Source organism: Chenopodium quinoa, unplaced genomic scaffold (genome assembly GCF_001683475.1).
Source record: "Chenopodium quinoa cultivar QQ74 unplaced genomic scaffold, ASM168347v1, whole genome shotgun sequence".
Taxonomy (NCBI): Eukaryota; Viridiplantae; Streptophyta; class Magnoliopsida; order Caryophyllales; family Amaranthaceae; genus Chenopodium; species Chenopodium quinoa.
Window position 1 is genome coordinate 2,687,771 of NW_018745063.1, and position 72,089 is coordinate 2,759,859.

The 72,089-nt window shown below is 38.0% G+C and overlaps 2 protein-coding genes across 2 annotated transcripts; one reads left to right on the top strand and one right to left on the bottom strand.

The window, feature by feature from the left end:
- Window positions 1–1,946: 1,946 nt before the first annotated feature.
- Window positions 1,947–26,574, bottom strand: LOC110709318 (probable glycosyltransferase At5g03795). Its single transcript, XM_021887530.1, has 5 exons — window positions 26,318–26,574; window positions 24,277–24,561; window positions 17,305–17,653; window positions 16,783–17,151; window positions 1,947–2,258 (listed from the first exon to the last, which is right to left on the bottom strand). Exons 1-5 carry the CDS (start codon window positions 26,572–26,574, stop codon window positions 1,947–1,949), a joined length of 1,572 nt encoding a protein of 523 aa, XP_021743222.1.
- A 6,532-nt stretch (window positions 26,575–33,106) lies between these two features.
- Window positions 33,107–36,604, top strand: LOC110709267 (pentatricopeptide repeat-containing protein At5g03800-like). The gene has a single exon (XM_021887480.1). The coding sequence runs from the start codon at window positions 33,336–33,338 to the stop codon at window positions 36,006–36,008; it is 2,673 nt and encodes an 890-aa protein (XP_021743172.1). The 5' UTR covers window positions 33,107–33,335; the 3' UTR covers window positions 36,009–36,604.
- Window positions 36,605–72,089: the final 35,485 nt, after the last annotated feature.

Sequence of the window (72,089 nt, forward strand, 5' to 3'; positions counted from 1 at the left end):
AACCCGTAAAAAAAGTAGCGGGCTTATCAGGACAAAGCGGGCATTTCGGGCTTTTTTGGGTCAGGTTTGGGCTTTTTAACTAAAAATGTATTTTTATGCTTTGCCCAAACCCGCCCTATTTTCGGGCCGGACTAGCGGGCCGGGCCAATATTGATCACCTCTAATCTAATTGATAGCCTATTAAGCTTGTTGAATATTGTGTTGTAATGTGGTTACGTGAAAGCCAAATACTCCCTCTGTTTTTTTTTTAGCTATACTTGCTATTTTTGTCCATTTTTTTTTTAAAAAAAAAACTACACTTTCTCTTTAGGATACCTTTGCAATTTAATAATCTAAGCTAAGAGACACATGCAATGTGTGCGTGAACAATATAAAATCTATCATACTCGATTCTTTTTTTTTTTTCCTGAAATGTTATCCTCCTTTTTTTTTTGAAGGAAAATGTTATCCTCCTTATTCTGATAAGATTAAAAAGATATAGTTAAAAATTGTTGATAAAAAAAATATATATATATTAGTTATTAAATAGTGAAGAATTGTAACATATATTATTTACAACTTTATTATTTGATAAACAAGTAATAATGTTTAGTGCTGTCAAATTTCAAACTGAAACCGTTTAACTACCCAAAACAAACCGACCCAAGTGAGAACCGAATCGATTAAAAATCATTTTTTGAAACCAAAAACCGACCCGAACCGTATGTGAATGAACCCGAAACCGAACCGATCCGAATAACGTTACACCGTATAAGAACCGAACCCGTTAATGAACTTAACCAGTTCTAAACCGAACTGAAATCAAACCGAACCGAAAAAGAACCGAATTGTTAAATTTTTACCTTAAATTATACAATTATGACTTGTGCTTTCCTAATGAAAAATAAAAAAAGTTAAATAAGGTAAACTAATAATAAAATCTGTTGTACTTTAATGTTAGATTCCAAATATATTTGTTTTCTTATTTAATGTGATTGATTCCATATGAGACTAACATTATGAAACGGATGGAGTAGTATTTTCTTCATTTTGTTGAGTGTTACTTAATTACTAATTTCATAAACTAAGGATAAGTGAAAATGGGGACTATACATGTTATTATGTGAATACTTTTGTATTAAAGATGAGAGAGAGAAAGTTGAGATTTGTTAAATAAAATGGGTAAAAATGAAAAGTGAGTAGAATTTGGAAAAAGGGTGTGAGTATATTTTTTGCTTTTTGCCTATTGAAAGAACTCTCTATCTAATATCCACTACATTACAAGTCCACAAAATCTAGCTTAGCCCAATATATTGCTGCAAATATCATGAACATTGTTATGGGTAAAAATCTGCAAGAGTTAGTCAACGACAGTCAATGAAGGTCAATGACGAAGACTCCCCTTGACGAAGCCGCAAGCTCGACGACGTCTTGTCAGCATCGACGGAAGACAAAGTCAAGCAACAACTCCCTATTTTTTAGGAAGAAGATAAGCAGGGACTTAGTCCAAACTCAGCTGAATCAGTCCGGTAGAATTCAAAACAGAAAGAATATTTTCAGCAACTAAAGTCCGATAATCATGGGCACAAGCCTATCTCCTTGCAACGGCTAGGGTTTAACCTAGCAAACCGTCTATATAAAGGGCAAGAACAACAATGAGCAAAGGACATTCTCATCCAACGATATACATCCTACATCACATCTTGTAAACTGATATTATTATTTTTGCATAGTGAAAGTTTGGTAAATCCTCATTCTACCCGCGGTTTTTACCTTCATTGGGTTTTCCGCGTGACCAATTCCTCGTGTCATCTATTCTCTTTTCTTAGTCTTGTCTTATTTTTGATTTTGCTTAGTTGATCCGTAGCCTATATTTTGATACTCAATCCCACCTAACAAAAATTAGCATAAACAAACATGATATTTAAATTTCAAAAAAATAAATACGGACTATAATAAGGCTTGCTTTACAACTCTTGATGATCATGAACTTGCACATTTAATCTCCGAAGCCAAACTGAATGTAATATCATATGAAAAAAATCATAATGTTGAGGAGGTGAATGCACTTCAAAATGCTTCCTTACTTGAAGCACTCTTCTATACATCTTCATATGTCGCACCCTAGAAATGCTCAATAAAATCGTTTTCAGGTTCGGCATGTCCTTGACTGCGACCTCAACCGAGAAGGCCTTCCAATTCAACACATCACTAAATGGTGGTACGTAGTGGTCGGATATAAGAACCGGCACACACCCAGTGTAGATCGCTTCAACTATCTGATGAGTGACATTTATGTCACTCTTAGGGGTAGTATTTAGGTCTTTTTCCTCTTAATTTTCTTAGGTTTTTCCACCTCATTATCCTCTTATGGCTTCTTTTTGTGTTGATGAAAAGTAATGCTTATTTTGATAATCTTTATGCATTATTTTATCATCCCCATGCTCTCGTGAACTTTGGTATCTTCTGCAGGTTCCGTGACAGTCCTATGCACGGTGGGAGGCCCCTTGGCCAAGCATGGAAGCCATGGACAAAGGAAAGAGGGACAAAAGGGAAGGAGAGGAAGCAAGAAAAGGAAGTGCAAGAGGAGGTGTGGCCGAACCTCTGAAAGGTCCGGTCGAACCTTGGTGTGGTCAAACTTTTCAAAAGTTCGACCGAACCTCCAGGGTGCAGTGAAGGCAGTGTCAAACCTGTTTTCAGCAATTTTGCAGGAGAGGTCGAACCTCAAAAGTTCGACCAAACAAGGATCAGGGAGGTTCGACCGAACCTACACATGGTTCGACCGAACCTACCCTGAGTCCGACCGAACTTACCCATAGTTCGGTCGGACCTTTTCCCGATCTCAGCCGATTTTGTACGGACTATTTAAGGTCCTTTTGAGGTCGTTTAAAAGAAGACGGGAGAAGCAGGACAGTAGCCTAGTTTTCAGAAACCTCCCTTAGTTTGAAACATTCCTTAGGATTAATTTAGCTTAGTTTTCATCAAATCAAATCATTGTATTAGTGAAATTCAAGAATTATTCTCAAAGTTGGGCAATTTGTATTCAATATTTGAAGCTTCAATTAGTAATTTCTCCAACCTTCTTCCTTTTAATTTCAGATTTCATTTGGTATTTGCATGTTATTTAAATCTTCTTAGTTCTTGGTAATTTGTTATTAGATGATAGTTATTTCAATTGTTAACCACTTTTCCCCAATTATTGAAGTATTTAGAACCCTAATTCTTGATTGCATGTTGATAAACATGAGTTGTGAGTAGTTTTCTTGCTAGGGGTTGGGTGAAGCTCGACCTTTTTGGGTTAACTATGCAAATGTGGGAGAAGCATTGATGTTTGTATTGCAATTAAATTGATTATATGAGATTGCTTGTTAGTTCCTCATGATAGGTTTAGCTACCCTTGACTAAGGAGCTTGATAGTATGATATGCCTAATTTGACATGGAAGTGTAAATTGAGTACGTCATTACTTATTGTAATTTGATTATGTATCATCTATTGCTAAACTAATGAGGAATCTAAGTTTAGTAGTGTGAGTTGTTTTCTAATTGCATGAGGTTGATTTTACATATAGTCCTTGCTATATCTTGTCTATTTTACTCCCCGTTTGCCTATTTGCCTTGGTTGAGCGGATCTCATTCCCTAGTATCTTTAATTCATTGATTTAGCACCATAGTTTGTTTGTCTTCTTGACGAACCCCTATTCACCAATTGACTTCGAGCTAGCTTAAGTGTAAAGATCTTTGGCAATCATATCATGTTCCTTGTGGACCGAACTCTTACTTGTCATTATGCTTGGTTTGTAAGGTGTTTGTTAATAAATGTGTTTGATTGAGTGTGGAATGTACGACCGTTCGCACGCCCATCAAAATGGCGCCGTTGCCGGGGAACGGTGTTGTTGATAGCTAATTGATTACTTGAGTCTAGTTCACCATAAAAAAAATTTCAAAAAGATTGTCTCTTTTTGGCTACACTTGTAGCCTTGGACTAATTGCGTTTGTTGAGAGTGTATGCGCAGAACTCATAACAGGATCTTGGTACCTTACGATCCCGAGATTGAGCAAACTTATAGAAGGAGAAAAAGAGCCGGTTCTAGGCCGTTTACTACTCCCCCAGCTAGAGAGACCAATTTCGAGGAGGATCGAGATCAAATGGGTGACGCGGAACCACCACCTCAAAGACCTTTAAAGGAGTTGGGAACTCCGGGAGCTTATAGAGCTTCAAGCGGCATTGCTCCACCCGTTACTCAAGCCAATGACTTCAAGATTCGGCCCGCAATGATTAATTTGATTGAAAGGAGGCAATATAGTGGAGCAAAACATGAGAGCCCTCTTGCACACTTGAACGAGTTCGAAAAATATTGTAACACGATCAAGGTCAATGGGGTAACTCAAGAGTTTGTGAGACTAAAGTTGTTTCCTTTTTCTTTGATAGGAAGAGCTCTGGAATGGCTTGAGAAGGAGGTAAGGCCTAACTCCTTGAGAACTTGGGACGAGGTCACCACGGCTTTCTTAGGAAGATTCTATTCCCAAAAGAAGACGGCCGAGGCAAGAGCTTTGATCCAAGGTTTCCGTCAAAAAGCTAGTGAAACCATTTATGAAGCATGGGAACGATACAAGGAATATCAAAGGGAGTGCCCTCATCATGGCATTCCGTCATACCAAGTGCTTCAAATTTTCTATGGGGGCTTGAGCCCACAAGGAAAGACTAGCTTGGATGCAGGAGCGGGTGGCCCGATTATGAACAAGACGGAGGAGCAAGTCATAGAGATAATTGAGGATGTGGTGAGGCACCACATGGATTGGCAAGAAGGAGAGAGAGATTCTCTAAACAAGGGAGGAAATGCGGTTTACTCCGTTGATCATCTTAATGCCATCAACAATTTGACCTCCCAAATCGCCAACCTTGGAAAGGAGATGACGTCCATTAAGGCAAAACTAGAGACCTCTAGTTCAACACAAGAGCATCCCTCCCAATCTAAGGGGAGAGGTATGAATTCTAACTCTTCTCCCTCTACTTCTAATAACATGCCTCATGGATGTTTGTTTTGTGAAAATTGTGGGTCTTATGACCATGATACCTCTTCTTGTAATTATGATTTCCAACCCCAACCCCAATACGAAGATGGTAATGAAAATGAAAATGAACAAGTCAATGCCTTGTCTTATGATAATAGACATAGGAATGACAATCAAAGATACTTACCACCAAATAGAAGAGAACAAGGGGGGAATTCCTATAACCAAAGAGGAAATGATTACGATTACCATAATCAAAATCAATGGGGAAGTAGGAACCAAAGGGACCAAAATCCCCAAGGTAACTACAACCAACAAGGTGGTTATGGTAACCATAATCATAATAATCAAGGAAACTATGGGAATCAAGGGCAATTTCACCAAGGGGGAAACTCTAATAATCGGAACAATTGGAAAAACAATAATAATAGAGTTTCTTCTAATCAAAATACGTCCAATTCGAATGCTAGAGGTAATAGGGCTTCCCAAGACAACCACTATGCACAAGCACCACATAGTAGGTCTAGCTTGGAGGAAATGATGGAAAATCAAACTAAAATGTTCAATTCTTTCATGGCCTCAAGTGAAAAGAAATTTAGTGAAGTAATGACCCATAACAAAATGCTTGAAACACAAATTTCTCAATTGGCCAATGCTTTAAAAGAGGGAGCTAGCACTTCTAAACTTCCACCCCAAGGACTTGACCCCAAGAAACCGGTGAATTCTATATCAACTAGGAGTGGGAAAGTGTTGGAAGAGAGAGTCCCTAAGGAAAACAATGAGAAAGTGAACATGAGTGAGCCTCCCTTTAAAAGCGATTTTGAACAAGAGAGAGAGCAAAACCATGAGAATGAAAAGGAGAAAGAATGTGAGAAAGAAAAAGAATTTGAGAAAGAGAGAAGAGAAAAAGAGAGTGAAAAAGAAACCAAACAATTGAAAAGACTTCCATATCCCTATAAATTTGTGAGACACAAATTAGATGTGCAATTCGGAAAATTCCTTGAAACACTGAAGCAAATTCACCTTTCAATCCCTTTTACCGATGCTATCAAGCAAATGCCTAACTATGCTAGGTTTTTAAAAGATATTTTGAGTGGAAGGAGAAAGTGTGATGTGGTGGAAACGGTGAATCTCACCGAGAATTGTAGTGCTATTATCATGAATAAGATGCCACCAAAGTTAAAAGATCCCGGTAACTTTTCTATCCCATGTGCAATATACAAGATGCAAATTGATAATGCTTTGTGTGACCTAGGGGCTAGTGTTAGTCTAATGCCATACTCGGTATACCAAAGACTTGGGATAGGGGAACTTCTACCCACCAACATCACCCTTCAATTGGCCGATCGCTCTATTAAATTCCCAAAGGGTAAGGTAGAGGATGTTCCTCTAAGGGTGGGGAAGTTTGTAATCCCGGTGGATTTTGTTGTGTTAGAGATGGATGAAGATGTTAACATTCCAATAATTCTAGGAAGACCTTTTCTTGCTACTTCGGGTGCTTTAATAGATGTTCAAAGTGCTAAAATTTCACTAAAAGTAGGAGATGAGGTGATAGAATTTGATTTGAATGAGAGCATGAAACATCCAAGCTCTAGTCTTGATAATTGCATGATGATTGATACTATTGATTCTATTGTAACTTCTATGCATGAGCACTTGCTCACTACTAACGATGCCCTTGAGAATGTCCTTTTGAACAAGGAAAAGATAGGTGACCAAAGCAAAGAGATGGCATTGTATGAAGAGATGCTTGAAGGAAGTACGGAATCAAGCAATGAGCAAGTGTGCATGGGAATCACAACACATGATGCATTAGAAGTAGCTATCTCAACAGAAGGTAAGGGTGTTCCAATGGTAGAGTTGAAACCTCTACCATCACACCTAAGGTATGAGTTTCTAGGCCCCAATTCAACTTTTCCGGTTATTGTGAATTCTTCTTTGAACGAGTGCCAAACTCAAATGTTATGTGGTGTTTTGAGAGATCACCAAGGTGCTTTAGGCTATACCATAGATAACCTCAAAGGTATTAGCCCCGCTTTATGTATGCACCACATAACACTTGAGGAGGGTGCTAAGCCTTCCATTGAGAGGCAAAGGAAACTCAATCCTCAAATGGGGGAGGTGGTGAAGAAGGAAATCACCAAACTCCTTGATGCCGGCATCATCTTCCCCATTTCGAGTTCTATATGGGTTTCCCCCGTTCATGTGGTCCCTAAAAAGGGAGGAATGACCGTAGTTGAAAATGAGAATGGTAATCTCATTTCAACTAGAACGGTGACTGGTTGGAGGATGTGCATAGACTATAGACGTCTAAATGCATCCACCAACAAGGATCATTTTCCTCTCCCTTTTATCGACCAAATGCTTGAAAGACTAACCAAGCACAAGTATTATTGCTTTCTTGATGGTTATTCGGGTTTCTTTCAAATCCCTATAAACCCGGATGACCAAGAGAAAACAACTTTTACTTGTCCCTATGGAACCTTTGCATACAGGAGGATGCCCTTCGGGCTTTGCAACGCACCGGCAACCTTCCAAAGATGCATGATGAGTATTTTTGGGGACATGCTTGAAGCCGAAATGGAAGTTTTCATGGATGATTTCTCGGTAGGGGGCCTTTCGTTCGAGGATTGTTTGTCCAACTTGGGCAGGTGCTTGACAAGATGTGAGAAGGTCAATTTGGTTTTGAATTGGGAGAAATGCCACTTTATGGTGGAAGAGGGAATTGTCCTTGGTCACAAGATTTCAAACAAAGGGATTGAGGTTGACAAGGCCAAAGTTGAAGTGATAGAAAAGCTTCCCCCACCAATCAATGTGAGAGGAGTAAGGTCATTTTTGGGGCATGCCGGGTTCTATAGGAGATTCATCAAGGATTTCTCACAAATTGCTAGACCCCTAAATGCTCTTCTTCAAAAAGACGCCATCTTTATTTTTGATGAAGAGTGTCTCCAAGCTTTCAACAAATTAAAGGAGGCTTTAATCTCAACTCCAATTGTACAAGGGCCAAGATGGGATTTGCCATTTGAGCTTATGTGCGATGCAAGTGATGTTGCGATTGGAGGTGTATTGGGGCAAAGGGTAGAGAAGAGGCTTCACGTGATTTACTACATGTCTAAGACCTTGAATGAAGCTCAACGGAACTACACCACAACAGAGAAAGAATTTCTTGCCGTGGTTCATGCTTTTTGAGAAGTTTTGGAACTACCTCATTGGTTCCAAAACTATTGTCTACACTGATCATGCGGCTATTAGGTACCTTGTGGCAAAGAAAGAGTCCAAGCCTCGTCTTCTTCGTTGGGTGCTATCACTTCAACAATTCGATGTAGAGATTCGGGACAAAAAGGGGGCCGAAAATGTGGTTGCGGATCATCTATCCCGGTTAGAGAACGTGCAAGATAATGACGATGGGGTCCCAATTTGTGATGAGTTAAAAGATGATGTGCTTTACTTGTTGGCCGAGAAAGATCTTCCTTGGTTTGCGGATTTGGTGAACTATTTGGCTTGTGGGGAGTTTCCCCCAAATGCTTCAAGGAACCAGAAGAAGAAGTTGAAAAGGGAAGCAAGGCATTACATATGGGATGATCCGATCCTTTTCAAAAGAGGAGTAGATGGTTTACTCCGTAGATGTGTGCCAAATGATGAAGTGAAGAGCGTTTTGAAGATGTGCCACTCCGATCCTTGTGGAGGGCACATGGGTGCCAACAAAACAGCCTTCAAAGTATTACAAAGCGGGTTATGGTGGCCTCAAATCTTCAAAGATTCATGGGGATTTGTGAAAACATGTGACTCTTGCCAAAGAACCGGTAATGTTTCGAAGAGAAATGAAATGCCTCAACAACCGATTCTTGAACTTGAGGTGTTTGATTTGTGGGGCATTGATTTCATGGGACCTTTTCCCTCATCTAATGGAAATCAATACATCCTTGTGGCGGTTGATTATGTTTCTAAATGGGTTGAAGCCATTGCCTCCCCAACTAATGACCACAAGGTAGTGATGAAGATGTTCAAAAAGATGATATTTCCAAGATTTGGGATCCCTAGAGCAGTGGTTAGCGATAATGGTTCTCATTTTATTCATAATGTGTTTCAAAAGATGCTGAGAAAGAATGGGGTCCATCAACGCTTTGGCACGACTTATCACCCACAAACAAGTGGGCAAGCGGAGGTTTCCAATCGCCAAATCAAGGTAATTCTTGAGAAAACAGTGGCTAGGAATAGGAAAGATTGGTCGGACAAGCTAGATGATGCCCTTTGGGCCTATAGAACCGCTTTCGAAACCCCCATCGGCACTACCCCCTACCGGCTTGTATATGGTAAGTCTTGTCACCTTCCGGTTGAACTTGAACACCGTGCTCAATGGGCTATCAAAAAGATCAACTTTGATTTGGCGAGTGCGGGTGAACAAAGGTGGCTAGACTTGCATGAGTTAGAGGAACTACGGATGGATGCTTATGATTGTGCAAGCTTGTACAAAACCCGGTCAAAGGAGTGGCACGACCGGCAAATTGAAAAGAAGACCTTCAATGTTGGAGATAAGGTGTTGCTTTACAATTCAAGGATGAAACTGTTTCCCGGAAATCTCATGTCAAGGTGGAGTGGTCCATTCACCGTTAAGGAGGTGTTCCCCCATGGAGTAGTTGAGCTAAATGATTTGGATGGATCGAGGTCGTTCAAGGTCAATGGGCATCGCCTCAAGCTTTATTATGAGGATGCTCATGTTGGTTTGATTGAGTCAATGCAATGCAGTCTCATCTCTTGAATGTGTGAAGTACATCAAGCTAGTGACGTTAAAGAAGCGCTTCCGGGAGGCAACCCGAGTTTCTAACCCTCCTCTATTCTATTTTCTTGATGTTTTCTTTTCTTCTTTCACAACTTTGGATTGATGGTTTTGCGTGTATTTGGTTTGTGTTGGTATTCTTGTTTGTCTTGCCTTAAAAAGGAATGCATTTTCCATATACCTTAGGCATGATTGTGTTGTATTTTAGTGTGTCTTGAGGGGAAGTTTTGTGCAAATTTTCAGATAGAGGGATTTAGGGGTGTTCGACCAAACTACAGCAAGGTTCGGCCGAACTTTGCAAAAGTTTGACCGAACCACCCAAGAGTTCGGCCGCTCCTCCCCTAGAACTCAAAATGGGCTAAAAATTGTCGAATTCTGGAAAATCAAAGAGTTCGACCGAACTTTTCATAAGTTTGGTCGAACCTATGCTGGTCCGACCGAACCTTCAGAAAGTTCGGCCGCTCCTGTTCTGGAAATCAAATTAGGCTGAATTCTGGCAGTTTCTGGAAAATCCAAAAGTTCGGTCGAACTTTTAAAAAGTTTGGTCGAACTTATTATGGTCCGACCGAACCTCATAAGGTCCGACCGAACCTTTTTGGATCTTGCCCAGATTTAATAGACTTGAGCCGCTGCTTTCTCACTCTTACTTCTTACATTCGGCTCTCCCTCTCCCTTTTCTTCTACTTCTCACCCTAATACTCCATAGTCACCCCTCCTTCAACCTCAAATCTCCATAAAAATCACTCCTATCTTTTTCCCTCCTCACTTCATTTACATCCACTACTCAATTCCTAAAATCTCCCATAAAAATCACTCCTTAAATTTTCCCCAATTTCTAGGGTTTGAGTGACTTGAAACTTCTTGATTTCTACTTACTTCCAATCAATTGTGGTATGGTTATTCTAACTTTTGCAAGCTCATTTCTTCAATTTCTCTTTGTTTTACCATGTTTTACATGTTCAAGTATGATATGTGGTACAATTGATATTGTTAGTCATGGCTTGTTTGATTTAAATGGTTATTGGGATTTCCTTGTTGTAATTGGTTGGTTGTTGTTAGTAGAACTTGTTTCATGATGAATATGCATGTATGACTTGGGTTTTCATGATTTCAATTTGTTTTCTTGAATGTGTTAATCTTTCACTAGGTTGTTCATGCTACATTTTGATTGAGAAATTCTTGAGTTGGATGGAATTTTGTGACTATTACTCATTGTTCTCGGTTTGATTTCGATGAGTTTTGAGTGGATTTCATGAATTTTAGGGGACGTCATGCCCATTTTCGCCTAGGTTTTCTTAGGATTTGCATTCGATTGCCATAGGATTTTTAGCTCATGCCTTGGTTTATAAGTGTCCATTAATGCCTTGAATTGTATTGTTGCTACCGTCTACATCTATTTCACAACTCATGGCTTTTACTCTCATTGCACACACTTTTAATCTCGACGAGCTTCTTGTGCCCCCTTTTGGCTTGAATCTTCCTAATGTTAATTCTTGGCGATTTTTGTAGATTCACAATGCATCTTTTTGGCAAAAGCAAGTCCAAGAGGAAGAGGACGGGTGAATCTTCATCGTCAAATTTTCCTCCTCCTCCCGGCATCTATGATCATGGCATCATCGCTCCAAACAAACACTTTTGGGATGTCTATAAAACCCTCATAGACCGTCCCATTCGTTCTACAAGGTTCTTCTGCGGGAACACCTTAAGAAAGCTTGGCATCATGGATGAAGTAGTCCGGCTCGCACAAAACTTTGGTTGGGGCGAGTTCATTGACCTCCACGCTCACACCTATGAGCGCGTCACATTGGAGTTCCTTGCTTCCCTCCGCAAGGAAGTCATTGAAGAAGATGATGAAGGGAATGAATCTCAAATTATTCTTCACTTTCGTATGTTCAACGAAGACCATTCCCTATCCGAGAGTGAGCTCAATGAGATCTTCCATTGGCAAGCAACCGGGATGCATCGGCCTTCCGATATGACCTCAATGTGTCGCATTCCCTATAATGAACAAGAATGGTGGCAGAGCATCTCCACCAAGCCCATCTTTCGCACTAACACCGCAAAGGTCAACAACATCATCCATATTGCTTTGAGATACTTTGCCCGGCTCCTTCAGTATGCCGTATTCTTCAAGGCAAACCTCGACTCTATGGTGAAAGATGAGGTAGCTTGCCTTTTCTTGGCCGACAATCCTCAGCGTTTAAAGTTCAAATGCTCCACCACTTTTATCTCGAGATTGTTGGACACTCGAGATGGGCGGCTTGGTGATGAGATACACATGGGGGGCATGATCACCCTCATTGCCCTTTCTTTGAATGGTGGAGCTTACAAGGACCAAATTGATTTGCTCCCCCATGTGCTCCAAAACAAAGAAGAAGAGGTCGTCGGCTACCCTCCTTATGCTCTTTCTATTGTTGCTCTCCGCAACCAACGCTTCATCAACTACTTCACCCAGAATCGCAAATTTATCCTCTTGGTAGATAATGGAGAAGAATGGTGTGTCCTCCCGGATCCTCCTCACACTTCGGTAGACCCTTCCAACCCGCTAAGGTGGAAGATTGCGCGAAAATTCATCCCCGATGAATTAAGGAAAAAACAAGCCCACGGTGCAATCCCTCACCCTCAACCGGTCTACCAAGTGGAGCATAATTTCCCCCCCCCCTAGTGGGGGAGGTGAGACATCTTCTTCTTCTTCCTCTTCTCCTTTTGATATGAGTGCCCTGCGTAGTACCCTCGATGGTATTCGTTTTGATAATCAGGCTTCTATTGAACAATGGGGGTACTACGCAAGGATGAACTATGATAGTCTTGTGCAAGCGGGCGTTCAAACGCCCTATGTTAACTATCCCTACCACCCGCCTCAAGAGGGCCCAGTTCCACATTGGGACACCTATGACCCTAACAACCCCTCCCCCAACACCTATGCTTATTGGGAAGGTCCTATCGACCCATCCCAACGTGTTGGTACCCCACCATACAACCCTTATCGGCCGGGTGGGTGCGACTACGCCTATGATCCGGCAAGTCCATCAACCCCGAATCCTTTTGATGGTGGTTGGGGTACCCAAGGGTGGCCCTACGAGACGTGCAAAAGACTAGCGTGGGGGAAGATGTTCCTTTTGGTTGAAGTGTACATAGGAGGGTAGTGTGGTAGGATGGTAGCTTGTGCATATGGAGAACCATCACGGATAATGAATTTATTGTAGTTAGAGATGATTTTTGGTTGGTAATATTCTTATGATGATGATGTTAAAAAAAAAAAAAAAAAAAAAAAAAAAAAAAATTTGAAGTTGTTTTTCCCTCTTCTCTCTTGATCCCAAAATCCAAATCCCAAAATCCAAATTTTGTAGATAGCTTTTTGTCAATCTTTTTCTTTTGTTTATAATTCTAGTCTTTTCCTTTTGTTCACTAACTTTTCTTTGTATAGTTGTAGTGTTTCTTTTCTTTTGGCTCACTTTCCTTGTAGCTTGAAAACGGAAGCACAAAATGATGGGATAAGGAGCAACTCAAGCTCCGGAAACCTTGGTGAGATCGCAATTTTGCCTTGTGTTCTATTTCAAGCAGCATTTGGTGAGATCTTTCCCTATTTTCCTTTATTTTTTTTCCTTGTGTGCATAGTTAGCTTAGACTAGAATGGAGTTGATTGTTCGAGGTTGTTTGCATTTGATTCCTCGGAATCTGGTGATCGTTGGTATTGATGCCGAACGATCTTTGTTTGTCGATTGAGAATTATATGTTTACTAGCCTCTTATCTCTCTTGTACTCCTTGCATCAAAAAAAAAAAAAAAAAAAAGAGAAAAAAAGGGGGTGAAAAAGATTTTCCTTTTTATTCATGACAAACCACGAAAAGCTTAGTTGTTTCATTTTCATTTCGAGCATAATAATGTTGACTCGTGTGTTTGAATGCTTTGCTTCTTGAGTGTTATAAGTTTGCATGCTTCGGGATTGCCATTGGTTGACTCTGGGACATGTTCATGCTAAGGTAGTTGTTCTAGAACTCGTTAGGCCCATCGAACCCAAATTCACTTGTTTGTGGTAAGAAGGTGTTGCTCTCATTAAGGGATTTGAAGCCCTAGAGATGGTTTTTGTAACCCGATGTGAGCTTTATTGTTCAAGCCTCCAACATTACTTGTATGAGCGGCGTAGGATCCTCACCAAGGCATGCTTAGATCTAGAACTTGGCGTCTGGCTCCCGAGATCGAGACCGAACTAACCTACGAATGACAAAGGCATTCTTCATTCGGTGACTATTTTTGTTTTCTAGTATTAGTTTTTTTTTTCCTTTGTATTTTTGGGTTGCATTTGCCCTTACCATGTTGAATCTTCCCCTCCTTGATTATAGCACATTGCAAGACCATGGCCCTTTTGTTTTACTTTCACCCTTAGAATCGTGAAGCTCAAGCCATGAGTGTTTATTGTAGTTTTGATTTGAAATTTGGAAGGGAATGGTTCTACTTGGAAAGTGAAGCAGTGTTTTTGTGAATATATGTTCAAGAAAAGCAAATGTAAATCCTAGAAAAAGCCTTTGAAGCTAAAAAAAAAAAAAAAAAAAAAAAAAAGAAGAGAGAATGTGACAAACGAAGGGTTGATGAATGAAGATGTAAGAGGAAAGCGAAAGCTCAAAAGTGTTTGGCATTATAGTTCAATATTGTGGCAACGTAGTTTGAAAATTTGTTGATGATTGATTTTGAAAAAGAGGCTTGATCACCCTTTGCTTCACGGTTAGGCTAAGCACCAATTTCCAAATTCCTCCACACCCTTACCCCCCTAGCCATCGTTATAACCCTTTCAATGCCCTGTTGACCTAGGTTGGTTGAGTCACTTATCGGTGGAGGGAGCTGGAACTCAAGCATATGGAGAAGGCATGACTTGGTGAGATGTCGGGTTCCCCTATTTTGCAGTGTTTTATCTTTGTTCCGGCTCCTTCGAGGAGTCACTTGATGCTATCTCCAAGGGCGGATTTGAATCTAGATGAGGGAACGCGGTAAGATTGTATAAAATGCGGGGGGAGTGGTGCATGTTTGAGTTCTCTATGCTTAGCATAGCTTATCCTTCAATCAACTTTCGGCATCCCCTTGCATGCTCACTTCTACTACTCAGAAAGTTTGACACTCATTCATGTTTGTTATCTCCAAAAGCTCGATTTGGCTATGATTTGTGTTGGATTTGTTGTTTCTTTTTCCCTTGTTTTTGGTTTGTCTTGAACGCTATTTTGTAAGAGTTGTGGGGTATGCTCTCTGGAAACCCTCATGAGATCACAACTCGTCCTCATCGGCGACCTAGGGGTTTAAATGGCTTGTTGCTTTTGCTAAAAGCAATTTCGGTTTTTCTTTTGTTCCTTGCATGTTTGAATAACTAATTCTTTCTCCCTTGTTCTTTTTCCTTTGCTTTGCTCGAGGGCGAGCAAAGGCTTAGCGTGGGGGAGTTTGATGAGTGACATTTATGTCACTCTTAGGGGTAGTATTTAGGTCTTTTTCCTCTTATTTTTCTTAGGTTTTTCCACCTCATTATCCTCTTATGGCTTCTTTTTGTGTTGATGAAAAGTAATGCTTATTTTGATAATCTTTATGCATTATTTTATCATCCCCATGCTCTCGTGAACTTTGGTATCTTCTGCAGGTTCCGTGACAGTCCTATGCACGGTGGGAGGCCCCTTGGCCAAGCATGGAAGCCATGGACAAAGGAAAGAGGGGCAAAAGGGAAGGAGAGGAAGCAAGAAAAGGAAGTGCAAGAGGAGGTGTGGCCGAACCTCTGAAAGGTCCGGTCGAACCTTGGTGTGGTCAAACTTTTCAAAAGTTCGACCGAACCTCCAGGGTGCAGTGAAGGCAGTGTCAAACCTGTTTTCAGCAATTTTGCAGGAGAGGTCGAACCTCAAAAGTTCGACCAAACAAGGATCAGGGAGGTTCGACCGAACCTACACATGGTTCGACCGAACCTACCCTGAGTCCGACCGAACTTACCCATAGTTCGGTCGGACCTTTTCCCGATCTCAGCCGATTTTGTACGGACTATTTAAGGTCCTTTTGAGGTCGTTTAAAAGAAGACGGGAGAAGCAGGACAGTAGCCTAGTTTTCAGAAACCTCCCTTAGTTTGAAACATTCCTTAGGATTAATTTAGCTTAGTTTTCATCAAATCAAATCATTTTATTAGTGAAATTCAAGAATTATTCTCAAAGTTGGGCAATTTGTATTCAATATTTGAAGCTTCAATTAGTAATTTCTCCAACCTTCTTCCTTTTAATTTCAGATTTCATTTGGTATTTGCATGTTATTTAAATCTTCTTAGTTCTTGGTAATTTGTTATTGGATGATAGTTATTTCAATTGTTAACCACTTTTCCCCAATTATTGAAGTATTTAGAACCCTAATTCTTGATTGCATGTTGATAAACATGAGTTGTGAGTATTTTTCTTGCTAGGGGTTGGGTGAAGCTCGACCTTTTTGGGTTAACTATGCAAATGTGGGAGAAGCATTGATGTTTGTATTGCAATTAAATTGATTATATGAGATTGCTTGTTAGTTCCTCATGATAGGTTTAACTACCCTTGACTAAGGAGCTTGATAGTATGATATGCCTAATTTGACATGGAAGTGTAAATTGAGTACGTCATTACTTATTGTAATTTGATTATGTATCATCTATTGCTAAACTAATGAGGAATCTAAGTTTAGTAGTGTGAGTTGTTTTCTAATTGCATGAGGTTGATTTTACATATAGTCCTTGCTATATCTTGTCTATTTTACTCCCCGTTTGCCTATTTGCCTTGGTTGAGCGGATCTCATTCCCTAGTATCTTTAATTCATTGATTTAGCACCATAGTTTGTTTGTCTTCTTGACGAACCCCTATTCACCAATTGACTTCGAGCTAGCTTAAGTGTAAAGATCTTTGGCAATCATATCCTGTTCCTTGTGGACCGAACTCTTACTTGTCATTATGCTTGGTTTGTAAGGTGTTTGTTAATAAATGTGTTTGATTGAGTGTGGAATGTACGACCGTTCGCACGCCCATCACTATCCTAGGGCTCGCCACCTCATAACCACTAGGGCAAAGGCAATATTTACTATTTTTAAGAAGATCATAATAGGAGACATTTTGTGGGAGGTATGTGTGGATTCTCATATCTTCATCACTTTTGTTCCCCCAATGCTCTAGGAGGGAGGGCCTAATGGGCCCGTGATTCCCACCCGCGAAGAAGGCCAAGATGGAGCGATTTGAAGGGGATGAGCCTCCAATGAACGTGCTCGTTGGCCCCGGTTGGAGGTTGATCTCGGGTAGGGAAACATCTTTCCGAGGTTGAAACTCTTCGGAGGTATTAGCATTGCATAGGACCCTAATTGAGTTCTCCTTTAGGTAAGGGACCGAAAATGATGCTATTGGACCCTACAAGAACAAATTAAAGTGGCAATTTAGCTACCTTCACAAAAAATGATGATAATACTCAAACCCTTAAACAAAAAGTTAATATGTACACGTGTATAGAATGCAATAAAACAAAGGTCAAATAGTACAGAAATAAATCAATTTTGTACGTACCCAATCATGACAAGAGAGCATAAAGTGATCAGCTGCAAGACTTCGATTCCAAAAAGGATATTTGCTAGAAATAACGTCAATATAGTCTATAACAGTATGTTTTATGAAATCAAAACTTCGCAACTCCGGTTGATAAAGATAGTGAACCATCATAGTGACACTAAATGGGAGAAAGAAAACATGAGCCTTATTAGGGTTCTTGGTTCGAAATTGATCATTAACTTCCATTTGGTGTATGAAGTTCCCTTCAGTTGAATATATACTTTTACAAGGACCATTGTGGAACAATGGGGATTCCCCTTCCTCATAAACAAACACCTTAAACCGTTTCTCCATTTCTATGTAGCTCCTATGCAATGAAATGCAATGCATCAATTAAACTAAACATACTCCGTAAAAAGTATATGATATTGTGATATCATTACTACTTAAATAGTTGGATATATTTTGAAATCAATTGGTATTTGATATATTGTGACTATCCTAGGCCTTGCCACCTCAAACTTGACCATTGAAATTAGATTTTGAATGAATCATTTCACATTATCCAATACACATGCATGCATGAGTAAATGAACGAACTTTCGACGTGCATTTTACACTACTTATTGCATGGTTTGTTTAGGTCAAGTCGTATTTTTTTATTACATTTACAATAAAATATGTTATTTGGGCTTTTCATTTGACAAAAATAAGTAAATAAAAGAAATTTCAAATGTTATTTCACTATAATACAGTTTAATAGTGTACATTATGACTTGTGTATCCATGCTTTACATCTCAATATACAAGGAAACATTATCCTTGATTAATTGACCGTATTTTTATTTGATGTTACATGGAGTAATTTGTTTTAGGAGAAATATAATAATTAACCAGCTTCTTACAAAAATTAATAAAATAAAAATGTTCCAATTTAAAGTATTATAATTATAATAAAATAAACCACCACAATAAATGTTTTCTTTCTTACTTAGGGGTCTCAAAATATGTTCCGGTTTAAAATCTTTTCTTTTTAAGCATGACTTTTTATCCCAAAATATCCTTATTACACTACTTTAATTCCAGAATTGGCAAGAAAAACAACACCAAAATAGTCAAGAGTTAAGCATTAATGACGTACGGCTTATATCAGTTATATGTACGTACCTTAACTTAACATGAAATTACACAAATCTTGACAAAAAAATTGATAATGTGTAGCAACTAGTAGAGTTGTCAGTTTCTGACCCGAACCGTTAAACCCAACTGTTTCGAACCGATCCGAAAAGGAACTGAACTGTTTAAAACCCGTTTTTTGGAAACCGAAAACTGACCCGACATAATTTTTTCCAACCTGAAACTGAACTGAACCGAATTTGTGCGAACCGTTACTAACCCGACCCGTTATCAAGCCAAACCGTTATAACCCGAAACTGAAAGCAACCCAAACCGATTACGTTCAAACCCGATAGTAACCCGGCCCGTTTTAAACCGAAAACCGTTAAAACCCGATAAAAATCCGATAAACCTAAATCGTTCCAACCCGTAACCCGTTGTGACCGAACCAGTTATAATCCGTAACCCGTTGTGACCGAACCGTTTACGACCCGTAACTCGTTGTGATCAAACCGTTTAAAACCCGTAACCCGTTATGGCTGAGTCATTTACACCCTGTTACCCAATATGTTTATGATCTAATCTGTTTCAACCCACTACTCAATAAACCCAACTTATTTATGACTTGACTTGATTATAACATGACTCGTTCCTACCCGTTATCTTATTAACTCGACTCGATAATCATCCGACTCAATTTTAACCCGATATGGTTTGATTAGAAACCCGCTTCAAATTGGGTAAACTCGTTTTCAAACCAACCAAGCTCAATCTAAATCGATTATAACCTGAAACGATAATGATTGGACCCGATTTCACTCTATCTGTTTTGAACCGAAACCCATTTTCTAACCGACCCTGTTAAACCCAAACTGATTATGACCCGAATTAATTACGACCTGTTTTGATTAAGACCCGAACTGTTTTTAACCGAAACCCACATTAAATGGGCTCAGCCTGTTTTCAAACCGACCCGGTTCAACCCAAATTGATTATGACCCGAACCGACTACAACCCGACCCGATAAGGACCCGATCCGAATAGAAACTGCAATTAAAAAAACTAAACCGAACTGATCGGATAATTTTCAAAACCGACCCAAACCGACCCGCTTATTATTTCAACCCGTTATAAACCGATCCGTTATAACCCGAAACTGATAAATCCAACCCAAACCCGAACTGTTTAACCGAATTGACACCCCTAAGTATACTAGATGTTACATTGTCGCAGATCCTTGTAAGTTAGGATATGAGTGACTACAACTGTGTCGTTTTTTGGAGTCCTTTTCAAATGTGGTAATCATTGGAGATTTTAATCAGGTGGAATATACCTCGGACAAATTAGGAGGAAATTTCTCTATTCCAGGACAATCGGACTTTATAAATTGGCGGATAGGTCTGGATTTAATAGATGTTCCTTTTTCTGGTCCTCGATATACCTGGACGAATAATAGATTGGATTCTGATCCTATTTTTGAGCGTTTAGATCGAGCCTATGGCTCTTCCACTTGGTTTGCTAATTACCCGGATACCAAGCTTTTACATCAACCCATTTTATTTTCAGATCATGCTCCTATTATTCTATTGGATACAGCTGATTCAGATCTTAGAAAGCGTCCCTACAGGGTTGAAATCTGGTGTTTGTCAGCTTCGGCTGTACACAATATTATCGCTTCTATTTTCTCCTTGTTTTTTCCTGGTTCTCCCATGTTTGTCCTATCTCGTAAACTTTCCATCTCTCAGGATCGTCTCCTGTCATGGTGTATTTCCCACAAGAAAGCCTGGGGAATTAATTGGAAACAGCTAGTCTTTGATATTCAACAAGCCTCTCAATCCCTTTGCACTCGGGCGGATCGGTGTCTTTTCCTCTCTACCAAGAATGAGAAAGTGGAAGAGGCACAGGCGACTTACATTTTTTGGCAGCAAAGGGCTAAAACTAAGTGGGATGCTTTAGGGGAATCTCATTCTCGTCTTTTGTTTTCTTCGGTTCAATCTCGTAAACGACAGAATAAGATTTTAGGCCTTCGAGATTCATCTGGTTGTTGGCACCAAGATCCTGAGCAAATTGTTTCTATTACTCTGGACTTTTATAAGGATTTGCATTCAGCTTCGACGGATGTCTCCACATTTGATTCTGAATGGTGGGATAGTCTACGCCTTCCGTCTCTTTCTTTGGCTCAGATCTTATGGCACCTTTTACCTCAGACGAAATTCGGATTGCTATTTTCAGTATAGCCGATGATAAATCCCCAGGTCCAGATGGTTTTCCATCAGCCTTCTTCAAATCCTTATGGGATTCGGTTGGTCATTCTGTGATTACTGCGGTTCAACATTTTTTTTTTCCATGGATATATGTTGAAAGATTGGAATCGCACCTTTTTGGCTTTACTTCCGAAAATGGATAACCCAGAACTTATTTCTCAATTTCGTCCCATTGGCCTCTGTAATGTGATTTATAAATGTGTGGCGAAATGTATTACTCTTCGTCTTCGTCAGGTGTTGCCTAGTCTGGTTGCAGATTATCAGAATGCTTTCGTTCCAGGGCGTCTTCTTTCAGATAATGCCTTGATTGCTCACAAAGTCCTCTCTTTCATGAATAAGTCAAAGGCTAAAAAGAGGTTTTTTGCTGCTATCAAGTTGGATATGAATAAGGCCTATGATAGGGTAAATTGGGATTTTCTGTTTCGTCTGCTTCAGGCTTTTGGTTTCCCTCCTTACTGGATCCACATTATTCGTCAATGTGTTTCAACGGTGTCTTACCAAGTGCTGGTAAATGGTAATCCCGTTCCGGCTTTTCGTCCTAAATGTGGTCTTCGTCAAGGAGACCCCCTGTCTTCCTATTTATTTGTCCTCTGTATGGAAGTCCTATCTGCTATGATTAGGAAAGCTAAAAGAGCATCTCTTCTTAAAGGCATTTGCATCTCTCGGGGTGCTCCGGCGATTTCTCACCTGTTCTTCGCTGATGATTCTCTATTTTTTTTTGCAAGTTACTCCTGATGCTTGTGATAATCTTACAGCCCTTTTATCAGAATTTTGTTCATTGTCAGGACAAGTGATTAATCTTCAGAAATCGTTTGTGAAATTTAGTCCTAACACTCCTGCGGACTATCGCGATTTCCTCGCTGGATGCTTGAAACTTCGGTGTAAGCCTACTCTAGGCTCATTTTGGGATTACCAGTGGAGTTGGGTCGTAGTAAGGTAGCGGATTTTAGTTTCCTTGTTGATAAGGTGGTTCAGCGTTTGTCCGCTTTTGCCTCCTTGGGTCTTTCCTCTGCAGCAAAATTAGTTATCATTAATTCTGTTTTGGTTGCTTCTTTCAATCATATTCTCTCTGTTTATAAAGTGCCCTCTTCAATTTGCTCCAAGGTTGATAATCTTTTGGCTCGCTTATGGTGGAAGTCAGAACCCCGTTCTCGGGGATTAGTTTTAAGATCAAATGCCCTTCTACATCTACCAAAGGGTTTGGGAAGTCTAGGAATACGTCAACTTCATTCGTTCAACTCGGTTTTGTTGGCCCGTCAGTGTTGGCGCATCCATCATCACCCTCAGCTTCTTGTCTCCAGGATTTTTTCAGCTCGGTATCCTTCTCTCCGTCTCTTACAGACTAGGAGGATTTCGGGTTCATCTTGGGGGTGTCAAGGCCTGTTACAGGGTTTGTCGGTTTTGGCTAAAGGTGCATCTTGGAAGGTAGGCTCAGGTTCTCGGGTTCGCATTCTTTAGGACTCTTGGGTCCCTGGGGATTCAATTTCGTTTCGAGATACTAGTGAAAAGTCTATCCCGTCTCATGTTTCCTCTATTATTAATCCGCGTTCTTACGCGTGGGATACTTCTCGGGTTTATCAGTTGTTTGACTCTTCAACAGCTAGCCGTATTTTGGCTCTAGAACGCCCGAGTAGACCAATGGATGATTTCGTTTACTGGAAATATTCAAAGGATGGGGAATTTTCTACAAAATCGGCCTACGCCATGTCATTAAGAAGTATTGACTACTTTTCTGGGGTTTCTTCGTTTCCTTCTTCATGGTGGAAGGTTTTCTGGGGTCTGCCGCTTTTACCAAAACTACAGCTATTTTGTTGGAAGCTTATTAATAATGTGTTGCCTCTTATAGCTATTTTGCAACAACGTGGGATTCCAGTGGATACTACTTGTGCTCTCTGCTATGGAAATCCTGAGTTGTTGAACATCTCTTTCGAGATTGTCCTTTGGTTTCGAATGTCTGGATGATTGCTCCTCTTATTTCGTCTCTTGTCGTTCGTCGTGACATTCATTTTTCTGTTTGGTTTGTGGAGTTGGTTTTGGAATTACGACGAACTAAGTCTTGGGAAACTTGATCAACTTAGTTTCTTTTTTTTGGGCCATTTGGATTGCTCGAAATCACAAGGTTTTTCGCCAAGCTGTTGTTTCTCCTAGTTTTGTTCGTCATATAATGTAGGATTGGGTCTCTCGCAGTGTTGCGGCTGAGGAGTTTAAGATTGTTGTTCGTCCTTCCAGGATTGCCTATTATGCTATTCGACAACCTGCTTTTTCGTCATGTCTTCTTCGAGGCTCTTCGGATTCCCTTGCTGATATCTTCCTTGTGTTTGATGGTGCTTATAGTTTTCAGGATCATGCTGCAGGAGCAGGTTGGTTTTTTAGACATCCACATTTGGACACGGTGCTTGGTGGTAGCTGTAGAGCCTTCATCTCTTCCTCGGCATTTAGGTCAGAGTTGCAAGCCTGTTTGTGGGCTCTCAAGGCTGCTGATCATAGAGGGTTTAGGCGTCTTCTGATCTACACGGATTGTTCATCATTGCTATCTTTCCTTACTAGCAAGGAGTGTAAGGATATTTCATGTTTATGGCTGTTTCAGGACATCAAGGTCATCATTGCTCGGTTTTCATTATGTGAAGTCCAGAAGGTTCCTCGTCAGTGGGTGGCTCCGGCTCATTGGTTGGCAACTACAGCTCGTCAGCGTCGTGTGTTGTTGTGGTCCTTCTATTTTTTTCTGCTTTTGTTTTTTTCCTTTCTTTCTTAGCTCATCTTGTTAAAAAAAAAAAAAAAAAATATTGTGTCGTTTTTATCAATGCTAAATCTTTTACCAATATTCTATTAAGAAAAGAACATACCATTAGATCTTTTGACTATCATAAAGTAATTTTTTTTTTTCGAATAGCACATCATAAAGTAAATAAGTGGACTTATATATCAAAATAAAGATTTTTTGACAATTACCATCTACAATTGTTACAGTTTTAACAATTACTACCTATATTATTTTTATTTTAAAAAAAGAAAATTTACCTTCTACGGAGTACTACTTTTTAAAAAATTAAAATTCTTCACCTACTTGGCTCTGAATTGAAGTGTGATGTCATGTGGGGTCCACCAACTACCTTCTCACCCTATTTCCCTCCTTTTCTTCCTTTCTCAATTTCTCATTTTGTAAATTCTTTCACAAATTGAAGTTTTTTCCCAATTTTGAGATGAATACAATACAGGCGAATGAGAAATTGAATGAGAAAAAAAGGAAGGGAGAGAGAAAGGGTGGGAAGGTAGTTAATAGGCCCCACATGACGTCACGTTTGAGTTGAAAGCCAAGTATGTGGGAAGTTTTCATGTTTTAAAAAATAACAGGTGATAAAATTCAAAAAAAAAAAAAAAAATTATAGGTAATAATTTTTTTTTGACACAAAAACTATAGGTAATAATTGCTAAAATAGCAAACACTTATAGATGATAATTGTCAAATTTTCTTCAAAAAAATGCAAAAATTGCACACTCTACTATACATAATACTTCATTTATACTTGGCATTATATTACTTAATAATTAGAGAATAAAATTAAAAAAATTTAGTGGAGTATACCATAACATTACGTATAGCATAAAGTACCTGTGAAAAGCATTGGCATTCCAATAAATCGGACCGACGGGCTGAAAGTCGGGATCTTGATACGTACGATTTGTTGTATACTTAGCTTCCTTGATTGCTGCTCGAACCTTTTGTAGTCCTATTTCAAGCTTATCTATATCACTAGCAACCTTCTCTTCTATCATTGTGGGAGAAGGAGAAGCATTTGCATGTGTTTCATCAAAGATATCATTGGAATTTGGGCTCATCTCCTCCTTCACTATTACTGAAGTCTCGTTTCCATCCTGTTCACGAAACCTACTTAGTCTTTATGTGCGAAAGCACGGAAAATTCACTTCACTAAATTATACGCTTTAAAATTGGTTGTCATGTTGATATATGTGATTTGAACTATTAACTATGAATACTTACTCTCTGAAGTAAGAGTTATGACGTATGTTGTCATATTAATGTATGGTACTAAAAATGGACAATTAGCCTTGAATTGAACCGACACACAATCTAATTAGGCACGACACGAAATTAGTTTGACTCGATAAGAGCCTGTCACAAGTCCAAAATAATAGTTTTTCTTGGCCACGCTAGACGTATCGTGCGTGATGAGCATGAGGCATGCTGGCAATAAATGGCACGGGCGCACGACCGCCTTGCCCACCTTTATATGAGAAATTGTTATATAATCTCGGGTGCAAGGTGCATTCAAGGGTATTTATTTGCTCATTTTTATGATTATTGTTTGGATGCACCGTGTAACCGGGTGTATATAACAATTTCTACCTTTATATGGTACAATTTGTAACAAATCCAATTTTAAGTATGTTATTTATGATATGTTTCGTATGTTAAGTGAATACTCAATTCTATAAGTGGATTAGCGGAAAACAATTTTTGCCTTACATCATTCTACTACAAATCTAAAAAGTCAAGTCATTCATTCTATAATTTGAGTGATGATATTCTTTTACTTTTATTATTCAATAATTACTCCTAATAAACATGGAAAAATGTGAATGTTTGTACTTTACATATATTTTCTTTTTTGAGGGAATTGTGTACCCATGCAATTTTCTTTTCTTACAAGTTACAACTTTGGGATCCATGCTATTGCTCACACCCTCATCAACACTTTTCCTTTTTATTGGAAAACGGTGATTAGCTAATTAATTCATTAATTATGCACCTTGCTCCCCAGTGCCCTTTAATTACTTGCACCATATTTAATTGTTAAGCGTTTACTTACCAACACTAACTGTAAAATTAAGGCATTTAATTAATTAATTACTACTGCAATTTGTTACTCTACTCAATTTTTATATGCTCTTTTTTGTTTGAATAAAATTCTTTTCAAAGTGCATTTCTTCAATGCCATTTAATTACTTGAATTGCATCATACTCCGTATTTAATTGTTAAGCGTTTACTAATTTACTTATTGGCACTATTATTAAATTAAGGCATTTACTATTGCAATTTTGCTGAATTTTTATATGCACTTTTATTAAAAACAATACTCCGTAACATATTTTATGTTTAATTTTTTTTTTATTAAATGTTACGGAGTAAAAAAATTTCTAATATAGGTACCCGGTAATAACAATACTAATAATCAATCAATAACCACGGCTACACGGTGTCGTCAGTTCGTAACTAACACATAAAACTTTGTGAAATTAAATTATAAATAAAATTTTTATTATTATTTAATTTTAATAATACTGGAGTAAGTTATAGTAGAATAATTATAATTTAGTAGAATAATTATAATTTTCTGATTAAATAAAAAAAATGGTTTGCTAGTGCTACATTAGTGTGCTACCAACAGTTCCAAACTCTCTACAGAAGGTAAGAATATTCACAACAACCCAGCACATCACAACCTCATACTTACCATTTTTGAACATGTAATTATCAATAAACGTTATGAATAAAACACCAAAAGAATTAATTAGCATGTAATTTAATGCAAGCAACGTAACAACCTTGAATAAATAATAATTAAGAAAGAGCGAAAAATAATAATCTTACTGGTGCAAAAACAGGAGAGTTAGCAGCAGCCTGAATTACAAGATTATGAGGTGTAGATAGAAATAGTCCTCTGCTACAACATTAGCTTCCTTTGTTATTCCTCCTATTTCGCCATCGATCCTTAACCTCAAATCTTTGGTAGAAACTCTAATTGATGAAGTTTTCGACGACAACAATGAAAATGAAAGATTGGGAGTTATTCCTTTGTTGAATGAAATAAAAACAGTAAGCAAAATCAATGGAATAGTGAAACAAAGTAATAGTTTCACTAATGGTGAAAAATACAAATAACCCATTTTTGTATTTTTATTTTGATTTTGGAATGAGTTAGTTTTCTTGAGGACAAGAGTGGATGTTACATGCTTAGTTAAAGTTAGCTTAGTGTTTGGTTGAAGGAGAATAAGAAGATGGAAGAGAAAGTTTTGAGGGTACGTTTTTAATTGAATTACAAGTCTTATTAACATAGTTATATAAAGAACTAAATATATAAAGTGGGTCCAAAATAGAGGGAAAATAAACGAGCTTGCCCAAGTTACTCATCATGAGTAACATCAAATGCAACTCAAATGGCATTAAGCGTAAATAAGTGCATTACTTTGCAATTTAATATTATTTTTAAATTTGGGTAGGTGAGTTGGCAAATGGGAATAATGCACACTACATTTGTTAACGTCGTTATGTTGAAGGTTTGAAGGGTAAGAAGTTTAAGTGTAAAAAATTAGAGTAGGTCCTGAATTGGAGAGACTCATAGGTCGACGACCGACAACGGTAGTTATGGTGTTTGAATTAGCTTTGCTTAGCTAGTGATAGGTGAATCTACTTTGGTCGTCGGCTATTAACGGCTTAGTTTAAGGTGCGTAATTGCCAGTCTCTTGTACCCTGAAAAATTTAACTATTTTTATTTCTAAATTTTTCGGACATATTTGGTTGTAATTGTTTGATTGAAGTTTAAAATTGCTGATTTTGGGGTTCTTTGGTGAATTAATCGCTGAATTGATGGTGATTTTGGTTGGAGTTTGGTTTCGGTTACTTTTGGTTAGAGTTTACTATAGTTAGCTGAATTGGTTTCGTTTGTTTTGGTTGAGGTTTTTTCTGTGATTTAATGAGCTTAGCTTGCATTCAATTTTAGTTTTATCAAGCACTCCATTGCAATTGCATAATGATTTGGTGTTTCAATTACTTGAGTTTGCATTGTATTTTCTTTTGGTTTGATTTTGTACTCCATTTTAGTGTGCTTGAGTTTAAGCACTTGAAGAATGTTTGATTGTGCACTTATTACCTCAATTTTGTTTAGATGTTGTAGCTGAATTTTATGTTGTTTTATTTTTGGTCTGCAATTGCAGTGTGGATTTGATGTTGTTTCTTAGTTATGGTTTATTTGTGAATGTAGGATAAAAAATGGATGCAATTGATGGTGATTTGAGTGATTCTATGGCATTTATGAAAAATGACTCTTGTAGCAGTCCTATTACATCCCCATTGGTTCCGAATCTTGAAAATAAATGCATTACTCCCCAGAGTGGAACTTCACTGGTTCCAGATTCTGTAGAAACTTGCACTGCTGTTATGTCACCACCCATTGGTACTGTTCAAACAGTTGACACCATACATTCTAGTAATAGGGGTGTCCTTGTGTTAAAGCCTCCGAAGTAAGGTATGATTTTCAAAAGCTGGGAAGATGTTTAAAGGTATTATAAAGAGTATGCTGAACAAGTTGGTTTTGGGGTGACTAGGTGTCAGTGGTCTTCGTCTAAGAAAGACAAGAATGTAAAGCTTTGTTGTACTGGAGGTGTGAGTGTTGGGGTGCACCCAACCTCAGGGTCAGAAGGGAAGTAAAAAAACGGGCAAAGGCCATGGGTGAGGGTGATACTGGAGGTGTTGTGAATGGTGTAATTGGTGAGGATGAGCTTGTTAGTGGGAAAAGGAAGTCCAAAAAATGCTTTTGCCTTGCAATGTTATATGCTGGTGTTACTGCAGAAGGTTCTTGGGAGGTTCGAAAGGTTGAGTTGAATCATGTGCATGAGGTGAACCCTGATTTGTCTAAATTAGTCAAAGAATACCGTATGAAGAATTACACCGCTACATTGAGGAGAAGGTGCCTCAACTATTATGAAGTAGGGGTTCCTATTAAAAAGATCCATGGTTGCTTAGTTGTGGATAAAGGCGGTGTTGAAAACATGCCAAATGTTAAGGACCTTCAACATGAGGTGCACAAGGAGAGGGGGCTTAAAATGCAAGGTGGAGATATTGCAGCCATGATGAGGTACTTTCAATACATGCAACGGGACAACCAAGATTTTTATCATGCTATTCGGTTAGATGAAGAGGGTCGATTGAAAAACGTTATGTGGGTTGATGCTCGTAGCCGTGTTGCTTATGAGGAATTTGGTGATGTGGTTTGCTTTGATGCAACATACTTGACGAACGAGTATGAGTTGCCGTTTGCTAATTTTGTGGGGGTCAACCATCACGGCCAATCCATCCTGCTTGGATGTGCTCTTGTCTCTCATGAAACCATAGAGACTTATACATGGGTGTTTGAGCAGTGGTTGTTGGCCATGAACAACAAACCACCCCGGGCAATACTTACTGATCAAGCACCTGTAATGCGTAGAGCATTGGCTGAAGTTATGCCCGGTTCTAGGCACAGATGGTGCATTTGGCATATTTTGAAGAAACTGCCAGAGAAACTTGGGAAGCTGGAGTTGTAAGTTGTTCACTTATCCTTGTTTGTGTATGTTTTAATGTTTATTAGTTTAGTTTAAAATTGATTATCCCTATATGGTTGCTGGTTACTTATATTCTTTGCTATAGTTGGTTGCTAATACATAAATAAGAACATGCATCTGACCTTTGTCTTTTCTAAGTACACATAAATGAATGAACTACAACGAAATACATTTTTTGTTGGAGGCTAATCTTGAACTTGATCTAAATGTATCAAATATCAATTGGGAAATAAATAAAATCATGATGAAAAAGCATGCCATTATAAAGATTGTAAAACAATTTTTGTTATTCAATAATAATATTAATTTTTTTTATGAAGCATATTGAACTGTTATAGAATTTAGACCCTTAATGGTGGATATTTTATAGCTTACCATACACTGGTCCATCTTGTGTGGCTCTTGGTGATTGTGTGGGGACTCGGGTACTAAACTAATCGAATCATTGCTTTTACAGCTCTCTATAACTCAACCTAGAAACACCTACTGATCTAACATGTATCAAATATCAATTACATTTATGTCAAGGTTTTTTCATAAATTTTGTAATGTTTGAGCAGATACCATGATTTCAAAAATCCCTTAAAGGCTGTCATATACGAGAGCTTTACGACGGAAGAGTTTAAAAGTAGTTGGTGTTCTTTAATGAAAGAGTATGACCTTGAGGGAAATGATTGGTTGGAGGGTTTGTATGATGAGAGACACATGTGGGTGCCAGCCTTCATGAAATATTATTTTTGGGCAGGTATGAAGACCACCCAACGGGTGGAAAGCATCAACAGTTTTTTTGATGGATTTGTTACAAGGAAAACCAAATTATTTGATTTTCCACAACAGTATTGCAAAGCTATGGAGAAGCGTGTCGAAGATGAAACAACTGCAGATGACAAGGGGATGAAGTATGTAAGGAGGCTAGTTAGTGGTTTTAGGCTTGAAGAGTTATTCCAAAAACTGTATACCGATGCAAAATTTCAAGAAGTGCAACAGGAGTGCGCACGCATGTTGTACGTTGTTCATCACTTTCATCGACAAATAGATGAAACTAATTTGGAGTATGTGATGGAGGATAGGGTCTGGATTGTTCCCGAAGGTTGTAGCGAGGAAAAACTAACGGAGATGAGAATATTGTACTCTGTGACATTTAATTCTGTCACAAAAGAAGTAAAATGTGATTGTTGCAAGTTTGAAATATTTGGCATCCTTTGCAAACACTGCATTCGTGTACTTGATCAAAATTACGTCAATGATTTGCCTAAGAAGTACATCCTTGATCGGTGGAGGAAAGACTTGCCAAGGAAGCATGTCCGGGTCGTAGTGCCATATCATGACCCCACCAAAAGTATTGAAGTGAAGAGATTCAACTTGATGTTGTCTGAGTATGAGGCCGTGTTTGACGATGCAGCTACGGCCGATGATGCAACAGTTGAAATTGTTATGAACAATTTAGCTAAGTTAAAAATTGATGTCAAGGAAAGCAGGGAGAAGTTTAGGAACAAACAATTAATTGACTGTTCAAAATTACCTCCACCATCTGAAATTGGATCTAACGGTCAACAGAAACAACATGGCAGTACTCCTACATCAGGTTTTGTGATAGGGCATGAGGCTGCTGGATCATATTTCCCTTCGTTGATGGAGGTATGTTTTCAGTCCAACAACACCAATATTGTGAAGGATCCAAAGTCTTTGAAGAGGCCAAGGGGTCGTCCTAAGGGAAGTAGGAACAAGTCGTTGGCAGAGACAGGTTTCAAGTTTCCTAAATGTAAATCGGGTGCTACCAACAAAAATGTTTCACGTGGACATGAAGTTCCAAATGTGCTTCCCAAGAATCAAGTTAGTTGTTTTGTTAATTTTTTTTTATTATGTTTATGTTAGTGTGTGTTATGTGTCTGTATTGAGGTAATGATTTTGTTGTCTTTTATTTTTGGGTTATGAATTCAGGGAAACAAAAACTGCGGTAAGAGGTGTAACGGAGGCAAGGCTACTACAACCAGTAATGGAAACAGGAAGCGCGCACCAAAGGATGGTGATACTGTCGTGAAAAGGAAACGATATAAACGTGTGATTGAGGTGTAACCTCCAACCCATTCATTTGAGTTCTGATGTGGTGGTCATATGGGGCGTTTTATGCTATTGTGTAATTGTAATGGGCTATTGTGTAATTGTAGGCTTATATATCCATTGTAATGGGCAAAAAGATTTCACATCATTTTGGACTACATTTTGGACCCATTTGTTTAAATATGGGTTGTATTTAAGTATGGATTGTATTTAAATTGTTATGTTTTTTAAATATAAACATTTTAATATGGGCCAAATAGCTTATACACCCATTTTAGACCCATTTGTTTCAATATGGGTTGAATTTAAGTATGGACTATATTTAAATTGATATGCTTAAATATGGACCATTTTATAATATGTGCCAAATAGCTTTTACACCCATTTGACTAGTTTACCCAAATGGCAAAATGCCCAACTTTTATCCAAAAATATTGTTCAGTATATGATTATTTAATTAAATTCTTTCCGAGATCATAATCCATATTTAAGTAATACTACCAAAATTAGTTTATGATGTGTACTTGATGAGTGTCATTTATGGCACTCATAGGGTAGTCTTTTAGGATGATTTCATCTTCCTTTTTATGCTTTCTTATCTTATTTTTGGTCCTTTTTTTCCTTTAATCCCTTTCTTTCTTTCTTTCCTTGTGTTTTTCGTGTTTTCTTCGTGTTTTCCTTTTATTTGGTTCTTTTTCCCTTTTATTCCTTTTCGTTGTTTGTTTTTGTAGGTATCTAGGATTTGTCTTTGCAAGGGAATCAAGTAGGGCTATAATGACTAAGCAAGGAGGAAATAATCGGCTTGGAGAGGGCTCAGAGAGGGCATCAAGCCCTGCCAGTCTGCCGCGGGCGCGGGTATAAAGGCCGCGGGCGCGGGCTCATTTGCACAAAAGTGGCAGATTTCGACCAGGAACTCTCCGCGGTCTGGCCGCGGGCTTGCCGCGGGGGCGGGAAGATTGGAGAGCCCGCTCGTACCAGAGAGACCGCGGCCCTCTGATCATCCTTTGGGAGCAGGGGATTCACCGCGGTCTTGCTAGAAGACCCGCGGAATTTTTAATGGGTTCCGTACCCATTTTTCCGCGGGCGCAGGGTTTATTGGAGAGGGCACGGGAATCCCTTTTTTCTTCTTTGCCTATAAATACACTTGTAATTCCTTTTTGAACTTAACTTTTAGATAATTTTCATTTGCTTAATTCTAGAGAGAGAAATTAGAGAGAAGTTAGAGAGAAGTACTTGGATTTGGATTTGTATTTCAACATTGGATCATTTGAGCTTGGATTTCTTCATTTTCAATCATTAATGTTAGTAAGATTTTCTTCTTCTAGTTCATCTCTTACTTGATTGATTTAGTTTCATCTTTGATTGTTAGTATTGCTTGGATTTTAGTTGGATATTGTAGTTGATATTGCTTTCTCTTGATTTTGATTTAGAATGATGATCAATGCTAATTCTAGTGATTTTTTCTTGAGTTACATCATGATTAGTGAGTAGATTAGTTGCTAGGTAGAAGGGGAAGCATGCTTGATTGATAGTTTGTGCTAGTTGATGATCTTTGATTGATTGAATTGTTGTTGCAATTAAATAGGTTGACATAGTTTTGCATGTGATTAATTAGATTAGGAATGAGTAGTTGTTGTCTTTGTTTTGCCTTTGGGCTTTGGTTTTGTTGGTTTTTTCAGCCAGAGGGCATATACTGAACTTTCATTTCTTGTAGTTGCTACTCATATTGGTAGTAACTCTTTACTTTTGGTAATAAAATCCTTTATTTACCAAAAAAAAAAGGCTATAAGAGGTTAATTTATTTGATGAAATATTTTATATAATAATAAAGGTCACTATGTTAAAATTAGGGTCATATCGTCATATTTCAAACTCACAATAATATTAAATGTTATACAAGTTTTAATAAAGATTACTATATTTAATGTAAGGTTACTATGTTAAAAATAAGGGATCACTATGTTCAATATAATGACAGTTGCGTGTTTATAAATCTCGGGTCCATAATAATATTATTATGGACCAGGTCACGCAAGTCTTTCTGGGTACATCTATCTTAGCTGCAAAACTTATTACAGAGCACAATTTAAAATCCTTAACCGTACCAAGCCCGTTTCCAGACCCGGCCCATAGCCTGCATCCACCAAAACACTTCCCTTCCTGACATTCAAACAACTCTGGATAACACAAAAAACATTACAGAAAACAGAGCAACCAACATTACATACCCCCTTCAATCTACCAAGAGGATATGGTTCGCGCCATTAATGGCATCAACTTCTTCTCCTCCTCAGCTCTTTCTCTCTCCTCTTCTTCAATTCCCCCCAAAACTCATTCACTCTTCTTCAATTTCTCTCTCCAAATCCAACACTTTTGCAACTTCTGCTGCTCAATTCCTCACTAATTCACAAATTTCACCTGTTTTCCAGCAACCCCATCTCCCATTTTCTTCTCAAAACACTGAAATTGAACCTTTTTCATTGGAAGACGCTCAAATTCTCTACCGGAAATGCCTCGAGTTGCTCAAATTGTCTGCGCGTTACGCCGATGCCGAGCTCGTTATAGCTGTTCATTCATTGATTTTGAAGTTGGGAGAGGATAATTACTTGCTTAATTCGTTGATTACTGCTTATCTTAAACTGGGTTTGCTTGATGATGCTTTTGCTGTGTTTAAAGGGATGTCGAATCCTGATGTTGTTTCTTATACTGCGATGATTTCTGGGTTTGCGAAATCTGGGTATGAATTTGATGCAATTGGGTTGTTTATGAAGATGAGAAAGAGAGGTATTGAGCCTAATGAGTTTACTTTTGTTGCATTTTTAACTGCTTGTTCTAGAATTTCTGGGTTGCAATTGGGGTTTCAGATTCATTCATTGGTGGTTAAATTAGGGTATTTGTTTTCTGTTTATGTTGCAAATTCTTTGATGGGGTTGTATAGTAGGTGTGGTTTTTTGGATAATGCACTCCAGGTGTTTGATGAAATGCCTCAACGAGATATTGCGTCGTGGAATATTGTTATATCTAGTGTTGTGGATGAACTGATGTATGATAGGGCTTTTGAATTGTTTCATGAAATGGTGAGAGTAGATAGGTTTAGGGCTAACCATATCACGCTTTCGAGCCTTATAAGTGCTTGTGCTGGGAGTTGTGCTCGAGTCTTGGGGCGAGAAATCCATGGTCATGCACTTAAGATGGGGTTTGATAATAATTTGAGTGTTAGTAATTCACTTATTGGGTTCTACACGAAATGTGGCACTGCTAAACATGTTCAGGCTTTGTTTGAGAGAATGCCTATCAAGGATGTCATTTCTTGGACAGCTATGATTACCGCTTATATGGAGTTTGGAATGATTGAATTAGCTTTGGATATTTTTATGAAGATGCCAGAGAGAAATTCTGTCACTTTCAATGCCGTTTTAGCAGGGCTTTGTTCGAATTCAGAGGGTTTTGGAGCTTTATCTCTGTTTTGTGAAATGGTTAACCGTCGTGTTGAATTAACAGAAAACACACTAACAAGTGTTATTAGCGCGTGTAGTTTACTTGGAGAAAAGAAAATTAGTGAACAGATACATGGCTTTGTGATTAAGTTTGGCTGTAAATCAAATGCTTGTATCGAAGCTGCTCTAGTAGATATGTGCACAAGGTGTGGGAGGATGACAGATGCTCAAAAGATGTTTCAGCAGAGCAAATATGATCAAAATCTTTCAATCAAATGGACATCTTTAATTTCTGGATATGCTCGAGATGCACAGCCGGAAGAAGCAATGACTTTGTTCAAGTGGGGCCAATCTGAACAAGCACTGACAGTTGATGAGGTTGTAGCAACTGCAGTACTTGGTATCTGTGGAACTCTAGGATTTAATGAGATGGGAGAGCAAATGCATTGCCATGCCCTAAAATCAGGACATCTGTATGATGTAAGGCTAGGTAATGCTGTCATCAGCATGTACTCAAAGTGTGGTTACATGGAAGATGCTTGGAGGGTTTTCAATCTTTTGCCCATGCATGATGTAGTGTCATGGAATTGTTTGATTGCTGGCCACCTTCTCCTAAGAGAGGGTGATAAAGTGTTGGCTGTTTGGTCGAGGATGAAGAGGGAACACATAAGACCTGACTCTGTTACACTTATTCTAGTAATTTCTTCTTACAGGCATACCAAGTTGAATATGCTAGATGATTGCCGGAGATTGTTTTTCTCATTGACGAGGGAGTATGATGTTCAACTTACTTCAGAACATTATGCCTCCTTTGTTAGCGTTTTAGGCGAATGGGGTTTCCTTGAGGAGGCTGAGGATATAATATCTAAGATGCCTTTTGAGCCAAAAAGCTCAGTTTGGAGAGCATTGCTTCATAGTTGTAATCTTCATTCAGACTTGATTGCTGGAAAGAGAATAGCAAAACATATTCTAGATATGCAGCCCGAGGATCCTTCTACATATATACTCATATCAAACTTGCTCTCTGCATCTGGTAGATGGCATTGCTCTGAATTGGTTAGGGATGAAATGAGGAGGAAAGGGATCAGGAAACATCCAGCACGTAGTTGGATTGCTCATAACAACAAGGTGCATGCATTTTTTACCAGAGATAAGAGTCATCCTCAATCAAAAGACATCTATAGTGGATTGGAGATCCTGATCTTGGAGTGCTTAAAGTCTGGATATGTGCCTGATACAAACTTTGTTCTTCATGAAGTGGAGGAGCACCAGAAGAAGGAATTCTTGTTCTATCATAGTGCAAAACTAGCAGTGACATATGGCCTTTTGATGACCACGCCAGGAAGACCTATTAGAGTTACAAAGAATGTTCTTTTATGTGGCGATTGCCATAACTTTTTAAAGTATGTATCAAGAGTCACTAGAAGAGAGATATGTGTTAGAGACACCTCAGGCTTTCACTGTTTTTCTAATGGCAAGTGCTCATGTAAAGATCACTGGTAACTTGTACATGCACTGATTGAATATGGTCTTGCTTATCAAACCATTGGAGGATCAAAAGTCCAAAGCTCTTGTATGTGATATATTCAAAAGCTGAGATGGCTGAATGTATATACATGTTGAAGGAGAAACTAAAGTATAGTAGGAGGATGAAATTTTGAGGTATATAATACAAATTTACACAGTACTGCAAAAAACTATTGCCCTACATTATTTTCCAGCTGTACACATTCTTTTTGCATTATTTTCATCGGAAGAATTCTCTCTGCATATGTGACTAGTTCAGTAGTCTTGCCACCCTCTCCCTGTATGTGTCTCCTGACTTTCATATTGTTGTCACCTCCATTCAATATCTTCACACTTGCTTAAAGAATTAGCCTTTCAATATTTCTTGCTTTAGTGGTGCTTACTTCTTGGTGACTGGTAATGCAATGCTGCTAATCAAAACACAGGCATCATATTGAATTCCATGTTTAGATTCTGATTTGGAACTTCCTTTTTCTTCTATCTCCTGTTGAGTTTTCTAATTTAAGTGTTCCTGCTGCTGAATTAGGGTTATGCTTGATTAGCTTCTAAAAATCTGCTGTTAGTTTCTTATCTGCTCCTTGCCTGATCATACTGATTGTGCCGCATACCCCTCTACACATCAAATTTGCACTGGAAGTGTAAAACTAAGCAAACATATTGCTGTATGGGTTAAAAAGCAGGTGCTCATTGCTCCTAAATTGAAGCTGCAACCTACTGCCGAATTCTAGGCTGTTGCTGGCTTACCATCAGATACTCTTGATCTTATCTCTTAATGTTGGTAAACTGACCTGTCACAGGATACGGCATCAAAATACTGTTTAGACTTACTTCACGAATATCTTGAGTTGGTCATGGCTTTTTCAAAATGAAATTTCGTTTTGTTTACTTTTACTTGCTCTGTGACAGCTGTAAATAATATTGGGTCAACAAGGAGCATACATATCTTTTTCTGATTACTATTCACTATACAATGTCTCTGGAGTTGTGGATGATGAGTAACACTAAGTAAGGAGCTCCAGCTCAACCCCCTCCCAAGAAGATATATAATGCCCATGGCGGGGAATTTGCTGCAGCAAATTCAATGTTTCTTCTATCTACCAATCTCTCTTGTCCTTGTTTAATTAGTTGGTACAGCTAACATGGCCATGCACACTAACTGTCATAAACACACTAGTCCTGATGTATAATGCTAAATGTTGTGTGTTGTGTTCTAAACTCTTGTAGGTAAGCATATTAAACTGCTTTACATGTAAATACAGAGCTACTGCCTTCCCCCCTCCCTCCTCTCCTCTCCTCTCTATCTGGCAATTAGTTATGGGCTTTGTTTTCCATGGCATATTATTTCACAGGATATTTTTCTTATTCAACTGATTACTTACTGATGATTATTAGAACCCGCAAGATGCTCAGGAAATGGTGTAGACTCTGAAGTTTCTAGAAATAGTCAACCAGTGCTAGCTCTAATTGTTTCCTTTAATTTTGAGATAGCTCAACACCTTTTTTTTTTTTTTTTTTTTTTTTTTTTAATTATGTATCTTATCTTTGAATTATTTTGTCTCATTTTCTTCTTGAAATAATAAATGGGCCTCTTTAATCTTGTTTAACAATCTGATGCTATTTATTCATTTTCACAATACCAATAGTTGAGCTGTTTGTAATACACAGCATGTCATCATTACCTTTACCAAGTTCCAGATCAATTGTATTTCGTCCAGATATCTATGTTGCCGAGGAAAGCTTTTGCACATAATGATTTAGGAGCTGTGTACTAAGTGGTATAGGATTTCGTCTTCTTGTTTGCTTGTTGCATCCAAGCCATTATGTAGATGTGGGAGAGATGGTTTGCCTTCCTCATCTCCCTGCTCTTCATTTACATCAGCTTAGCTTAGTTTTGTCTCTGTTAATATACAACATATAGCATAATATCCTGGTCTCTTGAACTAATTTCTTCAGGCTTCAAAGATTCTCCATTATCTAGCAGGGACAACATCAGCACAAGAAGCATCTTTTTTAGCCATAGACCAATTTCTTTCTGCCTGAAGCACCAGGGTCAAAATCCATATCGTGGTGCTTTTATCAGATTATTCGGAGCTGTTTGGACTTTGGAGACCAATTTCTCATTAAAGTTGTTGACTGGAATCCTAGCTATAGAGGAGGGAATTTTTCATGTTTTGTATGCTTGTGCCTTGCAGTTGAGTTGGCATCAGAAGTACAAGTGTACTTCAGCTCATTTAGTTTTCTTTCTGTTATGTCTTAACCAAGTGCATCAACAGCTGTTGCTTTGTAGCAAGCGGGCAGGCAGTGCTACTAACTTTTGGTTGACATTATCTCTTATACAAGCATTGTTGCCAGGTTAGTTATCTTGTAACTTAAAGTCCATATAGCTCTACAATTCTGAAATTTTCATGGTTGAGGATATTATTCAAAGGGTTTTTTTATTTATTTTTTTTTTTATTTTTTTTTTTTGCTGAAAAGAATTCTCTTTAAACACATAGTTTCTTAGTTGTGAAACTTCCTATCTTGGTCCTTCTTTATACGCCTTTATCTTAGATGCCTCTTTCTCTTTCTGTGGGTTGGAGGGGGTGGGAAGAGCGGACAAATATTTAATGCTATGCTCCTTTGTATTGGTTCACATCTTTATTACATTTTTTTTTCGAAATTTATCCAACGAAACTAAATATTAAATCAGGTCACAGTAGACCATAAAAAATTACTTGTGTATCCGATGGACTGGACTAGAGTAGATCTGTTTTTTTTTTTTTTTTTTTTCTTTTGTAAAAAAAAAATATATAAAATTTATATTATTGTTGTTTATGACTTTGGAGAACTTATAGTTAGACCAGAGTACCAGACTACTGTCTCAGTAAGAAAGAATAAAGCATTTTAGGACTGACTAGATCAGACAAAGCTCATTTTATCTCAACCTTCAGGTGAATGGAGTATAGTACTAGTTATATCAAGAATTTTTTAGGTAGGAATATTAGGACTTATTTGTCTATTATAATTAATATGGTGAAAAGATACCCTTAAAATGTGGTAAAAGGTACACTAAGATTGAAGAATGATTGGGTAATATTAGGTCCACATCAGGCGCTTAGGCCTCGACAGCCCTAGGATACACAGTGATCTTGTAGATGCACCAGTTGCGATTATATGATGAACTAATGAAAACTACTTGGAATGTTTTTAGAACCTTTTCCTTGGGTTAACAAAATATGAAAGCAACGCTTCAGAGGACCCTTTAGTTTTAATAGTCAGAACAACCAGACATACCTGTTTTCCAGTTTTGTTCTGTCTCATTTTTTTTTTTTTTTTTTTTTGAACGGGATATATGAGTTTAAATTGCGGAAACCCTAGATTTACATATTACTAGTCATACAGTGAAGTAGTAATACATTGAAGTTGTATATATACCAGTTAGTCTATGATGTTTGTGTAAGTGGATTAGAATATAGAAATAAGGAGCTGGTAGTGATTGGATTCAGCTAAGTTCTGTTGCTTGTATCAGCTAATTTCTGTTGCTAGTAATTGTAATCAATAGGAAGCAGTAGCAGGAAGCGTAAAATCAACATCAATATTTGAATTTCGTCTCACCCACTCCCTCGACTTTGCTAGAGATTGAAGAACTACAGCGGAAGAGAAATAACGGTTTTTGGCAAATGATGAAGATGGCAAAATGAAAGTCAAAACGGGGTCCAAAAATAAAGTTAACCATTGACTAACGTCAGAGTTAAGTGCCAACACACCACCAATTCAATAAAATATTAAAATAATACAGCAAAGCTCTTTTATTGCGTTTTTGCCACTATATTAACGCTCATTGTTAATATTGCATATTAACTGGGCAACGCTCAGAAAGCCATGCACTACATGGAATGTTATTAAAGTGAAGATTATGTTGCTGCTATCAGATCTGATGTACAGAGATTCTGTTTATAATAAAACTATCATTGGTAAATTCTTTCACGGCTTTAGTTAATATTTGGCCCATTTTCTCATGCTTTCGTAACATTAGATGTCCAAATCCATGCATAGCAATCAAACTTTTTGAGTTTCTTGATTGAATGTTGTTTTTCTTAAATTTTTTATAATGTTTCTCATGGAAATTTAGAAGTGAATAAAACGATTTCCTTCTCATAATTAAACTCTTGGAATCTTGTAGATCTTCGTCCAGCCTGTTATACTCATTGATGATACTCTCTCACAGTGGATGCAGCCTTATGTACAACAAGCCTTATTGAAGGTTACATATTGTTGTTGTAGCTGTAAACTAGCATTTTACGCAGTGGATGCAGCCTTATGTACAACAAGCCTTATTGAAGGTTACATATTGTTGTTGTAGCTGTAAACTTGCATTTTGCTGTCCTTTTTTCTTAAAATTTTCAACTTTTTATGTTGGGTTGGGGGGTTCCAGTTTTCTTTCCTCTATTATCAGCTGTTGTTTCGCAGATTATATCAACATTGTCATCACCAGCTTATCATCTACCTCTCCATGGTTGTGCTGGGCTGCTGGTTATTTATCTACATTTCCACCTCATATGCGTATTTTCCGCTCTCTGCTTCATACTATATGATTATATGTCTTAGTGACGAACAGACAGTTGCTCATTAAGCAGCAAAGCAGTAAAGCCTTTTGTATAATTACTTGCATTAACCTAGATAAACAGGCGTTTCTGGGATTAGATGCTAAGTTAAAAGGACGCTCATTCCTCCTAATTTGAAGCTGCACCTACTGCTGAATTTTAGGCTGTTGCTGGCTTACTGCTGGGATTTAGCAGCTTTTCAAAGGGGTTTAAATAATTGCTGCAACTCTACTTAATCTTTCTGCTTAATTACATACCTTTTCACTGCTATTGTCCATCTTTATAGGCTTTTACACCATTATCATATTGTATGTTCTCTTAGAAAAATGTTCTGTCATATTTGTGGCTGCCCTATGTTTGTGTTATTTTATACACTTATGTGGTTGTAAAAACTTTGACAACACTTCCATCTGTGCTTGCTTTTACCTTGTTATGATTCCGGAGATACCAATGGAGCTAAATCTAATTGAGGGTGCTTTCCGGTTGATAATATGTAGTTTTCTTTGTCATATTTTAATGGTAATATTTATGTTTGGCCTTGTTGATGAGGTTCTAGTTGCTGTTTTGTTTTGATGTTTCTATAAACACGGAAGGATATATGATGTGCACGATAACAAACTTTGAGTACTTCTTTATAAGTTGCGAATAAAATACTTTATGCATCATTGTTCCAACAGTTGAAAAACTGATTGGTTTTTTATATTGTAGAAATCTGAAAAATAGGTTTATATTATACAACGCATAAATTTTACGTGATTAACTCAGCAGCCCAGTGGTCAGGGACTCTAAATATTAACCACAGGTTGCGACTTCAAACCACGGTAGCGATAAAGTTTAACCCCCAGACCGAGTTACAATGAACTTGGAGTAGTGAAACTGGGCCCCTGGGAGCTACTCGGAAGCTGCTATTTGGGACACTTTTAACTTATGATAAAAAAAAAAAAAAAAAAGCGGGTTGGTGAGAATGGCCTGTAAATTAACATAATTAGTAGCAGTTGAATTTCTGATTATTTTGCTATTAAAAATTCCATTGGACATTTATTGTAGTCCCTAAAGTTTTAACAGCTTATTATTTTGTTATATGTGGTAATGATATCATTAGAAGTCCTTAATGTTTGATGTATTCCGCAAGAAATTCCAAAACAAAAACAATCAAGGTCCCTAATGTTTGGTCTAGTCAGAAGCAAAGGTCCCTAATGTTTGGTCCAATCAACACCCAAGTAACCACCCAAAGTGGTGGTAGAGGGACCAAATTCAAACTTTTGAAACATGAGTGACTAAAACCAAACTTATACCAAACGTTAGGGATTGTATTTATAGTTTACTCAAGTTTAGAGCACCAGGAAATGCTTAATGACTCTCGAAATATGATGCCTAATGGTGTGCAAGCTGACCAAAATTTGACCAAGTCTACGAACGATATCAAGGCATTTTGACACTATGGTAGGGAAGGCTGATTACTCACTGAAATGCAAGAAGAGAATACAGATTGATGTTTTGAACTCATTGAACGTGAAGGGTCTCTCAGTAGTGGGCCATGGGCAAATCCATCCTCGCGAAGAGCCATGAATACCTTATGCTGAAACTGCCGGGGCTTTGGAAACCCTCAGGCAGTTCGAGTGCTATGTAAGTGGTGCTCATCTCTTCCCCCTGATTTTGTATTTCTTTTCGAAACTAAAATAGATAATGTTTTGACAGAAAGTAAAAAGTCTAGACTTAGCTATGTATTTTTTGGAATAGTACTAATGTTAATTTTTCTCTTGTTTCTTTTTCGAATAATCATATTTTTGGGGATGTTACCACTGTCGAGGGTCTTAAATGGCATTTCATTGTTATTTTTCGCTGGCTAGAATCTGCTAATAAATACAAAACTTGGGGTTTGCTCCGCTCCTTGTGTAGTGGTCCTATTCTTGTTGAAGATGATTTTAATGAAATATTATGCAATAATAAGAAGGAGGGGGTGCAGTTGCAGATCGTAGAACTATTCCTGATTTCCAGAGGGCTCTCGATGATTGTAATTTGCGGGATTTGGGTTTTGATGGACATTGGTTCACTTGGGAGAAGGGTAATGAAGAGGATACAGTTGTTCGGGAAAGACTCGACAAATTTTGTGGCAATGAGTCTTGGTGCAATATGTTCCCAAAGTTTGTGTGGAGAATTTGGTTCGCGTAAAATCTTATCATGCCCTAATCTTTTTTCATATGAAGCGCCCCAAATGAAAGAGAAAGAGGGGTGAAAAAATCCTTTAAATTTGAAACGGGGTGGCTGCTTGACGCCATTTGTGAAGTTGTATTTCGAAGCTCTTGGGAGGACTCATCAAGTCTGCCGATGCTAAACCGACTAGATGCCATGATAGGGTCATTGAGGAGATGGGGCTTGAAAAAATTCGAGAACTTGGGTAAGCAGATTGATGACATAGAAAAGCTCCTCAAAGATGCACAAGGTCTTCTGGCTAACAACTCTAATCTGGCATTTTGTTCCTCCTTAGAGAAGAAGATGGATGATTTGTTAAACAAACAAGAAGCCTACTGGTATTTGAGATCTTGGGTTTCGGAGATTAAATATGGTGACCGGGATACCAAATATTTCCATCATAAGGCATTTGAGAGAAAGAAAAAAAAATGAGAATTGTGGCTTGATGAATAAGGAGGTTGGGTCAATGGTGCAATGATTAGGGCGATTTTGAAGGAATTATTCAAGAATTTTATCAGGATCTCTTCTCCTACTCCCACCCATCGGATGATAATGCCTTCTTACTCCGCCCATGTACAAAGCACAAAATTTATGAGGTCGTCTCAGCAATGCATCCCTGCAAATAACGACCTTGGACTAGACGGTATTCATGCCATTTTCTTCCACAAATTCTGGCATATTTTTGGTGATGAAGTGGCAAATCATGTCTGTACTTCTTCATGGTATTGTTCTCCAAAAGCTGTGAATACAACCAATATTGCTCTCATTCCGAAAATTAAGTCACCTACTACATTAACATAATTTCGTTTGATTACTTTGTGTAATGTTGTCTACAAGATTGTGTCGAAGGCGATTGTTGTGAGAATTGAGTCCATTCTCAACTCCACAGGGTTCGGGTAAGTAAGAGTGGCCCGAGTATTTCTCACTTTCTTTTTGTCGACGATAGCTTTCTCTTGATAGGGACAATCGAGTATAATGCTCAAAGATAGTTGATATACTCAACTTGTACGAAGCAGCTTTCGAACATAAAAATCAATTATGAAATATCAGAGGTGTCCTTTAGCAAAGGTGTCAGTGAGTTAAAGCAATTGGACTTGGTGAATCTTTTGAAAATGAAGAAAGTCGATGTTCATGAGAAATATCTGGGAATTCCTACAATTGTAGGGAGATCGAAGAAATTTGTATTCATCGCTCTTAAAGACTGTATTTGGAAAAAAATGTAGGTTAGAAGGAGAAGCTATTTTCTCGAGCCATAAAGGAAGTCCTCATTAAGGAAGTAAATCAGGTTATACTGACTTATCTTATGGGGGTTTATAGAATTCCCATGGGTATTTTGAATGAGATTAGGTTTATGACTGCTCGCTTTTGGCGGGGAATTCTAGTAATGGGGTCGAATGCATTGGAATAGTTGGGATTCGATGTGCGCTCCAAAATCCCTTGGTGGCCTTGGTTTCAAGGACTTGCAGTATTTAACATGGCTTTATTGGGGAAGCAAGCATGGAGGCTTCTTCACGCCCCTAACTCTTTTGTTTGCACATATTTTTAAAACCAAATACTACCCCAATTTGGACTTTCACTCTCATCTTGGAACAGGTGGAAGCTACTCTTGGAGTAGCATTTGGATTTCGAAAAGCTTGTTGAAAGAAGAGCTACTTTGGAGAGTGGGAACCGGGGCTAGCATAAGAGTGTAGGAGGACCCTTGGGTGGCTGATGAGCAGGGTCATTTCTTAACTAGTGCAAGATCTGATGTGGTGACCTTGGTTCATGATCTTATGGATCCGATCACCAAGCAATGGAATTTTGAGATCTTTGAGGAAAATTTCAGCGTTCGTGACAAAAAGTGCATTATGGCTATTCCATTGAGCCTGTGTGAGCCTCATGATTGCATTACCTGGGATTTCTCTAACAACGGGGTTTATCCTGTAAAATTTGCTTACTTATTGGGAAGTCGTGCAATCTAGGCGATTTTCACCAAGCTTGGGTTGATGTGTGAAAGCTTGATACTACTCCTAAGGTACGCCAATTTCTTTTGAGAGTAAGCACGAATTGTCTCCCGGTTCGTGCACTTTTTAAGAGGAGGCATATTATTGAAGATGATGGTTGTTCCTGGTGCTTTTCTTGCGAAACACAACAACATGCTCTTTTTGAATGTGCTGCCGTATCTTATCAATGGACAGAGATTGAGTGTGAGGAGTTGGTCCTACATGCTAGCTCCCTGAACTCTCTTGATTTGCTGGCCTCGTGGAGAAAGGTGGATGCACTCAAATGCCAAAAATGTATGGCTCTTATGTGGTAAATATGGAACTAAAGAAACGAGAAAGTGTTCAGTTATAATAGAGGTCCACCATGCCCTCACTCTTGCTCGCACAAGCTGTCTTGTGGCAGACCATAATGCTTATACAACCAAGGTGTATGGATCAACTAAGCCCTCTACAGTCAAGCGCAACCCAAAGAAATGGTACCCCCCCCCCCCCTACAGGTGAGTCTGTTAAAATAAATTGTGATGCTAGCTGTAGGCGTCGTTTGAAGTGCGCCAACGTTAAGCATGTTGTGAATATGCTTGGCACTCATAGGAAGTGAGAATTGACATATACGATAAGGGACAACGATTAGGGACAAGGAAAGTAGGGAGCCGCCAACAAGTTTTTAAGGAACTTGTAAACCGTTCACGGATCATAAAAAGGCAACCACGAATAAGGGACAACGAAGGCAACAACAATTGACCCTTGAAGGTTACACCCCATTCATAATCCATGAGATTACTAACTCCATATGGTTAGGAACCACGAAAGGAGGATCGGGATGATGGTAGGAAGTGAGTTATGGAGTCACATTCACCCGTATTGGCCTCTACTCGATTCTTATTGTGAAAAGTGATTCCTGAGATCTCATAGGCATACAAACAAATATTCAATTCGCTCCAAACTATTATTATGCTAAATAGGTTGAATATTAATACAACACATAATTCTAAAATATTAGTGATCACTTGATTAAAACAATAAGATTAAAGGAACCTAACCGTTGTCCAAATTATCTTATTAAGCGTGATTTTCAATTACATAATCCCTTTAAACATGCAATATGGTGATCATAATAAATATAATAAAATCAACATTAATGTTGAAAGCAATTCAACAATAATATCGTTAGTCAAATCAAATTATAACCCTAATCATGATACTAGCATTAAGAAATAAAAATAAGTAATTAAATTAATTAATTACTCACATTCCGCGTGTTCCTTTAAATTGCTATATCATGAATAAATTGTTAGTAACTTCAATAAAAATATATAAATAAAACTGAAATTAAATTAAATTAAAAGTACAGTTGATTTGGTCCAAAACCCTCAGTTAATTATATCTTTCACACCTTTGTTTAAGGACGGAACCTCGGGTCAAGTATGGACTCCTTGGAGTGCTTAAGGAAGAAATGGTGTAATTAAAAATATAGGTTTAAGGCTTAGAATATGAGAGAGGGAGGAGAATGATTTTCAGTGTAAAAGAGAGGAAGAGAGAATGATTTGGTGCCCCCGAACTGCAGAAAGGAGGGGGGTATTTATAAATAAAAGGAGCAGAGGGAACACACGAAACCCTAAAAAGATAAAAAAAAAACCCTACAAATAACTGCCGCAAAACGGAAAAATGCGCCGTGACATGGCAAGAGTTCCCGTGACACGGGGTACTTTGGTGTGACACGGGACAAAAACAGACCAGCTTAGTATAAAAAAGCGTTAGGTTTTATGCGGAGTAAACACGAGAAAATTCCATGACACGTCACATGTACCATGACACGGCAGTGTCCACCGCGACGCGGTAGTGTCTACCGCGGCACGGTACATTACACCGTATCACGGTAAAAAAAGTGCGTGAGAATAATGGTAGAAAAAGCACCGTGACACGGTGAGAAATACCGTGTCACGGCAACTGGTACCGTGCCATGGTGGCCCCGTGACACGTTGAAAATTACCGTGTCATGGCACCAGGCACCGTGCCATGTCAGATTTTGCTGTGACACGGTGCTTTAACACTGTGCGCGGTAATTTCAGTTTTTACGCGTTTTTAAAATTATCATAACTTTTGATCCGTAACTTGGAATAAGGCATATAATATATCATTGGAAATCTTATCAAATCTACTTTCCAACCCAATTAGAATCAGGTCAAAATAATTTTTAAGTTTTAAGATATGATCGTTTTAGTAGAAGGGTGTCGGTTTTGGGCCAAGTTTAGTATTTTGCTCATATCTTCTTCGTTTTAAATCGAAATTGGGCTTATGATATATTTTTGGATAGCTTATTAAAAGTCCTATCCAACCATATAATAATTGGATCAAAATTAGAAGGCCAAAAAATCAGTTTCTCTCGGGTTTGTGATGTGGACACGAAAAGTGGAAAGTAAGTTATGGTTTAGGGAAATGAGCTAGAAATAGGATTGTTTATGAAATGTATTGGATATAACATGGATTTAAACACTCCAAAGATTAAATACTCAACCCCACCAATAATGGAGGTGAAAGGTTGTTCATCATCGGGTTTGGTTTTGGGGAGACATTTTTAGGTGTCTACACTAGCCTATGTGTTGAAGGTTGCATTGGACTAGGTGCAATAGCCCGAAACTCGAAAGGGGTGGTGATTTTTACTAGAGTTCGAAGGTAGCGTGGGTACTGGTCTCCTGATGTAGCATATAATATGGCTTTGCAATTTGTTGCCCGTTTAGGAAAGAGGTATGGCTGCAAGAAGGTTGTCTTCGAATCGGATTGCCAAGGCCTAATCACTAAGCTAGGTATGCATGCTTTAACTTTCTTCACAGATTTGGATAATATTCTGGATGATATTTTCTTTCTCAATTCTTATTAAGATTTTGTTGGTTGGTCGTTTCATGTTAGACGTGAGTAGGGGTGTCCATTATTCGGATTAAAACCGAAATTCAATCCAATCCAAACCGAATTAACAATTCGGATCGGATCCTAAGCTAACTTTCAATCGGATCGGATTGAGATTTTTTAAAAATTCGAATTTTCGGATTGAATCAGATTGACTCTAATTGGATCCAAATTAAACCGAAAACTGAATTGTAAAATTAAGGAAATTTTGTCTAGAATTACCCTAAAGATAGGGTCATTTGTATCAACGTTTTCCGTCCAAAAAAACGTTAATGGCCCACTTTTTCACTTTTCCCACTTAATTAACTCCCCTAATTACCTTCTCTCTCCGCCCTAATTAACTTCCCCTTAAACCCTAGAAATCAAAACCCCCAAATTTAGACATCCTACCAATTACAATGGCTCCTACCAATTACAATGGTTAATTAGTAATTAAAATGCAATTGAATTCAATCTCAAAGTCAAAATAACCGGAACGAAGAACTCAATTTAACCCCTAAACCCTAAAATCAAAACTCCTAAATTTTTTGAACCCATAAACCCTAATCCGAATCACTAATTTACATCCTAATTATGTTAATTGCGTTCAATTAAAACTTGTAAACAAATACAACAAACAATGAATTAAAAGGAAAGTGTGAAACCTTACATGAATAACTGAGAATTTGTGTTTAATTGATTGAGTATGTTCTCTTAGATTTTTGAGTGAGAATTGAGGAAAGTTAATAAGGAAGGAAAGAAAAGGTAATTAGGGGAGTTAATTAAGTAAAAAAAAGTGAAAAAATGGGCCCAATAACGTCTTAATTGAACGGAAAACATTAATGGGTAGTGCTACCCAAACGTTTTGCAACTTCTGGGTAGTTCTAAACAAATAAAAAAAATGGGTAGTTGTTCACAAATGACTCTATCTTTAGGGTAGTTCTAGACAAAATTTCCTAAAATTAAACATTTATGAATATGTTGCCATGCTCTCTTAATTAAGCCGCCTGATGAGTGCTAATATTTGGTGGTTTATGGTTCTGCCTTGTAGTTTGTGGATGATATTAGTGCATGGATTGTTCTAATGGCGTGCCTTGTATATGTACTAGCTTAGTATTAATTAATATTGCTTTGATGTTGAAGAATTTAATTCAATCATGACTATTTACAACAAGACTTGTATTAATATTAGTGAAACGCTAAACATCGCCCACAAATTACCATATAAACCCCACAAATATGTTATGATTTGACCATTATGCCCTTTTGCTAAAATTGAGATAATCTCGGTGTAAAAAATGTGGAGCCGTATTGGCTCGTCGGGGGAGACCGGATGGCAGGCCGGAGATGCGGGGGACGCCGGAGGTACGTCGTCGTCGACGGAAAACGAGGTAAGTGACCGCTAAAATTCACGGTTTACCGTCGTAGTGGCTACGGCGCCTAGGGTGGACGCCCAAACCGTAGCCTGGACGTCCAAGCCGGACGCCAGAACCACCAGAGTGGCGTCCAGGCTAGACGCCCAGACCACCAGAGTGGCGTCCAGCCCAGACGCCCAGACCACCAGACTGGCGTCCTGGGCAGACGCCACTCCACTGGGTGAGGCGGCCCTGCCAGGCGCCAGTCCAGTGGGTGTGGCAGCCCTGGCAGACGCCACCTTTAATAATTAAATTTTATTTTTTCCTTTTTGATTTTGTTGTTGTTTTTTATTTAATTTTTTTGTGAAAATAAAAAATCGAAAATGATTTTTAAAAAAATTCGAAATGGATTTTTTGTAAATTAAATTTGAAAATTCGAAATAGGTTTTTTTAAAATTAAATTTGAAAATTCGAAATGGTATATTTTTAAATTTAGTTTGAAAATTCGAATTGGGTTTTTATAAAAATTAAGTTTGATTATATATAATTATGTTTTTTTTTTGTGTTAATTATGTGGAAATATAGAAATTAAATGTATTATCCGTTAAATGTATTTATTGTAATATATAATTGATGCAGGAATATGGTGGAGACGGAAATGATTACAGTGAGATATTTGGACATGATGGTCCATTCGAAGAAGCTCAACAGGCGATTGATTGGGCAAAACAGGTTGCAATTGCAGCTGGATTTTGCTTGGTAGTAGCAACTCATAAATCTCAACGGGATGGTAGAATGGATCGCATTTTGAGATGTGACCGTTATCGCAAAAGAGAAGAAAGAGATTTTCGTACATCCACTCGGTTTGACACAAAGCGGAAAGGTTGTGGGTGTGAGTTCAGAGTAAAGGTTCGACAACTACGGAGTCGTGACGGTTGGGAAGTGATAGGTTACTCTAAATGGGGGTATCACAACCATGAGATGATAGTATATGAAGAGGGTCATCGACAACTGAGCGGCTTAAGTCTTGCTGCGAAACTAGTTGTGAAAGAAATGAGTGATGCTCAAGTGAAGCCTGCTAAAATATTAGCATCTGTGTTAGAGAAATTTCCAGAAGACCATCCAAACCGAAGACACATCTACAACGTCAGACAGCAACTCAGGTTTGAACGGTCAGAGGGAAGGAACCCTATACAACAGCTGCTACACCAGGCACAATCACGTGGTTACCTGTTCTGGTTTGATTCTGATGAAGATACAACGGAGGTGACTCATCTTTTCCTTGTGCATCCTGATTGTGCTGATATGATCAAGTCTTGGCCATTTGTGATTTTGATCGACTCAACGTACAAGACAAACAAGTACAAGTTCCCTCTGGTTGAGATGGTTGGGATGGCTCCAACGAACCAGAACTTTCTGATTGGTCATGCAATCATCAGGGATGAGACGGCTCCAAGTTATTATTGGGTTTTGGAGAAGCTGAGAAACTACATCGGGCCTAATGTTCATCCAGCAGCCATCGTCAGCGACTGTGAGGGAGGTCTCTTTGCCCCCATAGCAGAGCTGTTTCCCGAATTGAACCACTTATTGTGCACATGGCACATCAACAACTGCGTGAAAGTGAAAGCCTACAACCTTTTCAACAAGAATTTGGAAATGGCAGAGAGATTGGTGAATGGTAAGTGGCGGAAGATCCTACAGGCTACCACAGAGGAAGCGTATGAGCGAGCATTGGCTAACTTCAGGGATTCGTACCAGTGGTGTCCGGCACTGGTGGACTATGTGATGCATCAATGGGTCCCTCATAGGGAAAAGTTTGTCAAATATTGGACAAACCATGTACTTCATTTTGGGAACACTACAACATGTAGAGTTGAGAGCGCTCATAGAGCTACAAAGGACTGGATTGATTCATCGACCGCTGCTTTGGATACACTGTTCGCTAGACTGAACAAGTCAATTGAAACTTAGAAGAACGACATCAGGAACTCTCTAGAGGACTCCAGACGACGACATGGTACGATGTATAGCCATTTTATATTTAAGATTCTCCATGGTCGTGTGTCGCACTACTGCTTGGGGTTGATTCTCACTGAGCTGAACAGGGTGAGGGACTTGGCTGACGAAGTGTATACTCGGTGTGGGTGTACTATTTCAGTAACTCATGGATTACCTTGCGCATGCACCATTCATCGCGTTATTACAGAAGAAAGGGCGTCGTTACATGTTGATCAGGTCCATTCATTCTGGAGGACGCTTGTTATTGGTGAGCATGCAGACAATCAAACGGCCGACCGTGAACAGGAAGAGTTGGAGCAGTTCCGTTCGATGTACGACCGAGTGTCCTCCAGCCATCCTTCTATTATTCGTGACGCTACTCATGTTCTTCATGACATGTTCCACCCGTCTAACTTAGATTATGAGGAACCCGAAGGAGTTGACCGTCCTCGAGGTCGACAGCGGCGGAACAGGAGTGCGTTTGAGTATATCCGTGGTCATGGTCGTGGTCATTCTCGTGGTCGGACATCGTCATCTAGTCGTAGTCAATCTTCATCGTCTGTGAATATGCCCCTGAGAACTGGTACGTTTTGGTTGTTTTTATTGCACATAGTTTTAAAGTGTTACTCCTGTCTTCTTAACTGTCTATAATTAATTATTTGGTGAATAGGAAGAAACGATGTTGATCAGTTTCCGTACAAGGAAAGGATACCTGCGATCATCATGTCGTACGTGGAAGGGTGGAATGATGTAATCGGAGATGGTAACTGCGGATTCCGGGTCGTGGCTGATGTTTTTCAAATGGGCGAAGACAACTACGGTTTGGTGCGTGAGTTGATGTACAGCGAAATTGCCTCTAACCGAAATGTTTATCGTCATGTGTACCAGGATGACTTGGATGGCGCTCTCCGACGTATCCGGTGGGGAGGTGGACCTTGCGGCGAAAATCATTATTTTGACGCGCCCCTAGATCTGTTTGCCGTTGCAAACATTTACAAATGCGCAGTCATGCATTTCGGCCTGGGAGTGCATAGTCAAGCTTATTATCCTTGTACCACGGTTCTCCCTTGGCGGTCGCGTGAGACTGTCACCACACCGGTCAGAGAGCTAGCTATTGCGTTTCTTGGGTCGTCATACAGACATTTCATCCGACTAGACATGTCAACCGATTTTCCGGTGCCACCGATTATACCTCGGTGGTACAACATTCGCACAGCAAGCGTAGAGGGTTGGGATGCGCTATATAATGACCGGATCCACGAATGGAACACCCTAGCTGCATTTTAGTTTTTCTTGTTTACATTCTTTATTTGTAATCTTATTTGTACGTTGCTCTTTTAATGAGAACATTAATATTTTATATTGTATTGCTTACTGCATTCTATATGTTGCATGGGTAAGTTGCGGGGATCCACGAACGGTTATATCAAAATTTAAAAACAGCACTGATAATATGTTTAAGTTGGAAGCTAAAAGAACAATCTAAAATGTTACAATTTTACAACATAATGTCCAACATAATGCTCTATAAATAAAATACAATAACCATCAGTAATCCCTCCTCGACGATCGGAGGCGGTCAACGGATTTCTTCTCCGAGCGGGGACTCCACGCACAAGCACGCGGCATCCCCTCATCAATAGGAACTGGGTCACGATGTGGTCGCAATGCAGGAAAATACTCGTATATCCAAGTCTGCAATAGAGTCAGACACCCAGTGATACCTGCCGCGTCAGCCCGACTCGCAAATCCTAGTTGGCGATACAAATACGCCAACGTAGCCGATCCCCAGGAAAACTGGCCTACACTGTCGGGGTCACACGCCTCTACGATGTCGCGTGGCCTGAGCTTGTTTCCGCCGCTCTTATCCGGAAACAAGGTACATCCGAAGAGTAGAAAAACATAAGCACTCAGCTGTGCGTCGGGCGTCCTACGTGCACTCGGGTACAAACACCGCTGCAACACAGATGCGATCTTCACACCTCCGTGTTCCCAAACACCTAGCGCCTCGGTGTACAGTGCAACCCTGTCCACCGCCAACAACTCCGCCAGCGAATCTGCCTGATCCGCATCAGCCACAGCACAAAGTCGTTTACCCTCAACACGAATCCCCAGAATGGCCTCGACGTCATGTAACATGATCGTCATCTCACCGAACGGAAGGTGAAAAGAGTTTGTATCCGGCTGCCATCGCTCAATGAAAGCCGTGATCAGCGTACTGTCAATCTTATCGTGCATGGTGGCAGGAACGTGCTTCACCCCAGTGCCCTCCAGTCGCTCGAACATCTCGCTCTCCGCCGGCCAGGCCTCAGCCCATGTACGCAAAAAACTACAAGTCTTTTCCCGGGTATGACATTTCAACAACCCCGTAACTGAAGGCCTCTCCTGGTCCTCCCAAATACGGGCAGCTATGTGTCCTAGAAAGCTAGGAATCACACTCCCGTCAACAGGCCCACCGGGCACCTCACTCCTAACAACCCAAGAATCATTACCCGCCCTCGACCGTTTCCTGCTTGCCCCAGAGACAGTGGACGCAGATGATGTGACAGATCTACTAACAAACCTACCACCCCTACCCTTACGCACCTCCACCATATGCGTCTCGTACATGTCATCAACCCTCTGACTGAATGGACCGTAATCATCATACGGTCCACTGCCATCGTCCACATCCTCATCCTCATCTGCGCCCTCCTCCGGCTCCTCCTCCTGGTCACCCTCCTCAGCATCATCATCGTCATCGTCATCCTCATCCCAACGGTGGATCCGTTCTCTACGAACTGAGGCCGAAATACCACGGGATCTGACATGTCTATGCCCCGACCTCTCCACTGAATAACTTCTACTAAGAAGCTCTATATTCTTCCCCCCACCATGACGACCCTACACAAAATTTTAAAATATATAAACATACAAAAATTTATACGATAAATAATCATCATCGCAAATCAAATACACTAAAAACAAACAAATAATAGTAAACAAAATATAAACGTAGAAAAAATACAACGAAATTGAAAAAAGTTATAAAAATAAACAACAAAATATAAAAACAATTCAAAATTATATTACAAAAAAAAAAAAAAAAAAAAAAAATTTAAAAACAATTTTATAAAAAAATTAAAAAAAAAATAAAAAAAAAAAAAATTGGGGGGGGGGGGGGGGGCGCCCTGGCTGGACGCCCAGCCGGCGGTGGTGGCGCCAGATGCAGACGCCGCCACCAGTTGGCTGGCGTTTGGGCTGGACGCCACTGCTACGGCTGCGGCGCTTAGACTAAACGCCACAACCGTGGCGGTGGCGTCCAGCCCAGGCGCCAACCAACTGGTGGCGGCGTCTGCATCTGGCGCCACCACCGCCGGCTGGGCGTCCAGCCAGGGCGCCCCACCGCGTTCACGGCGGTTTTCCCCTTTTTTTTTTTAATTAAATTATACCTTTCCACCTTGGGACATCCTTCCCTCCGCCGCCGCCGCCACTTCCTTGCCTTGCCGCCTCGACATTGTCGTTATTTTGAATTTTATATGTCGCCCATCACTTAGCTAAATTAGTTGCTTTTGGTGTAGAGCAAATTTGGGAAAATCATTGTCAGGGTGATATTTCCCCCTATGTACTTATGGATTCTTTTTTCGCTGATATAATATAAACACTTCACTTTCTCTTAAAAAGATTAGTATTAATTAAAAGAGAAAATTGCCAGTTTTTAATATGTGAAAATGACTTATGTGAACAGAAAATTGCTTTAATAGATGGATGATCAACTAACTACTTAATGTTGTCACATTTTTTTGACACGTATTATTTGTTCCTCGAGCTTAATTGTAATCTTTAATGCATGCACACCCAAATATTTGAAAATAATTTTGTAAAAAAATTAGATTAAGCTTAGCTATTTGATTTTGCTATATGTGTAACAAAAATTTTCACGATCCGCCACTGATGTAAAAATTAGGGCGGAGGGAGAAATTAGTTTTTTTTAAAAAAAATATTTATTGTTTAAATCTGAAGTTGTAATTGTTTGATCATTAATTTTTTATATGTATGTATGAATTAGTTTGATTACTTAAGTTATTTTGTTAAAATTTTAAATCGCACACTTGTTCTAGATATTATCATAGAATTTATTACTTTATTTTAAAGTTAGGGTTGTTAAGTTGTTAACTTTTTAATTTGTGTTAAATTGTTTACAATTCTTTTTTTGTTTTTTTAAAGAAAAATTATTTTAATTTCAATTGTACGATATGATAATTGAATTATTAGTTTTATTTTTTTCAATTTAATTACGCCAATTCAAATGCTCATTTAGTTTTACATTAAATCTCAAATTGTAATTGTTTGATAGTTAATTGTTTAAATCTCAAATTGTAGTTGAAATAATACTAGATGACTTAAATCTTAGGTTTTAGCCCGATCTTTGACAGACATTTCATGTTTAAAGGTATCCCAAGAAAATAATCCTCTTCATTTAATTTCCCACAAACTCAAAAAAGTGATGTGGAAATAAGTGGTTTAAGTACTACGGAGTAATCAATACCACTAAAGGAAGAAGAATTGATATACTTATTCCTCATGATTCTAGACAAAAAGAGTGAATATAATGGATTACACCATGCACAAATCAAAGAAATATTCTGAGAAGGATTTATATTCTCAAAAATCTTTGCCAAACACAAACCCATAACTCTCTGACCTCATAGACTAGTGTTCGATTTATTAATTCTTTTCATTTTTTTTGATAGTATGACAAAAACAATTTGGATACTATTTATCTATAAATATGTCAAGAATTTCTTTTGCTACGATGTCTATTTGTTCTCGGTTATGAAATTTTTGATTCCGCCACGGTGTAAAATACTTTATGCAATTATAGTTTGATAAGCTCTTTACAACTCATCGCTGTCATAGGCAGATTTATCTCATCTTTACATTTTAATGTCTTAAAATTGATTGAAATCATCTATGTAAAGTATTTCTGTAACTACTACTCGGTAGTAATTAATTTCCAAGGTTGATTTCATCTTTATAACATTATTATCTTACTTTTTTAATTAAAAATATAATTTTTTTTATTTAGGACCAAAAATATTGATTATCATTAAAACTTGTATCGACATATTTAAATTGTATTCACGGGCCATGACTTACTGTTTATTGATATAATAAGGTTACTCTGATTGTATAATGCAGACGATTAGACAGAGAAATATATTTATAAGTAGTTAACTAGTTGAGTACTATGACTTGCTATTTATAAATTGTATTAATTAAAGTGACTGATCTCTTATATAAAAGTGCAATATTAATAATTATATGTGTCGATAATGTGTAATATAATATATACGTAATTTCATGTAATTTCTTAATTTATAAATAATTATAATATAATTTATTAAATTTAAACTCACTTATATAAAGTGCTAGATTGCCACTAATTACAACCAATTCGTTGGCACCATAAATCCATGTGTTTTTTTTGGAGAAAATCCATCGTAATCTCGACATCAAATGTGAGGATTATGGAATCACGTATCGACGAAATACGACACATCTTGTGAGTGTGGATCTTCCAAGAAAAATCTCGACATCTTGTGAGTGTGAGAATTATGGAACCACTTTCTGAAAAGGATAAGGAAGAATTGCAATCTACTTTGCCTCCAGATAAGAAGCTAAAGGTGGGGCAGGAATATATATGGACAGAAAAGGTAAAAGGAAGGCTGAGTATTGGAAATATTACTTAGAGTATGTCGAGAATGGAAAACTACGAGCTGAATGTAAGTTTTGTCCTAAAACTTTTGCTGCTGATGGTAATCTTAATGGTTTAAAAAAATGTTAAAAACCATAATGAATCATGTTTTGGTAATTAATCCTGCTAATATAGAGGAAAATCAATTGAATTGTATTTTGAACAAGAACATAAGAGTGGTGAATTGAATTGAAGTGTGGGAGTAGGATTATTAACTTGAATGATGTTAGAGAGGCATTGATTCACATGATTATTGTTAATGAGTTACCATTTAAGCGTGTGGAATATATATGGAACAGAAAAGGTAAAAGGAAAGTTGAGTATTGGAAATATTACTTAGATTATATTGAGAATGGAAAACTACGAGCTGAATGTAAGTTTTGTCCTAAAACTTTATCTGCTGATGATAATCTTAATGGTTTAAGAAAATGTTAAAAACCATTATGAATCATGTCTTTATAATCCTGCTAATATAGAGGAAAAACAACTGAATTGTATTTTGATCAAGAACAAAAGAGTGGTGAATTGAATTGAAGTGTGGGAGTAGGATTATTAACTTGAATGAAGTTAGAGAGGCATTGATTCACATGATTATTGTTAATGAGTTACCATTTAAGCGTGTGGAAAAACCAGGTTTTAGGAACTTTGTGCAAGTTTTATGTCCACAATTTCACATTCCATCTCATGTTTCCATTGCTCGTGATTGTTTAAAGTTGTATCACTACTAGAAAACGGGAAAATAACGGCGGACTAGTTCTAACGGACACATTATTCTGTCGGAGAAGTCAAAATTTCCGACGGATTTTTATTCAGTCGAAAATTTCCGACGAATTCAACTATTTCATCGGAAATCCGTCGAAAATTTCTGACATAATATAAATATGTTGGAATATATGTACATCTCCGACGGAAAATCCATCGGAAACTATGTTTTCAGACGGAATAAAATTCCGACGAAAAATTCCGTGGGAAATAATTTAATAAAAAGAAAAAAAAATACTTTTCATAAAAAGCCTAAGACACCTCTTTCTCATTTTCGCCTCTTCTCTTTCTCTTTCCACTCCTCTTATTTTTCCTCCTCTTCTTCTTCTGTCGTTCTTCTTACTCCTCCTCTTTCAACCCTTCTTCTTTTCGTTCTCCTTCTCACTCTTCCTTTTTCCTCTTCTTCTACTTCTCGTTCTCCTTCTCACTCCTCCTCTTTCTCTTTTCCCCTTCTTTTTCTCTTTCCACCGCCAACACTAACTACCCGCCGCTACAACAACACCGGCGTAAACAACAACATCAATGATGCAAAACAAAGGTTTTTAGGTCAAATTCGACCAAAAAAACTTTTTCATGTTTGAATTTGGCCTTGTTAACCCAATTTCGAGGTTTGGTGTGGTCAAATTAAGGTATGTATCTCTTATTTTTCTTAATTTTGATTTTATTTGTTCTTTTTTCGGATATTTTTAAAAAAAATTATGGTGGTGGTTGATAGATCTGGGTTGTATTCGAATTTTTTTGATTTTTTTTTGTCGGAATTTTTTGATGTTTTGGTAAGGGTTTGGGTTTGGTGGGTGGATCTGGGTTGGTTATGTGTTGTGGTGGTGGGTTGTTGTATGTTAGGGGTTATGGGGATTTTCGGTGGTGGTGGGGTGAATTGTGGTGGTGGGTCGGTATAAGTTAAGGGTTGTGGGAAATATCAGTGGTGGTTGGGTGAACTGCGGTGGTGGGTCGTTATAAGTTAGGGGTTGTGGGAAATTTTGGTTGTGGTGGGGTGAATTGCGGTGGTGGTTAGGAAAGGAATTTCTAGGGAAGGGACACAAGTGGTGGAGCCATGGCGGGGCATGCTTTTTTTTTAAAAGCGTTTTTCAACGGACTTTTCCGGGCCTGACGAACTGATTTTCGTCGGAATGGTTTTCTAACAACCGATTCCAACGGAATTTCCATCGGAAACGGGTTTTCCGACGAAAAACAGGGTATTTTCGACGGAATTTTTCCGTCGTTAGTTACCTGTTCTTATAGTGTATTATAGTGAAAAAGAGAAATTGAGAGAAATGTTTAAGTCATGTAAAAGAATTTATGTGACCACTAATACTTGGAATTCAATACAAAGAATCAATCATATGTGTTTTACGGCTCATTTCATTGATCATGATTGGAAATTGTATAAAAAGATCATAATTTTTTGTCCAATTTTTAGTCATAAAGGAGAGAATATTGGAAAAGATGTTGAGGCATGTTTAGAGTAGAGGTGATCATTGGGCGGGCCGAGCCGGGCCGAGGGCAAAAAAAAAACCTACTCCTCGGGCCGAGTCGGGTCAGGACAACTTTCGGGTCGGTATTTTTGTGCCCAAACCCCCGCCCCCCAAAATGGTCGGGTCGTGCGGGCTTTTCGGGCCATTTTCGGATCGAGCCCAAAAAATCAACAAAAAAATGCATAAAAACGTATTCCCAAGCCCGCCTAAAAAAATTAAATTCTCGGACCGGTCCAGGCCCGACTTGATTTCGGGCAGAAAATTCTGCCCAAAAACGAGTCAGGCCAACAAGTCGAGCTTACTTTGATCACCTCTAGTTTAGAGTATTGGGTATTGATGATAAACTTTTTACTGTCACTGTTGGTAATGCTTCTTCAAATGATGTTGTTTGTGCACAATTGAGTAGAATGGTTAGAAGAACAAGATGTGTTTATGATGGAAAAAATCTTCATATTAGATGCACTGCTCATATCATTAATTTAATTGTCTGGGATGGTATTAGAGAGCATGGTGTGTACATTGATAGAGTTAAAAATGCTATGAAATAGGTTTAGAATTACCCTATAAAAATACTTAGATTCAAAGATCTTGTGCAAAAAGCGAACATAGATTCCAAATCTTCTTTAACTTTTGATGTCCCCACTCGTTGGAACTCCGCATACATAATGTTAGAAACGGCTTTGAAGTTTCAACGTGTTTCTAGTGGGTTATCTTGTAATACCCTGGAAATTCCCTTCTTTAAAAATACATTTTCTACTCTAAATAAAACTCTTTTAAGGAAATGTCCAAAATATTACCTCCACTTTGATAACGGCTAAGACTATTTTTCAAAGTCACACAACGGAAGTCTAAAAAAAAAAACCAACTTTCAAAATAATTCTTGAGTTCACAACCTCAAAACAAAAGTAGAATTAAATAATCCACAAGTTGGAACCAATCAAAACATGACACTTTTAAAAATCCAACTTAAAAGAAACATAACAAAGTTAGTCCTTAATCAATAATTCAAAGGAAATTTTGACTTTTACCACCTTTAAATAACCACTTAATTGAATTTACCATCTCCAAAAAAAAAAAGATTTACTTTACCACCACATAAAAAAAAAATTAGTTTTACCACCTAATCCTAACTCCGGTGACGAAAATTGAGTGTGGGGCCCACAATTTGTCACTTCCATCCAAATTTATTGTTCTAAACCCGATTTCCCTCTCTCTCCTCCTTTTCTCACCTTCCCTATTCAATTTCTCACCTTCCTCCATTGAAATTTCTTCTTTCTCCTCTGAAATTTTTTCTCTTTCCTTTGAATTTGCATTCCCTCCATGAACCTCCCTGCTCATCTTCTTCATGTCTGAACTAAGAGCCTTGCATTTCACCTTCAAGCTTTCAATCTCATTGAGAAAAAACCTCCTCTGTAATTCATTGATAACAGCATTGATATTAATTTTATTTGAACACAATTACTATAATCTAACTTTAATTTTAATATCCAATTGAAATTTCAAAAACCCCCCAAATTAATTTTGACTAACATGAACCATAATTTTTACAGTGAAATTGGGGTTCAATTAATAACACATTTGTGCAATTTCAATTACACTTAATAATTGGAACATAATCACGAAAAGAATTGTCAAATTTTACATCACAAATCAAGAAAATTGCATACCTTCGTCCCTCCTTTGTTTTAGAACTGACTTGATTCAAGGACGTCCACAAATCTGGAATAATTTAATGATGTAGGATTGTTAGGGATTACCAAATTAAAGATTTGGCAAGAAAATCACAAAAAAAAAAATTCAATCTTCAAGAGATGTAGAAATGAAGAAGGTAGGTTTAAATAGAAAAAGAAATCGATAGAATTTGTGGAAAAGTTCAAAAAGTAATCGTTATTATGGGCCCCACAGTCAATTTTCGTCACCGGAGTTAGGATTAGGTGGTAAAACCAAATTTTATTTTTTAGTGTGGTGGTAAAGTAAATCTTTTTTTTTTTTTTTTTTGAGGTGGTAAATTCAATTAAGTGGTTATTTGAAGGTGGTAAAAGTCAAAATTTTCTAATTCAAAATATAAAACATAAAACTAGGAAAGCATAACAAGTAGCTCTCGGCACTCATTCCCATCATACTGTTCATGCTTCAAGTACCTATCACTTCCCCTTTATTTCAACCCTCTACTCACCATATAAATAGGACATAGTAAGGACAACCAAAGGAAAGCCAAACACAAACACAAAAGTACGAATCGGCAAAAGCTAAGTACATATCACTAGTAGAATAAACGTAATGAGAAGCCCCAAATGGCAAGTGGTTTTGGAATTCCGCTTGCAATATATTGTAAATGGCAAGCGGTTTAAGGTGAACCGCTTGCCAAATTGTAAATGGCAAGCGGTTTAGGGTGAATCGTTTGCCAAATTGTAATTGACAAGCGGTTTGTCACGTGAACCGCTTGCCATTTGTATTTCAACCCTAAAAATCTCAAGCTCTCTCTCCTCCTCCCCCTATTTCTCACGCTCTCTCTCCTCCTCCCCCTATTTCTCACGCTCTCTCTCCTCCTCCCCTCATTTTTCACGCTATCTCTCCTCCTCCTCTCTATTTCTCACTTCTCTCTCCTCCTCCCCTCCATTTTCACGCCCTCACTTACCTCCAGCTCTCCTTCATCTCCTTCTCTTTCTTCTCTCATCTCCGTTCTCCATCTCCTTTTTTTTTTTACTCTCATCGGCTTTTGTTGTTACTCTCATCTTCTCACGAGCGACGACTTCTCAGTCCGGTGGTGGTGCGAGTGGGTTTTCAAGCAAATTCGACCCACGACTCTCCTTTTCGAGCAAATTCAAGCCAAGACCATCATTTTCGAGTTTTTTTAGGTCAAATTCGACCATAAAAACTCTAGATCTAGAGTTTTCATGGTCAAATTTGACCTTAAAACCCAAATTTCAAGTCAATTTCGAGGTTATGGTGGAATTCATGGTATTTTTTTGAAGTTTTTTTTTTAAAATTTTATGGTGATGTGTGGTTAAATTGGTTTGTTTCAGGTCGATCTGGTGTTGGTGGGGTTCGTGGTGGGCGAAGCTGGCTGGGATCTGGTGGATGGTGGGGGTCGTGGTGGGGGTCGTGGTGGGCGAAGCGGGCTGGGATTTGGTGGATGGTGGTGGTGCGCGTGCGTGGACGGTGGTGGTGGTGGTGCATGTGGACGGTGGTGGCAAGCTCAAGAGCTGTTGTGTTTTATTTTATTTTTTTTTAATCAAGCTGTTGTATTATTTTGATTACTTGTATTAATTTTTTTTTTTTTTTATGAAATGTAATACTTACAACAATCAATTAATTTATATAAATATTATTGGTTTTACATATTTTTTGTTCATGTATCAATTTTAGTGAAAAACACCAAAAAAAAAAATTATTTTTTTTATTTTTTATAGCCATAATGGGCAGCGGTTTGGCGCCAAAATCGCTGCCCATTCACTACAAATGGCAAGCGGTTTTGAACCGCTTGCCATGTAAAAGGCTAATGGCAAGCCCCCTAAAAACATGCGGTTCAGAACCGCTTCCCATTAGGGGGTTTGAACCGCTTGCCATTACATATTTTCTACTAGTGTATGTACCACGCTAACATGAATATCCTATCATTAATAAAACAATTAAAAAATGCTTGCCATACAATCACAAGTCAACTTACCTTTGACTCATAACTAGCAATATTAGTTATTTAATAATAGCTTTGGATTACGCATCGAACGTGTTTCCTTCCTTAAAAATAGCTCATTAAAAATGCAGCTTCCAATCAGGGAGTTATCCCAATTGGCACCTGCTATATCACACTTGGTGACGGAATTCCAGCGTATAAATAATAAAAGAAAGTAAAGCGTCATGTACCCCTGTAGAAGCTATGCTCAAATATAAAGTCACATAACTTGCCCCATGTGTTCATACTCAAGGTGTATGCGTTCCAAGAGTTTTGGTGCGTATCCTCTTACACTTTAAGTGATTTACCAATTTAACATGTGATAACTTGATAAGTCTATTTTATATATATTTTTATTCCCGATCCCATGGTCATATTTGTGCTTATTTGAGCTCTACGGAGCTATTTTTATTACTAATATACGTTTTTTAGTGTTTTTGTAGAGTTGGTATTATTTTGTAGGAATTTGCAGATTTATGATAATTCCCGAGCTTATTTAATCCACTACAAAAATATTAGAGACGGAGCGTATTTTATGACCGTATATTTAAAGCCCAAGATCGAGTTAAAGGAATTTAATTCGGTGATTAAGGGCTCAATTAGTAAAGAAGTCCAATTATAAGCTACTATTACGGACCAAGTAATGAAGCCACAAAACATATGACAAACAATTTTTTGTCCAAGAGTAAACAAGAAGGTCCAAGGAATAAGCCCATATAATATCACATCAGGTCTGCTGGACATAAAATGGCGGGCCCGATCGGGCGGCCCAATGCCCGATCGGGTGAGTGTGTTGCGGTTTTCTGCTCAAGTCGGTTTGCTACAGCTTTGGGCCCATTGATAATATCCATCTTTCACGGTTAAAGGAGAGGAGCATGCTTGTGGGCTATTTTTATTTGGGCTTGCTAAGTTTGGGTTTTGTTTGCTGATGATGTCGGTGTAATAGTAGTAGTTGATTGGGAATCAAATTGCTTTTCCTTTCTTTATAAAAGGAGGGAGTTACGTAGGTTTTTAGCTAGCTTTTATTTAGGAGTTTTCTTAGGGTGCGTTTGGTTCGCTGGTTTCAGGAAAGGGAATGGGAATCATTCCCTTTCAACCGGTTTGTTTGCCACTTTTTCCCTCAATCATTCCCCCATTTCATTTTTCAAAATACCCCAAAACCCCTCTTCCCCATTCCCCACCCCCCCCCCCACTTTCCCATTCCATTCCCCACCCACCCTAACCCTAACCCTATCCCTAACACTAACACCCATATACGTCGGTGGTGGTCGGACGGCGACTGTCGGCGAGCACGGGGGAGTGGTCGGGGAGGCTCGGCGAGCACCGGGGAGTGGTCGGCGATGTGGTGCTGTGGTGGAGGAGGGAGATCGAGCGTTGGGGAGGGGGCTGGAGCATCGGGGAGGGAGTTCGAGGTGGTGTTGTGGTCGGTGGTGGTCAGCGACCGTCGGCGAGGGGGGCTGGAGGGTCGGCGAGGGGTCAGCGACCGTCGGCGAGGGGGCGCGACTGTCGGCGAGGGAGTTCGAGCATCGGGGAGGGGGGCTGGAGCATCGGGGAGGGAGTTCGACGGTCGGCGATGGGGGCTGGATGGTCGGCGACGGTCGTCGACGGTCGGGGATGGGTCGGCGACGGTTGGCGGAGTTCTGTGAGGGTTCGGCGGCGGTCGGAGCTGCGCTGTGGTGGTGGTGCTGTGGTGGAGGGAATGATTCCCTGGTTTTTGTAACAAACAACCTTCCAAATTTTCCACTTTGCCATTCCATTCCATTTCATTCCCTTTGTTCATTCCATTCCGATTCCCTTCTGTCAACCAAACGGCCCCTTAGTTTTTAGTCTTAGTTATAGTTTTTAAGTTAGTTTTCTTTTATTTTTCTCTCTCTAACTTTTCTCTCTCCTTTTAATTAAACTCTTAGTATTACTTTCTCTTTTATTTCTTCTCTCTTAATCTTATTTATTTATTTATTTTATTCCTTTAATCATGTCTTATTTTATTGCTTTGATTTGTTTAGTTTTTAATATGTGTGAGTAGTTTAATTTCTAGGGTTTATGGGGATCTAATAAATAATATGAAGGGGTAAATTATTGATGTTGATTATCAATGCTAGATTAATTTCCTATTGATTGATTTAATGCTCTGTGACTAGATTAAGCCTATCTTTTATGCATGAGTTTGACAATATTGATTCAAGAATCGAGAGATGAGAATTAATGTTTAGGTCTAGTTTCAATAGGCAAGTTAATTTATAAATGGTTAAGTCAAGATTCGAGAGATGAGATTTAATACCGGTAAATTAATTGTGTGATTGTAATACGTAGCGAGAGCCCTTTACAATCTGGTTAATTGATGCATTGATGATTGACTATTATTGATTATTGATATTGCATGATAATTTCCTATTGAATTGTTTTAATGTTTTACAATTGCGGCTTGTAAAAGTATAACAATATTAAATTGATGAATCGAGCAGATGTTAATTTGATATTAAAGGTTATTTTCAATAAGAACTTAGATCTAGTAAATTGCGAGAGCCTGTTAGAACTATGATGATTAATAAATTGCGAGAGCCTGTTAGTCATGTTATTTATGCAATGTCAATGATTGATTACTATGTTTTACCCTGGAGTATTATTTATTGGTGAACCTATGCCCTAGATCCTTTCATATATTATTTTCTCCCTTTTCCTACCCTTTGTAGTTTAGTTTCTTATTTAACTATAAATATTGGTTACTTAAATAGTTTAGATTATAATAATAAATTAGGAGTAAAAAGACTAGTTTCCCTGTGGAGATCGACCCTACTTCCCTATCTACCTTAGTTAGTGATTTAAGTAATTATTTTTGATAAGGGGATACGACTTTACCCTGTCATAACTCCAACCATTCAATCAAGAATAAACATAACAACATTCAATACATACTTCCAATTCATTCTCGAATTAATTAGTGAGTAGGGTTGGGCAAAAAAATCCGATCCGTGATCCGGCTGATACGATCCGAAAATTTGGATATCCGATCCGATTTTTTGAATTTCAGATATTTCAGATCGGATTCGGATCACGAATCTAGAAATTTCGGATATCCGATCCGATCCGGTTTTCCATTTCATTAAAAATAAAATAAAAATTCTTTAAAAAATTAGACAATCTGTCAAAGTGTCAAATGCCTCAAAAATCTCAACTTTAAAACTTTCACTCAATCTCTCTCCTAGTCTCCCGCAGCCACAGTATCAAGCGCCCTAGGCCCCTAGCCACCCATAAGCCGCCGAGACTCCCTCTCCATGACCACATCACCGGAGCGACGCAACCAACCAGCCACATATTCTTAACCAATTGTGCTATCGTAGCCTACTCGTGTTCCGGCAGCCGTCGCTTCATCACTTGTATAAGTTGTGTTCCGGCAACCGCCACCCACTCTTTCTTAGTTTCAGAGCTAACAAGTGAAAGCGTAAATCTTAAAATTAAAGTAATTAGTAACATATATAAATGTGAAAGCTTTTATTATTGTAAGCATGTAATGGCCATAAACCAAAGGCTTGGTATTTGGTGATTTTGGTCTTCGTCTTCCTATTGTGTAATGTACTGGTGATTTAATTAAAAAATACATTCCCCTTTTCCACCAAAAAAGAAGAAGCTTTTCTAATACAATTATTTGCTAATTTGGGCGGTCATGGATTAATGGGTCAATTGCCAAGGGATTGGGCTTGTTTGTTTGTCACTAACTTGTGCAGTGCAAATTAATAAATCAATACTTTAATTTTGGATCAGATATCCCGTGATCCGATCTGAAATTTTGAATATTCGAAAAATCGGATATCCGGTCGGATTCGGATTGAGTATTTACCGATCCGAAATTTTTGGATATCCGAAATGGCCAGCCCTATTAGTGAGCACATACTACTTATTTTAATTAAGGTTCCTTGCTTGCCTAGTTTTGTGCACAAAATTGCACGATTACTACCTTGGTGCATAGAATGCACTAAAAAACTTCCTTGGCTTAATCTCTACTTACTTTGAGCGTGTAAATACATAAACTAATTTCTTGACTCAATACCAGTAATAAATGGGTGAGAATTAAATTCATAAATCATGCTCAATAATTCTAATTATAGCTTTTTAAAACATATACATAAGCCTTGCTTATTAATTTCATGTTTCCTTGATACTTGAAAATAAAACATACTTCCATGATTCATATATATTCAACTTGTATCATGCTTCCAATATCATATTCACATGTTTGCATAATAATTCATGTTCAACCAACATCAATTCCAAGCATATAATCAACAAAACATGCTACGAATTCATCACTTCAATCATAATTCACAATCCTAACATGATACTACACATACACAAATATTCTTGTACACATACGTACCTTGGATATCGCCTAAAATCGGCCACACTCGCTAGAAATCACTTAGCTCGAAGCTTCCTACAAATTAAAATACATAACTATAATTAATCCACTATTCACACAAATTTCCAGCAACTATAATACTCTTTAAACCTTACTATTCAACCCATTTTAATGACATAAAAGCCATAAAACCTTTCCTTTAAGTGGGTGCTTCAAATCCTTTCAAAAATACTTAGTTTTCATGACTTAAATAAAATTACAACATACTTATTTAATATTAAACATCTCTTTTAGACTAGAATCTCATATTTAAATCACTAAAATCTTTTCCCTTTTATGGGTAATCAAACCCTAACTCAATAATTAAAGAGTAGTGTATGTAATTAAATTCCAACATTAAATTGAGGACTTTAAAATCAATAAAAACATGTTTAAACCATGAATTAATCGATAACAACAACCTAGCATCAATCCCTAACTAATTACACAAAATCCCTAATTTCTAGGGCTCATAATTTAGTGTTCTTGATTAAATAATAATCTGAAATTTATATCAATAATTTAACAACGTCAAAAATCTCAAAATCAATACCAAAACATAATTAAAATCATGCTTTTAAAACAATAAATCAATAGAAATAATTTAGGAAGAGGAAGAGAGTTCATTTTTTTTAGATACCAAACCGCAAAAGAGGAGAGAGAAACGACCGGTGGTGGTGCGCTGACGCTGCTGCAGCCGCCGGTGGCTGCTACCGGCGTGAGGGGAGAAGAAGAAAGAGAGTGAAGCGTGGGAAAGAGAGGAAAATAAAGAGAAAACCTTTGAAACTTTTTATGAAATCTGACAATTATGAATCTTGAGTGGAAAATCTTGAGGTTTTAAGATATTTATACTCCCCTTTTAAAACAAAAATTATAATTACAATATTGTCAATACTAATTCCTACTCCCCCTCAACTTTTCATTTGGGGCCAACTTATTGGGCCTTTACGTTTCCTCAACTTCCCAATAAGTTGGTCCACTTATTTAAATAAGATTGTCCCAATTAAAAATACTTTTGTTGCATCAATTCATGATTCATTTAATTTATACACACTTATATTTTATTTAAATAATAAATTTCTTTTCAAAATGAAACGAATCATCTTAATGAATAAAATAAATAGTATATATATATATATATATATATATATATATATATATATATATATATATATATATAATACGAAGTATTACACATGTAATACCCCGTATTTTTATACATATTTTATATTAAATAAGTATTTTGTGAAGTATAAAAACAAATTGAAATGTTTTATTTATGGAATTTTAATTATTTATTTTAAGTAAGTTTGGAAATATTTTATAAAAGGAAAGTTTAATTAATTATTTATTTTATTAAAGTTGGGATTTAATTTAGGAAAGTTTTATTAGGAAAGGGATTAAGAAAGAGTAAAGAGGGAAAGTTTAGGTAAGAAGGGTTTTTAGAGAAGGGGGTATAAATATTTAACACTTGGGCAAATTAAACTTTGCCCAGAGTGGAGAAAACCCAAGGTAAACTTTCTCTCCCTTCTCCTTTATTTTTCTTTTCTTTTTCTTTCTTTTCCCCTTCCCCTTTTCGGCTTGCACCACCGCCGGCCACCACCACACCACAAGTGGGCCGCTGGCCAGCAGCGGCAACCACCAGGGGCAGCAGCCGGCAGTGGCGCCACCTGCTGTTCGGCTGCTCTTTCTCATGGAAAAAAAAATCTAAATCTTTGTTTTTAATTTTTGTTAAACCTTAGATATAATTGTTAAATATGGGTTTTGTGATTAATATTATGATGTTTGATTATAAGTAGTATGTGATTTAATTTTTAGATTTTAATTCTAATTAAAAAGCCCCAATTTTAAAACCCTAGATTCATAAATAATTGGGTTATTGAAGGATTATGATTTAGGGTGGTTTAAACCTTTAATTTAAGTGTTTTAAAACATAATTACAGTAAGTTTTTATTTATATATAATGCTGGAATTTTTGGTGGTATGCTAAAAATCAAGTTTCCTTAAGGAATTTTAATTACCCATTAATTGTGATCAAAGTATGAGGTTTTAAATAAAATTTCAGCTTGTTTTAATTAAATTATGAGTGGTTTAATTAGAGTATATATTGTTGGAAATTTGTATGGAGTAGATATTAATGCCTCCTTATAATTGGTTTGTAGGAGATTTCAAATTAAGTGGTTTCGCATAGTCGTGGGGATTCTAAGATCGTAATCAAGGTACGTTCGCGTACTTAGCATATTTTTGGATGATGTAGTAGCATGATAGATTTGGTTAATTAATTACAAGCAGTATCATGCTAGATTATGATTGGAAATTATGGATTTATTGATATTGGTGATTTAATGATATGATGAAGCATGATTTATCTATGATGGATAAATGATTGGAAAAATATTATTTGGCATGTTGTATATGAACCACACTTTTATTTATGGCATGATAGAAAGCATGCATGTTTAATTAAACTAAATGCTTAATTGGTTTGGAATATGGGAATATTATTATGGTTCATATAATTTTTATTGATGCTTTAAGCATAAGGAAAGAGCTATTTAAGTGTCTTTGTACACGAGGATTAAGTTATATTTTGGTGCCTTAGTGCACTTAAGGTGTTTCTAACACCAAGGGATAGGAATTGTGGCGCTTTATGCGTTTAAGGTGTCTTTGACACCGAGGTAGATTTAAAGGGTTCAACATTAAATATTATGTGGTCACTAATTATTCAAGTAAATCGGTATGTTTGATTGTTTGAATAATTATTATGATTGAATGATTATGATTTGAGAGTCATCACCAAGTTTAATAATTTGTAAATAACGTTAAGTGAAAGAGATTATGCACCAAAACTCTTGGAACGTATATACCTTGAGTATGAACATATGGGGGGAGTTATGGGGTTTTATATTTAACCATAACTTCTACTGGAGTACAGGACGCTGTACATTCCTTTTGTTATTTTGCGCAGGAATCTGCCACTTACGAGTGGTTATTTTATATTGGCACGGTTAGCTCCCGTGTTAGTACCCCTTTATTGGGGCAGGTTAGAGGGGGGGGGGGAACCCGTTTGATGTGTAATCAATACTAAATAAATTATTTAGTTGCTTAGTTAAAAAGTTTTATTGTATGTTGCATGCTTATAAACAAGTACAACGAGGTAAGTTGTGTGTTGATAGATGATGACATGTTAGTGTGTTTAATACCCTTATGTACTCAACTTTGCATATTGTGTGTTTGTTAGCCTTGTCTTTACCTTGGCCCTATGATGACCCATTTTTAATGGAGAGTAGTGGAAACAAGTAGAAAGAAGCTTTTCAGGTGATGAAGCATATTCATGATGGGCAATGAGTGAAGAGTGAATCATGCTAGTTTCCATAAGTTTATGATTTCTTTAATGCTTTATTTATTTTTATGATATTATCATTTATCTTAATGCTTTATTTATTTTCCATAAGTTGTGTGTTGATAGGTGATGGCATGTTAGTGTGTTTAATACCCTTATGTACTCAGCTTTGCATATTGTGTGTTTGTTGGCCTTGTCTTTACCTTGGCCCTATGATGACCCATTTTTAATGGAGAGTAGTGGAAACAAGTAGAGAGAAGCTTTTCAGGTGATGAAACATATTCATGACGGGTAATGAGTGAAGAGTGAATCATGCTAGTTTCCATAAGTTTATGATTTCTTTAATGCTTTATTTATTTTTATGATATTATCATTTATCAGACTAACGCAAAGTTTTGAAGTTGGTTTGGTTTTAATAAAGGCATACAATGGCTCCAAGTTGTAGGTTGACTTTATTTGATTTTATTTTACTTTGGTTTGACTTTACTTTTGTTTGGATGACTTTTTAAGTTGGCTTGTTTTCAATGTTTTTAAAGATAGTCTTCCATTGTGTGTCTTTGATAGTTGTCTTAGCCGTTTTCACAGTGGCGGTAATGTCTTAGATTTTCCTATTTCGAGTTTTTAAAGAACAAAATAGGTAATATAAAGGAAAGAAATTTCTAAGGTCTTACAACACATCTCTTCCTGATAGCACTGGCGGAGCCTGGGACAAGGGGGGACAGCTGTCCCCCCACTTTCTCTAAAAAAAATTATTTAAATTGTAACCTTGCATAATGTTTTATACCAACTGAAGATAGAGTAGTGGTCAGTGTTCCACTCATAGAGACTTGTGGACTTTTGGTCATGGGACCGATCCTTGATCTAAGCCATTTAGTGTTTATAATAGGGAATTATGAACTGTACATTTAATTGGCTACATTATTTTATGTTCGAAATCTTCAAATATTCTAAACACATAAGCATATGGAGGAAGAATTGGAAATTTTGAGATGCAATACTAATTATACATTAATACTATAACTATTTAAGTGTACGTATGTTCCAACATTTTTGTCAAACTAAACGCGATGCCTACTTGTCCCCCCACCCCCGGTTTGAAATTTCTGGCTCCGCCACTGCCTGATGGAGAGGATTTGAATAACAATGAAAGGCATTCTGAACCCGAAGATTGGAAAAAAGTGGAGAGGCTGGTTTTGTTTCTTGAAGGGTTTTATGTGTTGACTAATCGTATTTCTAGTTCCCATAACGTAACACCTAATAAAGGTTTAGGTGAAATTGCTTCTATGTATGATATGTTGAATATTTGGGAACAAAGTGAGGATTTGAATTTTCAAGCTATGGCCATTGCAATGAAAAAAAAAAGTTTGATAAGTATTGGGGGAATGTGGATAAAATGAATAAGTTCATTTATATTATGTTGCTCATCTTCTCCACCCTCACTCTAAGATGGTCATTGTTGAATTGACACTAAATGATACGCTGGAAAGGAAAAGGGTATTGTTTCGGGGTTTTCTGATGTCCTGCGGGAGAGTTACAATTCCAAGACTGGAACCGGACGCCTGTACCTGCAAAATAACGGAGACTCCTAGGAGCTCCGCCTCCAACGGTCAAGTTAGTACTTGATTAAGGAGTAATTAATGCGGAAATTAAAGTGATTGGGTCTCTCTAGGTGAGAGT

Excerpts from the sequence above, each read along its gene's own strand:
- LOC110709267 (XM_021887480.1), top strand. The coding sequence starts at position 33,336 with ATGGCATCAACTTCTTCTCCTCCTCAGCTCTTTCTCTCTCCTCTTCTT.
- LOC110709318 (XM_021887530.1), bottom strand. The coding sequence starts at position 26,574 with ATGGGTTATTTGTATTTTTCACCATTAGTGAAACTATTACTTTGTTTC. Across the intron at positions 17,654-24,276 it reads AATGCCAATGCTTTTCACAG|GAGCTACATAGAAATGGAGA; the intron begins GTACTTTATGCT and ends TTCATTGCATAG. Across the intron at positions 2,259-16,782 it reads AGGTGGCGAGCCCTAGGATA|ATAGTTGAAGCGATCTACAC; the intron begins GTGATGGGCGTG and ends GTCACTCATCAG.